Source organism: Euphorbia lathyris, chromosome 6, assembly GCF_963576675.1.
Source record: "Euphorbia lathyris chromosome 6, ddEupLath1.1, whole genome shotgun sequence".
NCBI lineage: Eukaryota > Viridiplantae > Streptophyta > Magnoliopsida > Malpighiales > Euphorbiaceae > Euphorbia > Euphorbia lathyris.
This window is the reverse complement of record NC_088915.1, coordinates 77808754-77880842: the sequence shown is the minus strand read 5'-3', so window position 1 is coordinate 77880842 and position 72089 is coordinate 77808754. Positions and strand designations below refer to the sequence as shown.

At 34.8% G+C, this 72089-nt stretch overlaps 2 protein-coding genes and 1 non-coding gene across 4 annotated transcripts; 1 reads left to right on the top strand and 2 right to left on the bottom strand.

The window, feature by feature from the left end:
• Nucleotides 1-37645: 37645 nt before the first annotated feature.
• On the bottom strand, nt 37646-41690 carry LOC136232915 (uncharacterized). Of its 2 annotated transcripts, XM_066022396.1 has the most exons (4): nt 41397-41690; nt 40273-40353; nt 38450-38714; nt 37646-38358 (listed from the first exon to the last, which is right to left on the bottom strand). In XM_066022396.1, the coding sequence occupies exons 3-4, from the start codon at nt 38537-38539 to the stop codon at nt 37786-37788; spliced, it is 663 nt and encodes a 220-aa protein (XP_065878468.1). In that variant the 5' UTR covers nt 38540-38714; nt 40273-40353; nt 41397-41690; the 3' UTR covers nt 37646-37785. The 2 variants fall into 2 exon arrangements, 1 of the variants encoding a protein (XP_065878468.1); XR_010690649.1 differs by lacking the exon at nt 38450-38714.
• Nucleotides 41691-46536: 4846 nt separating this feature from the next.
• On the top strand, nt 46537-46608 carry TRNAH-GUG (transfer RNA histidin (anticodon GUG)). The gene has a single exon. It is a non-coding gene; the product is annotated as a tRNA-His (tRNA).
• An 8965-nt stretch (nt 46609-55573) lies between these two features.
• Nucleotides 55574-57194, bottom strand: LOC136233198 (RAF-like serine/threonine-protein kinase PRAF). Its single transcript, XM_066022806.1, has 2 exons — nt 56890-57194; nt 55574-56808 (listed from the first exon to the last, which is right to left on the bottom strand). The coding sequence occupies exons 1-2, from the start codon at nt 57116-57118 to the stop codon at nt 55724-55726; spliced, it is 1314 nt and encodes a 437-aa protein (XP_065878878.1). The 5' UTR covers nt 57119-57194; the 3' UTR covers nt 55574-55723.
• Between the last annotated feature and the right edge of the window lie 14895 nt (nt 57195-72089).

Genomic DNA, 72089 nt, shown 5'->3' with positions numbered 1-72089 from the left:
AGTGTGTCCATTTTTCCCACAGAAGTCACAGCTGACCTTCCGTTTGGGATATCTTACTGACTGGTTAGCACCCCAGTGCTGAGCATGCTAGCACACCTTTGTGGTGTGTCCCTTCTTCCCACAGAAGTCACACTGGACATTCCTGTTGGTCCCGTGTGATTAGTTCCAAGGGGGGGTAGGAACTAATATAACTTTTTTTTGTTTAATTGTATGCTGTCTTAGTTATTTTGCTAGTTGGTCAGCTCAGCTTTTGGTCAGCTTGGCCAGATATGCTATAAGACAGCTTTGGACTGATATTGACTAAAGCTGTTTTATTTATAAGTTAGATATTGACACTCTTGGAGGTCAGCGTCTAACTCAGCACTTGAAATTACTCAGAGTTAACTTTAAACAATTTTATATGCTGAGTAAATTTCACATACAACACATGCACATATATAAGTTAAGAGAGAGTTTAGAGATTACTCAGTATCACTTATCCTGGTTCGGCCTCTCTGCCTACGTCCAGTCCCTAGAGTCCTCCGGGCATTTAGAATCCAATACTGAGCTCTTTAAAGGTAGAGCACAAACCAATTACAAGGAAGTTGAATATGAAAGAGTACCTTCCTCTATTCGTCTACTCAACTCCTACTAAGTGCTACAACCCAGCACCTAGATTTCTCTACCACTGAATGTTTACAACCAAACACTCAGCACAACACTCTCAATTTTACAATTGATAAACACTTGTTCTTTTCAAGTAAAGAACAATTTATACGATTACAAGTAATCACTCTAGCATTTACACAAAGAATGAAAGATGGGTGTAAGATCTATTTTTGTAACTAAGTGCTTTTGTATCTTTTCTCTCTTGTATTTTTCTCTTTTGTAATCCAGCAATGATCCAAGGATTTTGATTGTCCTTATATAGGAGAAAATCTGGGATCGGATCATTTAGAAATGATGTAGCCGTTAAGGTTAAAACGGCTCTTTTAGGGGACAGATTCTGGTCAGCTTCAGACTGTTCCGGCCATTCCCTTCCTCTGCATTTCTTCAGACGTCAGGCTTGTCCTCTTGCATCTGGCTTGTCCTTTAGTGTCAGTTGTCCTTTACCAATAATCCATTGACCCATACATCTCGGAATGTGTCTTCTGCGTATTTCCAAGGATTCAATTATTAGTACAGAGGGGCGGTAATCATTTTCTTTTAGCTAACGACTTTTTCATGCTGTCCTGAAGAATCACTCAGCTTCTACTTCGTAAAACCTTGTCATTTACAATTTCCAATCTGAGTGTAAGTTTAGTCAGCTCAGCTTCGTGAGACAGTTGTTGTGGGCGTGTATGTCTTTGTCTTTTGATGCTAAGTTTGATTCCACTCAGTTTGATACTTTAGGCTTCTATGCTGACCTCTTCCTGTCTTACTTCTTATATTTATCTTTATTTATATTTACACTCAACATTGAACAAACGGATTAGTACAATTAAAATAAAGCACTTAAATTTAATTGTCTCTTAATCATGGATGATTTTGTCAAATCAAAATCTTGTGGAAAGGTGTTTCAACAAACTCCCCCATTTTGATGTTGGCAAAATGCATAATTATGGAACTCAGTTTTGAAATTCCCCATGATTGATTTATCTTTTATATTTCTGAAATTTCTCCCCCGTAAGGGTTGCATCTGTTAATTTACCTCTTAAACCTACCTAGATTTAGTTCTAATTCATTTTGAATCTAGGTCAGCTTTCAGAAATGTTTGAATACTCAGTTTAATTTACTCGTTATTATGTATACTGAGTATTTGTTTGTTCAATGTTTATGTTTAATGTGTATTGACAAGCATGGCATTTGAACAGAATAAAAAACAGTTCATTGAATAAAATAGAACATACACATACATAATACTTGTGCCCACAAAATAGATCTTTAAAGAAAAATTAACTTAAGTTTCACTTCTTCACAGTTTCACTTCTTCACAATTTCACTTCACACAGCCTTACCCTTTCCTTTCACTTTGCTTCCTGATGCACCTGTCTGTTGTTGAGTTCCAGTTTTAGTTCTCTCCCCCGTTTTGCCAGCATCGGGTTTATAGACAAAGGTTTCATTTCTTGCAGCTGAGGATAGAACATTCGAATAGCGTTATAAACGCTTCGTGCTCTCACTCAAGTATTCTATTACAACTACGCAATCATCTCGAACATTTCAAAGAACGGGGATAGATCCAATCAGATTGATAATACACTCATGGGACTTGCTAAGCCAGGTAAGGGAGCTGGTGATCTGAGCAAAGGATTGATGATACATCTTCAATAGGGCAGAATCATAGAAGATGCGTTGAGCATTGTCATAACGAACAGCCTGTATAATTCCTTATGAAAGTTTATCATTGATGAGGTCAACATCCATCTGAGCTTTGTTTGAAGGAAATTAAGGCTAAGGTATAGCAGCGGAAATATATAGCCTACTTCCTTTTAACCATAGGATCCGTTAATCGTTATTTCATATAAAGAGGGATAAGAAGGAATACCTTTTGAAGAACAATCTACCGTTGTTAAAGAAGCGCCCACAATTCTTCTCCGAGTTCCCAAGCACGAAGTATAACACGGTGAGGTTAAGTTAGAATTAACCCTTATGAGATGCAACCAAAATAGATTGCCTCTAATTAACCAACACAAGATCAAAGAGAAAAGGAGATGAATGAAAATTAATCAATCGACGGAAGCCGTATGAATTCTTGTCCACGAACTAGGGGATGCGAATTCACTTTCTCTCTCTATTGTATGTTTCGAAAATCATAATAAGGGGAGGGGTTAGGCTTAGTCGAAATTCATGTAGTAGGGGGGTATATATAATAACTTGTATTAAACCCTAGTTAGATAGGAATAGGTTACTTAATAGGAATTCAATTCGGAATAGGATTCCCAATTATTATCTTATAATATATCTAATATATTTAGGATAATAATAAATAACCTAATTGGATAATAATAGGAGTATATTAATCTAATTAAAACTCCTAACTTAATTATCTCTTAATTAATTTAATTCACAACCTAATCAAATTAGGATTAATGGAATTAAAATATTTCCTAACTTATTATATATAAATTTCGGCCTCCCCTAATTAAATGGGCCTTACTGGGCTCATTTGGACTTCCATCTATTAATGACATCCATCTCTCTTTTGGTTCCAAGTCTTATGTGTGATCCATTAGGTTCTTACTACTTCTGGCCGTATGCAACTATTAAATTAATTTCTTCAAGAATTATATTTAATCCTTGCATAACGGAATGATGTACTGAGTATGTTATTGGCAAGTCTGTAATCATTCCCCCAGAGTCCGTTAAGAAGACAGGTTGATTCTGTCGTTAACCCTTTCGTATTAGTTACAGTATAATTCGATCCTTTATCAACTACATCCTTGAACTGAATCTTATGACTATGGGTGATGTCAAGTCACATATAGAGAGACGTTCATTTTACTTGTATAGGCCGAGTCAACTCAAATAGATAGGTTAAGTGAAATCTGTATTTCTTACTCTTAAGCTATCACCTTGCAAGGATTTAGAGTCGAGTCTTCCACAAGCGATCCTTGGATGTATCTCCCATTAATCGGGAGTGATAAATGCTCAATCCAATGTATAACTACCCTGACATTACCTCCTGTGACACCCAACCTTTGCAGTTCACACCCCAGAGTCATCTCTGTTAAGGATCGTGGGATCGCAGGATCAAAGTCTCACATTCAGTAATTCAGGATGACCAATTAACATTCCTTTGAGTCTGAGGATTAGTTATACCTATTAATACCAATGAGATGAACAGGTGACAAGGATGAATCTTCCCATCCTGTTATCTCAAATCGGATCCCCAATCCTAATGAACGACGTTTCATCGGATCTATGTAACTGTCCAGATATCTATATATATGAAGCTTGTGAGATCAGCTTTCTGTCGGACAGAAGACATTGTTACATACAAGTCTCAGCAGTGATATATCAATCCTAAACATATCACTTGACTTGGGGTGGTTTTAAGTTTATTAGTTTATTATAAAGTTTTGTCTCACTTCATGCTTGTATGAACACTTTATAATCACTTTAAACAAACTTACGGATTTCCTTTTATTTAGACTTTATTTAGTGCTTAAAAGGGATTGCCTTTATATAGTTATAAAACATATATCTTATTAAAACAAATGATATAAAGAACAATTCATTTACATTAAGTTTGTATCATGCAACAATTGTCTATAGGACACTAAACCCCAACATACTCCCACTTGGACTAAAGCCAATTGTTTCTAAAACTTATCCCAGTAGAAGTTAAATGACGATCATGTACTTTCTGGGTTAAAGGCTTTGTCAACGGATCTGCAACGTTGTCCTCTGTAGGTACTCTTTCTATTCTCACATCTCCTCTAGCCACAATCTCTCTTATGATGTGGTATCGTTTTAGGTAGTGCTTGGATGCATTATGAGACCGTGGTTCCTTTGCTTGCACAATGGCTCCATTGTTATCATAGTACAGAGTAATGGGATTGACAATGTCAGGCACCACACCTAGTTCTGTAATGAACTTTCTAATCCAAACTGCTTCCTTTGCTGCTTCCGCAGCAGCGATGTACTCTGACTCGGTCGTAGAGAAAGCTACGATTCCCTACTTGGAACTTTTCCAACTGACCGCGCCCCCATTCAAGCTAAACAGGTATCCTGATTGGGATTTAAAATCATTCTCATCTGTGAGATGACTAGCGTCTGAAAATCCTTCAATTTTCAGATCTCCTTCTCCGTACACTAGGAACATGTCTTTAGTCCCTCTCAAGTACTTAAGAATGTTCTTGACGGCAATCCAATGCTCGTCTCCCGGATTCCCTTGGTAACGACTCGTTACAGATAACGCGAACGCTACGTCAGGTCTAGTGCACAACATAGCATACATAATCGAACTGATCACGGTGGCGTACGGGACTACAGCCATGAGTCGTTTGTCATCATCAGTTTTAGGACATTGATGATTTTTTAACTTTACTCCATGTAGCATGGGTAAGTTACCTCGTTTCGATTCAAGCATGCTAAACCGATTTAGCACCTTTTCAATGTATGTAGCCTGTGAAAGACCAAGCAGTCTTCTCGATCTATCTCTATAGATCTTTATACCAAGTATATAAGCTGCTTCACCAAGGTCTTTCATTGAGAAGTTACCGGATAACCATACTTTTACCGACTGTAATAGAGCAATGTCATTTCCCATTAACAGTATATCGTCCACATATAGTATGAGAAATGCTATAGAGCTCCCACTTGCTTTCTTGTAAATGCAAGCTTCTTCGCAATTTTGTTCGAAACCAAATTGTTTTATGGTTTCGTCAAAACGCTTATTCCAGCTTCTAGATGCTTGCTTGAGTCCATAAATGGATCTCTGAAGTTTGCAAACTTTATTTGCATCCTTTGATATGAAACCTTCAGGCTGCATCATGTATACATCCTCAAGCAGGTTTCCATTTAGGAAAGCTGTTTTCACATCCATTTGCCAAATCTCATAATCGTAGTGAGCGGCAATAGCAAGTATGATTCTGATTGATTTGGACATAGCAACAGGAGAGAAGGTTTCGTCATAATCAACACCTTGTTTCTGACGATATCCTTTCGCTACCAGCCTAGCCTTGTAGGTGCTAACCTTTCCATCCATGTCAGTCTTCTTTTTGAAGATCCACCTGCACCCAATGGGAATTATCCCTTCGGGTGGATCAACCAAAGTCCACACTTGGTTAGTATACATGGAATCCATTTCAGAATCCATGGCCTCAAGCTATGCTTTAGAATCTGGACTAGTAAGAGCCTCTTCGTAGTTTTCGGGTTCGTCGTCTAACACGGGAACCTCGTTATCATCTCCCACTAGAAAACCATATCTAACTGGGAGTTCATGAACTCTTCGTGATCTACGAATAGGTGCCACTGGAGTCTCATCTAATGGGACTTCTTCGGGTACCTCAACCGCTTCTGTTGTTTCAGTCGGTGTTTCTTCTTCTTGAACTTCGTCAAGTTCAATCATGCTTCCCTTTTGTGTTTCTTCGAGAAACTCTTTCTCTAAGAAGGTTGCGTGCTTGGATACGATTACTTTCTGATCATCTGGATGATAGAAGTAATATCCCATAGTTTCCTTAGGGTATCCAATGAAGAAACATTTATCAGATTTCGAATCTAGTTTGTCGGACGCAATGCGTTTGACAAACACTGAACAACCCCATATTCTCATGAATGAGAACACGGGTTTCCTACCAACGAACAATTCATATGGTGTGGAACTAATGGATTTAGTTGGTACTCGATTTAGGGTGAAGAGGGCAGTTTCTAAGGCATAGCCCCAGAACGACTTTGGAAGTAAGGCCATGCTCATCATGGATCGTACCATATCTAGTAGGGTACGGTTTCTCCTCTCGGATACACCATTGTGTTGTGGTGTATAGGGAGGTGTCCATTGTGAGCATATCCCACATTCAGTTAGATAATTCAGGAAATCATCTGAAAGATATTCGCCACCTCGATCAGATCGAAGCGTCTTTATTTTCCTTTCTAATTGATTTTCCACTTCATTCTTGAAGCATTTGAATTTCTCAAAAGCTTCTGATTTGTGCTTCATCAAATAGACGTAACCATATCGGGTATGGTCATCTATGAAGCTTATGAAGTATCTGAATCCTCCTCTTGCTTGGACTGACATAGGACCGCATACATCTGAAAATTAAGAAGTAATTTTAGCCTACTTCCTTTTAACCATAGGATCCGTTAATCATTATTTCATATAAAGAGGGATAAGAAGGAATACCTTTTGAAGAACAATCTACCGTTGTTAAAGAAGCGCCCACAATTCTTCTCCGAGTTCCCAAGCACGAAGTATAACACGGTGAGGTTAAGTTAGAATCAACCCTTATGAGATGCAACCAAAATAGATTGCCTCTAATTAACCAACACAAGATCAAAGAGAAAAGGAGATGAATGAAAATTAATCAATCGACGGAAGCCGTATGAATTCTTGTCCACGAACTAGGGGATGCGAATTCACTTTCTCTCTCTATTGTATGTTTCGAAAATCATAATAAGAGGAGGGGTTAGGCTTAGTCGAAATTCATGTAGTAGGGGGGTATATATAATAACTTGTATCTAAACCCTAGTTAGATAGGAATAGGTTACTTAATAGGAATTCAATTCGGAATAGGATTCCCAATTATTATCTTATAATATATCTAATATATTTAGGATAATAATAAATAACCTAATTGGATAATAATAGGAGTATATTAATCTAATTAAAACTCCTAACTTAATTATCTCTTAATTAATTTAATTCACAACCTAATCAAATTAGGATTAATGGAATTAAAATATTTCCTAACTTATTATATATAAATTTCGGCCTCCCCTAATTAAATGGGCCTTACTGGGCTCATTTGGACTTCCATCTATTAATGACATCCATCTCTCTTTTGGTTCCAAGTCTTATGTGTGATCCATTAGGTTCTTACTACTTCTGGCCGTATGCAACTATTAAATTAATTTCTTCAAGAATTATATTTAATCCTTGCATAACGGAATGATGTACTGAGTATGTTATTGGCAAGTCTGTAATCATTCCCCCAGAGTCCGTTAAGAAGACAGGTTGATTCTGTCGTTAACCCTTCCGTATTAGTTACAGTATAATTCGATCCTTTATCAACTACATCCTTGAACTGAATCTTATGACTATGGGTGATGTCAAGTCACATATAGCGAGACGTTCGTTTTACTTGTATAGGCTGAGTCAACTCAAATAGATAGGTTAAGTGAAATCTGTATTTCTTACTCTTAAGCTATCACCTTGCAAGGATTTAGAGTCGAGTCTTCCACAAGCGATCCTTGGATGTATCTCCCATTAATCGGGAGTGATAAATGCTCAATCCAATGTATAACTACCCTGACATTACCTCCTGTGACACCCAACCTTTGCAGTTCACACCCCAGAGTCATCTCTGTTAAGGATCGTGGGACCGTAGGATCAAAGTCTCACATTCAGTAATTCAGGATGACCAATTAACATTCCTTTGAGTCTGAGGATTAGTTATACCTATTAATACCAATGAGATGAACATGTGACAAGGATGAATCTACCCATCCTGTTATCTCAAATCGGATCCCCAATCCTAATGAACGACGTTTCATCGGATCTATGTAACTGTCCAGATATCTATATATATGAAGCTTGTGAGATCAGCTTTCTGTCGGACAGAAGACATTGTTACATACAAGTCTCAACAGTGATATATCAATCCTAAACATATCACTTGACTTGGGGTGGTTTTAAGTTTATTAGTTTATTATAAAGTTTTGTCTCACTTCATGCTTGTATGAACACTTTATAATCACTTTAAACAAACTTACAGATTTCCTTTTATTTAGACTTTATTTAGTGCTTAAAAGGGATTGCCTTTATATAGTTATAAAACATATATCTTATTAAAACAAATGATATAAAGAACAATTCATTTACATTAAGTTTGTATCCTGCAACAATTGTCTATAGGACACTAAACCCCAACATTGTTAACACTGAGAAGACTCACGGCTTCACTGAGTTGATCAATGGTACATTGAGAAGTGGAGGAAACAAGCTCTCGTGTGCATGTAAGATCGGCAGTCAGCTTGTCAAAGCATCCTTGCAACTCAGCAGATGTGGCATACTCAGGATTAGCCGTTGGCCCAAGGTTGGGGAGTTCTGCTCTCAGTTTGGCAAATTGTTGATATAACTCAGCTGAAGTTGCATAGCCTGGATTAGGGGCAGAGAGATTATTGATTTTACCTTCAAGGGAATTCATGTGGTTTATCATCAGGAGGAATAGCTCAGTCAGCTTGGCAATGTGATCTTGCTTAGGTTGCTGTGATTGGATGGTGGTCACAATACTGACAAGATCCTTGAGTCCCTTAATTTCCGTGAGAAGTTGAGTGATGGCAGGTATATTTGTGGACTCAGGATGAGCAGACCTAGCAGCATCAGAAGTGGTGAACTACTGGAGAAGAGATTGAGCCGTTTCGATGATGCGACGGCCAGACTGAGTTGCACTAAGATAGGCATGTTGCTCAGTTGAAGTTGGCTCACAAGCAGGAATGGAGGTGGAGCTGGATGGCGGTGGAGTTAGCTGCTTACTAGCTTGAGCAATTGGGTCTTGATCAGGATATGGAGTTTGAACAGGTGGATCCACAGTTTTCTCCCCATGTTGAGTGGCTGGTTCTTCGAGCTCTTGCTCGGCAGGATTTGGATCTTATGGAGTCTTGGCATGTTTCTCACTGCGAGTAACAGAGGCTTGATTTTGCTCCGATTCCTTGGCAGGAGACTCAACATGGTGAGAAAAATATTCAAACCTGATATTGGATGGATCCATAGTTTGCTCCAAAGAGGGAGACTCTGCCAGGAGATCAATGAGAGGAGTTTTGACAGCTTTCTTTTTCAGTCTTCTGAGTGACTTAGTTTTTGGAGGTGATGGGTCAATTTGAACATCTACATCCTCAACTTCAGCTTCAACATTCAAATCCTCTCTTTGATGTTCCTCTTCTTCTTGTTCAACATCATGTGCCTCCTCATTTTGCTCCATATTATCCTGCTCAGCATGATCATTTCCTTCAGCATTAAGCTGAGTATCATCCTGTCTTTGTTCTTCACCTTCATCAGCTTGCTCAACTGGAGTTTTTTCAAGATCAATCCCAATGTTCTGAGTGCAGTGAGATGTGGGTGTCACAACCCAATTAATGGGATCAGCTTCAACTATTTTCAACCCAGAATTTTTACTTTTCTTCTTTAGCGTCTGTTCTGGGGATTCTTCATGTTCTTCCTCGGGCTCAGCTTGCCCTTTCCTTTTCTCTGCTGACTTTGGTGTAACCTGAGGTAGGTCAGCATCAGCATTCTTTTCTCTTGTCATAGCCCTCTTCTTCCTGGGCACAGTCTCAATATCCTTTGCACAAGTGGCAAGTGTCTTTCTCTTCTTCTTTGCTTTGGGGGAATCGGCAGGAATTTCCTCTGGTTCAACTTCTGGCTCAGCATTATCTGCTGCTAGCTCAGTTTCAATTTCTTGCTCAGCCTCGTTTTCTTCCTCATCTTCCTCAACATCTTCACTTCCCTTTAGTGGTTGGTTGAACAATAACCCAGTTAGCAGAGCTGCGGTTATTTCTGCTCCCAAGCTTTTAGTCTCAGTGATGGTCTCAATATTGTGATCTTCAAGGATCTTGGTGATGAGAGATCCTAGTCGAAGTTTCTTTCCCCCTCATTGAAGTGCTCCCATAAAAAACACAGGCATATTCAGCGGACAATAGGTTAGCATGTGCCATATGAAGCACTACTCGAAATTGGAGGCAGACGAAGCTGAGTTGAGTTTAGGGAAGATAAAGTTTGTTAAGATGTAGTGCGCCATCTTCTGGTCTTGCCCCATACTCGTGCTGGGTATTTCTCCTTTGTAATTTTTGGGTTGGCAAAACCCCTTCATCTGGTCAAGCATTTCCTTTGGTACCTTTTCTTTTGTTGTTCTAAACTCGGTTCCTTTGTTAGGCAAGTTGAGTAAGGTTGCTAAGTAGGATGGAGTAATGACAATTTTGTGACCTTTAACGTGCATCTCCAAATAATCAACATCATCCTTGTCAACATGGAGACCGGAGTAGAATTCCCTAACCAATCGTGGATAGGTGGTTCCGGGGAGAGAGAAGAGGTCTGTCCACTCGTTTTTCTCAATCCATTCAGAAAAAGGCTTTTTGTCGGTAACGAAGCTGGGAGAGAACCAGCGGCATTTGAGGACTTCCAGATTGTGGACTTTTGTGTGAACCTTCACCATGGTTCTAGCCTTGGGTTTCTTCTGCTTTGAGGAACTTGCCGGGTTCGTTTGACGGCGTTTGCTCGGAGTTAGGTTAGACTTAGGAGGAGATTTAGGGCTTTCATCAGTGATTAATTTTCCAAAATTTTCACCGGAGATTTTCTGAGTGTTGGTCATTTTCAGATATTTTTGGTGGAAGATTTGAGAGAGAGAGAGATTCTGAATACCAAAGGATTCACGTGTGAGGAGATTTGAGAAGTATTTTATCCATTATTTATATATACCTAAAACGGTCGTATTAATTGAAGTAGCCGTTTTTCCTTGGGGCGTTCAACCGGCAGAGATTCTGTCATTTATGACATTTCCGGTGCATGTGTTATCTCATAATTGTTTGCCTTTCCTAGGTGCTTTTTATTACACGTGTTGGCCTTTAATGGTGCAAGTGGGTTCTAGCGCAATTTTTGTGACACTGAGTACTTAGTTCTATCAAGATGAATTTTCTATCTAAGTACATGATAGTTGCTCAGTATATGTACCTACTCAGGATAACCACTCAACATGTATGTCAACTCAGTATGATGTGATTTTTCTACATTTCAAGTTCAGTAAGTAGGAGTTATATTACTCAGCATGGCATTTGCACAAGGTTCAACTTTTCACTCAGCATGGCAATCATACATCATTTACTTAGGAATTTATTGAAGGGGATTAGACATACCGATAGCTTCCCTTAGTATGTTGAATTGTTCACGTGCCAAGGGCTTGGTGAAGATATCTGCAAGCTGTTCATTTGTTGGCACATAGGTCAGCTTGATCTCATCTTTTAGTACGTGATCTCTGATGAAGTGATGTCTTATGCTGACATGCTTCATCCTGCTATATTGGATTGGATTTTTGGACAGATCAATGGCACTCTTGTTGTCACATTTGATCTCTATTGTTTCAGTCTTTACTCCATAATCCTCAAGCTGTTGCTTTATCCACAGAACTTGAGCAACACAGCTTCCAGCAGCCACGTACTTAGCTTCAGTTGTAGACAGGGCCACAGATGATTGCTTCTTGCTGAACCAAGATACTAGACAGCTTCCAAGGAAATGACATCCTCCTGAAGTGCTCTTACGTTCTAACTTATCTCGTCCATAGTCAGCATCAGTATATCCAATGAGTGTGAAGTCATTTGAGGTTGGATACCATAAACCTGCATCAACTGAACTCTGCAAATATCTAAAGATTCTTTTTACAACTGTTAGATGAGATTCTCTAGGATCAGCTTGATATCTCGCACAATAACATATTGAGTACTGTATATCCGGTCTACTAGTTGTGAGATAAAGTAACAAACCTATCATACCTCGATAGAGTTTAGTGTCTATTGACTTACTTTTCTCATCTTTGCATAGGACAGTATCAGTACCCATAGGGGTTGATATTGGTTTGCAGTCCATCATATTGAATTTCTTTAACATTTCCTTGGTGTACTTGGACTGGCTTATGAAGATGCCATTCTTACCTTGCTTGATTTGGAGTCCAAGGAAGAAGTTGAGTTCCCCCATCATGGACATCTCGAACTTAGTTTGCATCTGTTTGCTAAATTCTTTGCACAAAGATTCATCAGTAGCACCAAATATTATATCATCTACATATATTTGTGCAAGTAGGGTATGTTTTCCCTTTTTCTTAATGAACAAGGTTGTGTCAGCTTTTCCCCTGACATAGTTCCTGGTCAGCAGGAAGTTGATCAACCTCTCATACCAAGCTCTTGGAGCTTGTTTCAGACCGTACAGTGTCTTTTTTAGTTTATAAACGTGGTTTGGAAATTTTGGATCTTCAAACCCAGGAGGTTGATTAACATATACCTCTTCGTTTATGAAACCATTAAGAAATGCACTTTTGACATCCATTTGGTATAATTTAAAGTTCATGAAACTGGCATAAGCACACAATATGCGTATTGCTTCTAACCTAGCAACAGGTGCAAATGTTTCCCCATAGTCAATTCCCTCTTGCTGACTATAGCCTTAGGCTACAAGTCGAGCTTTGTTCCTTATCACATTTCCATGCTCATCTAGTTTGTTTATAAAAACCCACTTAGTTCCTATAGGCTTTTGATCCCTAGGTCTAGGCACTAAATCCCATACCTCATTTCTGGTGAATTGGTCAAGCTCTTCTTGCATGGCATTTATCCAATATTCATCATGCTCAGCATCGGCAAAATTCTTTGGCTCATGTACTGAGACGAATGCGACATTGCTGAGGTATTTCCTGAGCTGATCTCTGGTCATCAACTTGTTGTCAGCATCATCAAGAATGGACTTTTCTGAATGTCCTCTTGGGATTTTTATTTCTTTTGGCAATGTTGAGTCGTTTGGAGTAGGTGTTTCTACAATCTCTACAGGAATAGATTGGTCAGTAAATGTTATTTCAACTTCTTGCTTACCTTTGGTCAGCCTTTGTATTGATGATTCAGAGGCTCCATTTTGATCAGCGGAAGCTGAGCTTGGTTCATCTTCAGTGAGCTGAGTTGTCTTTCCTGTTGGGTCAGCTTCATCGAACTCAACATAAACAGACTCTTCTACAATCTGAGTTCGTTTATTATAGACTCTATATGCTTTACTGTTTGTTGAGTACCCTAAGAAGATCGCTTCGTCAGCTTTAGCATCAAATTTTGCAAGATTGTCTTTTGTATTGAGTATGAAACATTTACATCCAAAAGCACGAAAGTAACCAATATTGGGCTTTCGTCCTTTCCAAAGTTCATATGGGGTTTTCTTAAGTATAGGTCTTACTAGAGCCCTATTCAATATATAGCATGCTGTGTGGACAGCTTCACCCCAGAAGTACTTTGGAAGCCTATTTTCACTCAGCATGGTTCTAGCAATTTCGACAATTGTTCTGTTCTTCCTTTCAACAACCCCATTTTGTTGAGGTGTTCTAGGAGCAGAGAAATTGTGGTCAATACCACTGGTTTCACAGAATTCATCAAACTGTTGGTTTTTGAATTCTCCACCGTTGTCGCTTCTAATATGAGCTACTTTTAGGTCTTTGTCAATTTCAAGCTTTCTAATAAGTGCAGTGAACATCTCAAAGGTTTCATCCTTGCTACTCAGCAAGATGATCCAAGTGTACCGAGAGAAATCATCTACAATGACCAAGGAAAATTTCTTACCTCCCAAGCTGAGTGGCTGGATAGGTCCGAAAAGATCCAAGTGTAGTAATTCCAATGGTCTCTTGGTTGAGACAATATTTTTACTTTGAAATGACTTTTTGGTTTGTTTCCCTTGCTGACAAGCTTTACATAATTGATCTTTCTAAAATTTCAATTTGGGTAATCCCTCAACTAATTGCTTTCTAGCTAATTTGGCAAGAAGGTCCATGTTGATATGCCCAAGTCTTCTATGCCATAGCCAGGAGTTATCCTCTTTAGACACTAAGCATATGTTTTTGGAAAACTGTTTTTCTAAATTTAGCATGTATACATTATCTACGCGAGGGGCAGTTAAAATCAATTCATTTGTGTTCCCCTCGAGTATTTGACACTTAGTATTATCGAATACAACCTTTCTGCCGCTCAAGCAAAGCTGAGCTACACTCAGTAGATTGTATTTGAGACCTTTAACTAGGGAGACTGACTCAATAGTTGGGTTACCTCCGATAGTACCTGAGCCGACTATCTTACCCTTCTTATTGTCTCCGAAGCTTACACTTCCACCTCGTTTAAGCTCTAGTGTGATGAATTGTGTTTCATCACCTGTCATGTGCCTTGAGCATGCGCTGTCTATATACCACAGCTTTGACTTCTCTACGCATGTCAATCTAACCTGCATTTTAAACTATTCATTTTTAGGTAACCAATTCTTTTTGGGTCCTTTCTTGTTAGTGTAAACAGGTGCAAAATCATACTTTAATTTGTGACGACATACTTTTATAGTGTGGCCTGGTTTACCACAAAAGTCACAAAATTTTACCCTCTGAGGGTTATACTGAGTGTGGTCAGCATTGTTGTGCTGAGCATGCCAGCATATCTTTGTGGAATGTCCTTTTCTTCCGCAGAAGTCACATTGGACAACTCGCTTGTTATGCCAACACACTTCTTTCGTGTGCCCCCTTTTTCCACAACATTCACATTGAGTGAACTGCTTATGCTGGCTAGTACTTGTGTACTCAGCATGAGGTTTATTCCTGTTTGAGCCTTTTATTTGACTCTGTAAGATTGTAACATCCTTTGTAAGTTTCTTTGACTCAGATTGAACCTCCGTGATAAGCTTATGCATTATTTGCATGTTGGTATGTAAATCTGAGTTGTCCTGGAGAAAATATCGGAGGTCACTTAGCTTGACCTCTTCAATCTCGTCACACCGCCTGCTAAGTGATTTGATTTTCTTGTTACACTTTTTAGTTAGTGCATATAAATCACTCAAGGCATTTACCATTTCATTTCTAAGCAAGAGTATGGATGTTACTTCATTGTTGTGTTCCTCCTGGTCAGTTTCATCAGAGAGGTCAGCTTGCTCAGATTGAGATTGGTCAGCTCCATCATCTGCCATGAAGCATATATTGGCAGTTTCATTTTGCTCAGTTTCGGATGATGTTGATTCATCACTGTCACTCCATGTTGCTACCATTGCCTTCTTGTTTCCCTTCTTATCTCTTTTTAGGTTTGGGCAGCTTGACTTGATGTGCCCAGTTTGGTGGCACTCAAAACATGTGACAGACTTGGAGCTGTCCTTCTTATATTTGTCACTGGACTCAGCTTTGTATTTGTCACCTCTTTTGTATGGCCTTTTGCTGTTCCTGTCATTTCTTCTGAACAACTTCTTCATCTTTCTAGTGAACATGGCTATTTCCTCATCATCAGTTGACTCAGCTTCTGTGGAGTCAGCTTTCATCACTAGAGATTTTTGTTTCTTATCTTCAGATTTTTCTTTTGCCTCAAAATTTTTCATAGAGATCTCATGGGTCAGCAGGGATCCGATTAGCTCATCATATTTGTAGGTAGTCAGGTCCTGAGCTTCTTCTACAGCTGTTTTCTTTACCTGCCAACTCTTAGGTAGACTTCTCATGATTTTCTTCACATGTTCCTCTTCAGTGAAGTTCTTTCCAAGTCTTTTGAGCTTATTTATGATGTTGGTGAATCTTGCGTTCATTTCTGATATGTCTTTGTTTTCGTTCATCTCAAACAGCTCGTAGAGTCTCATATGCTTATTGACTTTGGACTCCTTAACCTTACTGGTGCCTTCATAGGTCACTTCAAGCTTTTTCCAAATCTCCTGTGCTGACTCACAACCTGAAATCTTATTGTATTCTGCAGCATCTAAAGCACAGTGAAGCATATTTATAGCCGAGGCATTATTTTGTAATTTCCCGAGGTCATCCTCTGTCCACTCAGCTTCGCTCTTAACAATTTTCTCATTGTTAACAGTTTTATATGGCACGTGTGGACCTTGAACAATTGCAAGCCACACACTCATGTTTGTGGCTTGAATAAAGGTTTTCATCATATTCTTCCAAAATGTATAATTAGATCCAAAGAATAGGGGAGGTCTAGTGATTGATAATCCCTCAGGGAGTATCTGTGTTGTTTGGTTCCCTGGAAGGAAACGAGTGCTGTTCTCACCCATTTATGGGATCTGCTCAAGATAGTTATATCTTTGAGTAGTGAGCTTAAGCTCTGATACCACTTGTTGGTCCCGTGTGATTAGTTCCAAGGGGGGGTTAGGAACTAATATAACTTTTTTTCGTTTAATTGTATGTTGTCTTAGTTATTTTGCTAGTTGGTCAGCTCAGCTTTTGGTCAGCTTGGCCAGATATGCTATAAGACAGCTTTGGACTGATATTGACTAAAGCTGTTTTATTTATAAGTTAGATATTGACACTCTTGGAGGTCAGCGTCTAACTCAGCACTTGAAATTACTCAGAGTTAACTTTAAACAATTTTATATGCTGAGTAAATTTCACATACAACACATGCACATATATAAGTTAAGAGAGAGTTTAGAGATTACTCAGTATCACTTATCCTGGTTCGGCCTCTCTGCCTACGTCCAGTCCCTAGAGTCCTCCGGGCTTTTAGAATCCAATACTGAGCTCTTTAAAGGTAGAGCACAAACCAATTACAAGGCAGTTGAATATGCAAGAGTACCTTCCTCTATTCGTCTACTCAACTCCTACTAAGTGCTACAACCCAGCACCTAGATTTCTCTACCACTGAATGTTTACAACCAAACACTCAGCACAGCACTCTCAATTTTACAATTGATAAACACTTGTTCTTTTCAACTAAAGAACACTTTAGACGATTACAAGTAATCACTCTAGCATTTACACAAAGAATGAAAGATGGGTGTAAGATCTATTTTTGTAACTAAGTGCTTTTGTATCTTTTCTCTCTTGTATTTTTCTCTTTTGTAATCCAGCAATGATCCAAGGATTTTGATTGTCCTTATATAGGAGAAAATCTGGGATCGGATCATTTAGAAATGATGTAGCCGTTAAGGTTAAAATGGCTCTTTTAGGGGACAGATTCTGGTCAGCTTCAGACTGTTCCGGCCATTCCCTTCCTCTGCATTTCTTCAGACGTCAGGCTTGTCCTCTTGCGTCTGGCTTGTCCTTTAGTGTCAGTTGTCCTTTACCAATAATCCATTGACCCATACATCTCGGAATGTGTCTTCTGCGTATTTCCAAGGATTCAATTATTGGTACAGAGGGGCGGTAATCATTTTCTTTTAGCTAACGACTTTTTCATGCTGTCCTGAAGAATCACTCAGCTTCTACTTCGTAAAACCTTGTTATTTACAATTTCCAATCTGAGTGTAAGTTTAGTCAGCTCAGCTTCGTGAGACAGTTATTGTGGGCGTGTATGTCTTTGTCTTTTGATGCTAAGTTTGATTCCACTCAGCTTGATACTTTAGGCTTCTATGCTGACCTCTTCCTGTCTTACTTCTTATATTTATCTTTATTTATATTTACACTCAACATTGAACAAACGGATTAGTACAATTAAAATAAAGCACTTAAATTTAATTGTCTCTTAATCATGGATGATTTTGTCAAATCAAAATCTTGTGGAAAGGTGTTTCAACAATTCCGCTGAGGATTCCATCTCTGCTGACTAGTACTTCGGTACTGAGTATTCAGAGGGATATTTCTTTTATTCGGAACCTTGAGTTGATTCTGAATAGATGTGACATCCTTTCTCAGTTTCTTAGAATCTGATTGGACCTCAGAGACAAACTTATGTATAGTTTCTACGTTGCTATGCAAAGCTGAGTTGTCTTAGAGAAGATATCAAAGGTCACTCAGTTTGACCTCTTCAATCTCGTCACATCGCCTGCTGAGTGCTCTAACCTTCTTATTACACTTTTTGATAAGTGTGTAGAGGTCACTCAGGGCATTTATCATTTCATTTCTGGGCAGGGGTAGTGATATTACCTCAGTTGAGTGTGCCTCATCGTCAGATGCAACGGAGGGATCAGCATGCTCAGAAACACAAGGCTCAGCAAGCTCATCTGCCATGAAGCAGATCTTTGCTGACTCAGTGGCATCGGCTCCTGATGATGATGACTCATCACTATCACTCCAGGTTGCCACCATTGCCTTCTTGCTGTTCTTCTTTTCCTTCCTCAAGGTAGGACAACTTGATTTGATATGGCTAGTTTGATGACATTCAAAGCATGTGATTGGCTTTGAGCTGTCCTTCTTGTACTTGCTGTCGCTAGACTCAGCTTTGTACTTGTCAAACTTCTTGTAAGGCTTCTTTGAATACTTATCATTCTTTCTGAACAGCCTTTTCATTTTTCTAGTGAACATGGTCATCTCTTCATCGTCTGTTGAGCTCCCATCAGTGGAGTCAGCTTTCATGACAAGAGACTTTTGCTTCTTGTCCTCAGACTTCTCCTTCACCTCAAAATTCTTCATTGAGATCTCATGGGTCAGCAGAGATCTAATGAGTTCATCATACTTGTAGGTGGTCAAGTATTGAGCTTCCTCAACAGCAGTTTTCTTGGCTTGCCAGCTTTTGGGAAGGCTCCTCATTATCTTCTTGACTTGCTCTTCCTCAGTAAAGATCTTGCCAAGTCTTTTAAGCTCGTTGATAATGTTTGTGAACCTTGAGTTCATTTCAGAGATTCATTCATCATCATTCATCTCAAACAGCTCGTACAACCTCATGTGCTGGTTCACATTGGACTCCTTAACTTTGTTGGTTCCTTCGTAGGTGACCTCTAGTTTCTTCCAGATCTCCTGCGCTGACTCACAACCTGAAATCTTGCTATACTCTGCAGCATCTAACGCACAGTGAAGCATGTTTATAGCCGAAGCATGATTTTGTAGCTTCTTGAGATCATCTTCTGTCCACTTAGTCTCAGCTTTAAGAACCGTTTGGCCGTCAATAGTTTCAACAGGAACAAATGGGCCTTGGACTATAGAAAGCCATGCACTCATATTTGTTGCCTGAATGAAATTTTTCATTCTGTTCTTCCAAAAGGTATAGTTAGACCCGAAGAACAAAGGAGGCCGAGTAATGGACAATCCCTCAGGAAGAATCTGAGTTGTCTGATTTCCTGGGAGGAAACGAGTGCTGTTCTCAGCCATTGTGGGGATCAGCTCAAGATAGTTATATCTTGCTCAGTGAGCTTTTAAGCTCTGATACCACTTGTTGGTCCCGTATAACGTGACAAGGTTAGTTCCAAGGAGGGGGGGGATAGGAACTATTTAAAATTTTGTCCGTTAAGGCTGACTTCTTTTCTTTGAGAAAAGGTTTACACAGCGGTGCTAAGTAGATTTAAGACACAAGCTTAGTCAACTGGTGACTAAGTCTGCTTCTTTCCTTGAGTCAGGAGATACCACTTAAGTCTATTCCTGAACTCAGCTTCTTAGTGCACTCAACTCAGCGTGAGTTCGTTACTTAGTCAGTTTTAATAGCAAGCAATATATAAAGGAGTTTAAAGGTTAGAAATATGTTACTCAGTAGACATATCCTGGTTCGGCCTCTCCGCCTACGTCCAGTCCCCGGAACTCATTCCAAGCTTTTTGAATCCTCTACTGAGCTCTTTAAAGGTAGAGCACGAAACCTTTTACAATAGAAGCTGAGTATACAAGAGTACCTTCCTCTATACCTCTACTCACTCCTATACCTACCGCTGAGTACTATAACCGAGTACTCAGCTTCTCCTTTCTATTCTTCTAGAAATGATAAGTGTTTGTCCTAAACAACAATTGCTAACACACTTTAGATGAATGAATTCACTCTAGACTTTTACACAAAGATTGGAATTGGTGTAAGGTTTGCTTTGCTTTTCTCACAGAACTTCAAGTGTGAATTTGGTCAGCGTTTCGACTTGATTGAAGATCTGCATCGAATGAAGCATTTGAAAGGCCTATTTATAGTGACACTTCAAGCACCGGTGATTTCGAATTTCGAAATAACCGTTGGAGGCAAACAGCTTCCTGTCGATTTCATTCTGGACGTGCTCAGTGTCGTTGCCAATGAGATTCTTGTATCTTCTGTCTATGGCAGTGCTCAGCAGCTTTTCGTTAGATGAACAGAATGTTTCGCCATTTATAGTAAAGTCCTCCAGACAGCTTACTGCGTCTTCTGAGCTTTACCCAAAGTAGAAATACTTTGTCTCTAAGTTAGTTCTGTTCTGCCGCTGACTTGTACTTCTTGTCGTTCAACTCAGCAGCTTCATCTTGAAGCAATTGATAGAAGGCTTCTCGATCCTTCTTCATGCTGAGCTAGCGCTTTGCTTAGAACGACTGCGTTTTGTCTTCCTGGGCCGTGAGGTCTTGATCTGTTGACTTGGGCGTGACTTCCTCTTATGGGCCTTTGGGCTTTTTATCTTAATGTCTTATAAATCAATTAACTCAACATTGAACAAACACATTAGTGTGAATAAATCAAAGCATTTAAATTTAATGTGTTAGAATATTTTTATCATTCACATAAATAATTTTGTCAAATCAAAATCATATGGAAAGGTGTTTCAACACTCCTTGCCAAATTAGCAAGAAAGCAATTAGTTGAGGGTTTGCCCAAACTTAAATTTGAGAAAGATCAATTATGCAATGCTTGTCAGCAAGGTAAACAAACTAAAAAGACTTTTCAATGTAAAAATATTGTCTCAACCAAACGACCATTGGAATTGCTACACTTGGATCTTTTCGGACCTGTCCAGCCACTCAGCTTGGGAGGTAAGAGATTTTCCTTGGTCATTGTAGATGATTTCTCGCGGTACACATGGGTAATCTTGCTGAGTAGCAAAGATGAAGCCTTTGAGATGTTTTCAACATTGATTAGAAAACTTGAAAATGACAAAGATTTAAAATTAGCTCACATCCGTGGTGATAATGGCGGAGAATTCAAAAACCAACAATTTGATGAATTCTGTGAAGTCAATGGCATTGACCATAATTTCTCTGCTCCTAAGACTCTTCAACAAAATGGGGTAGTTGAAAGGAAGAACAGAACATTAGTCGAAATAACGAGGACAATGCTGAGTGAGAATAGGCTTCCAAAGTATTTCTGGGGTGAAGCTGTCAACACAGCGTGCTATATACTCAATAGGGCTTTAGTTAGACCTATTCTTAAAAAAAACCCCTATGAACTTTGGAAAGGACGAAAACCCAACATTGGATATTTTCGTGCCTTTGGTTGTAAATGTTTTATACTCAATACGAAAGAAACCTTGCCAAATTTGATTCTAAAGCTGACGAAGCGATCTTTCTAGGGTACTCAAATAACAGTAAAGCATATAAGGTGTTCAATAAACAAACTCAAATCGTAGAAGAGTCTGTCCATATCGAGTTTGATGAAACTGACCCTGTAGGAAAGTCAAGTCAGTCTGCTGAAGATGACCCATGCTAAGCTTCCGCTGACCAGAATGGAGCCGCTGAGTCATTACCGCACGGGCTGACCAAAGGTAAAAACGAACCTGAAATTACCTTTACTAAAACTGCAGAGATTGTTGAAACACCTGCTCCTGACAACTCAACACTACCCAAAGAGATCAAAATTCCAAGAGGGCACTCGGAGAAGTCCATTCTTGATGCTGCTGAGAACAACCCGATGACAAGAAATCAACTCAGGAGATATCTTGACAATGTTGCGTTCGTCTCAGTCCATGAACCAAAGAACTTCACCGAAGCTGAATACGATGAATTCTGGATCAACGCTATGTAAGAAGAGCTTGATCAATTCAAGAGAAATGAGGTATAGGATTTAGTGCCAAAACCTAGGAATCAAAAGACCATAGGAACTAAGTAGGTCTTCCGAAATAAGCTAGATGAGAAAGGTAATGTAGTCAGAAACAAAGCCCGACTTGTAGCTCAAGGCTATAGTCAGCAAGAAGGTATTGACTATGGAGAGACCTTTGCTCCCGTTGCTAGGTTAGAGGCTATAAGAATATTATGTGCATATGCTAGTTTCATAAACTTTAAACTATTTCAAATGGATGTCAAGAGTGCATTTCTTAATGGATTTATAAACGAAGAGGTATATGTTAGTCAGCCTCCTGGGTTTGAAGATCCAAATTTTCCAAACCACGTTTATAAACTCAAGAAGGCCCTGTATGGCCTGAAGCAAGCACCGCGTGCTTGGTATGAAAGGTTGACTAGTTTCCTGCTGACCAGGAACTATGTCAGAGGTCAAGCTGACACAACCTTATTCATTAAGAAAAAGGGTAAAGATACCTTGCTGGCACAAATTTACGTAGATGATATTATCTTTGGTGCTACTAATGAATCTATGTGCAAAGAATTTAGCAAACAGATGCAAACTGAGTTCGAGATGTCAATGATGGGCGAACTCAACTTCTTCCTCAGACTTCAAATTAGGCAAGGGAAGAATGGCATCTTCATTAGTCAAAACAAGTATGCCAAAGAAATATTAAAGAAATTTGATATGGAAGAATGTAAGCACATACCTACCCCAATGGGTACTGATAATGTGCTTTGTGCTGATGAGAAAGGTAAGTCAGTAGACAGCAAGTTATATCGAGGTATGATTGGCTCTCTACTTTATCTAACTGCTAGTAGGCCTGACATTCAGTACTCAGTATGTTATTGTGCAAGATATCAAGCTGGCCCCAGGGAATCTCACTATATAGCTGTCAAAAGAATTTTTAGATATTTGCAGAGCTCAGTTAATGCAGGGTTATGGTATCCAAATACAAATGACTTCACACTCATTGGATACACTGACGCTGACTATGGACGAGATAAGCTAGGGCGTAAGAGCACTTCAGGAGGGTGTCACTTCCTTGGAAGCTGTCTAGTGTCTTGGTTCAGTAAGAAGCAATCGTCGGTGGCCCTGTCAACAACTGAAGCTGAGTACATTGCTGCTGGAAGCTGTGTGGCCCAGGTCCTATGGATTAAGCAACAACTGGAGGATTATGGAGTACAAACTGAAACAATCGAAGTCAAATGCGACAACAAGAGTGCTATTGACTTATCCAAAAATCCAATCCAACACAGCAGGATGAAGCATGTCAGCATTCGGCATCACTTCATTAGAGATCATGTACTCAAAGGTGAGATCAAGCTGACCTATGTACCAACCGATGAACAGCTTGCGGATATCTTCACGAAGCCTTTGGCTTGTGAGTAATTTAACATACTAAGGGAAGCTATCAGTATGTCTAATCCTCTTCAATAGTTTTCTGTGCTTAAATGAATGTTGAGTGATTTTTACATTCTGAGTGATTAAGTGCTTAATTTGTAACTATTGCATGCTGAGCTAATATAAATAACATTAAATCACCTTATGCTGAGTAGACATACATACCGAGTGATTACCATGAGCTGAGTTACTAAGCATAACCAAAATCCCTTCTACGTAAAACTGAGCACTCAAAAACTAAAAAACGTTTAGTATTCTAGATACTGAGTGAAGCCAGTTGCACAATGAATGCTAGCACGCGCATTAAAATAGCCACCTAGGATGACATAAGCGTAATAAATAGAAAACACATGCACCGAATGTATCATAAATGCCAGGGACAACGGTCGATTGATCAACTCGAGGAGAAACCGCCACTCCGACCTATCAGATCAATCCAAAACGACTATAAATAGTAGACGAATTCCCACTAAACACTCTTTACGCTTGAAATCTTTGGCATTTAATTTCTCTCTCTTAAATTCCAAATCCTGTAAACTCTCTCAAGAACTCTCAAGAACATCATGTCTGACGATTCCCAGAACAACTCCGGCCGCGATTACGACGACAATAACTCCGATCTGAACCCTCCATCTCCTGCTCAGCAGGACTATGAAGAGACTTCAACTGAGTCTCAAGGACAAGGTCATCATGACCAATCCAAGGTCAGCACTCCCAGCAAAAACCCCAAAGCTGACCAAGCAACTCCTTCAAAAAGGAAAAAGGAGAAAAAGAACAAGCAACCCCAAGAAAGGGTTTTCCTTTTGGTCTTCAAAAGCGTGCAAAAATGTAAAATCTTCCGTTGCCGTTGGTTTTCCAAGGGATTTGTAGAAGCTGAGAAGCCTTTCTGCGAATGGATCTCCAAAAACGGGTGGACCGAGCTTTTCAAACTCCCCGGCACCACTTACCCGCAGTTGGTAAGAGAATTCTATCAGAATCTAAGGGTTGCCGAAGATGATGTTGACCACTTAGTCACCAGAGTCAAAAACACGGACATCACCATCAGACCTTCCTACCTCGCAAAATTATTGAAGCTGACGGCCAAAGGCTCAGAACTCAGAACGATGAACGACTACACACGCATTGACTACCCAGTTGAGTTCTGTAAACCAAAGAACCACAAAGGGGAAATAGTCAGCACTTGCATGGGTCAGCCTCAGAAGATGGCACACTATATCCTGACCAACTTTCTGTACCCTAAAATCAATGCCTCCTCCTCAGCTTCTAACTTTGAGCAGTGCTTCATCTGGCACATGCTGACCTACCAACCACTCAACATGCCCGTTTTTCTCATTGGCGCCTTCCAATGCAGTACCGGGACACTCAGGATGGGTTCCCTTATCACCAGAATACTCCAGGATTACAAGGTCAGTATTGTAGAGGAGATTGAAGTTTCTGGTATGGAAATCACTGCTGCCGTACTGTTTGGCTTAGCCTACAACCAACCCATTAAGCCCAAGAAAGGAAAGGGAGCTGCGGTTGAAGAAGATCCCATGGATGAAAATGAAGAAGGGGATAATATGGTTGAAGCAGCACAGGATGCGCTGACCAAGAAGGGAAAAAAAGTGATGGGTGACAAAGAACCCGCTGACCGCACTCGACAGGACAAAAAGCGAAAAGCTGACCAATCCGCAAGAGATATTAACACAGCTCCGAAGAAGATTCGGATAATCTCTAGTGCGAAGAAAGCTGCTGAGCAAGCTCAAGGGGAACCTAAGTCAGCGGAGAAACAGAAAAGGCAAGTTGAGCCTGAGGAAGAAAGTGAAGAGACACCAGATCAGCCTCTCAAGAGGAAGAAAACTTCTGGGCTGAAACCGATAGAAGCTGACCCACTTGACTTCGTGATTACTAAGGAATCACACTTTGTGCGGAGTCAAGAGATTGATCTGGAGAAAACTCCTTGTGATCAAGAGGAAGAACTGGGTGATACTGAGGGACAGCCTCAAGCTGATAAGTTGGGTGATGCTGAGCAAAGTAAACCAGATGATGCTGACCAAGCTGAGCATCTTGCCGAGTCACCAGTGAAGGAAAAGGTTGTGGAAGGCCTTGATACCGACCTCAACTTCTCTTCTGAATCCCTTGAGTCTATTCATGCTGATCCTTCTCCACCAACCAAATCTTCTAAGGATAGTACGGATAAGCATTTCAAACGCAAGGCTCAAAAGCCCAACCTCATCGATCTGTTGGATGACTCCCCACTCAGAGATCCAATCACTGACCTCACTAAGCTTCAGTTCTAATTCTTCTCCACCGTCACTGAGCCAACTCCGGAACAAATCAAGGAAAAACAAGCCTCTGTTTCTCGAGGTGAGGAACAAGCCGACCCAATAGTTCCCAAGGGTCAAACTACTGCCGACACTTCTACTCAACCTTCTATTGAGCAAGTGCTCGAAGTTCCTGCTGCTCAACCAAATGAGCTAGCAAAGGAAAATCCTGCTCAAGTCAGCTCTGAGTTGCCTCCATCTCCAAAATCTACTCAACTGCAGACTGACACTGAGAAGGTCAATACTTCTGCTGATCCACCTCTTCCTACTCCTTCAATGCAGAATGAAAACCAGTCAGCTCCTGCTGCTGACCTGGCTAAAAGTGCAGCTGCTGACCAAGCTGGCACCTCTACTTCTCAGCACCAAACACCTCCTCCATCCGGTGCTGACGAACTTCCGGCCTCTGAACCACAAACTGATGAATCCTATGCCTACTTGAATGCCTCTGAGTCTGACAGGAAAATTATCGACTCAGCTCATGCTCTCCTTCAGGATATTCATCAAACTCAAGCCGATGTTGCTGGGTCTGTTCATGTTGAACCAACACAAATCTCCTCTGTCACTCAGCTTCTCACCGAAATCAAGGGTCTCAAAGACTTGATGAGTGTCATGACATCAAAACGCCCAAGCAAGAGTCAATAGTGACGCTGGCCGAACTCCAGCTGATGATGGTGAATCATATGAACACCATCCAAGGTCAACTCAATACCTTATCAGCTGTGAACTCAACTTATGCAACCTCTACTGAGGTCAATCAACACTTTTCCCAGCTGACCTCTGAGCTGACCGAAGCTCGTGAACTGATCTCCTCCTCCTCCTCCCAGTGTTCCATCGAACAGATTGGCGAAGCCATTCGACTACTCAACTTAAGTAAAGAGGAAATGGACACTGGCCAAGTGAAGACAAATGAGATTCTGCAGTGCACTCAGTCTACACTTGCGCAAGTCCAGCATACGAATACTCAACGTCAAGCATATGACACTGCCCTGCTCAGGATGTATCATCAATCCTATGCCCGGATGACAGAATCGATAACTTGGATCGGGAAGTCTCAAGAGTATCTGCTAAGTATGCTCAGTGCCAACATTAAGATTCCCGCTGCAAGTATGGCCGATGGTATGGAGGTTTTCAAAGGTCTACGCGAGAGTACGAGTCAAATGCAACTGTATTCATCCAAACTGACTCGTGTTGTTCAACAGGGAATATTCTATGCTCCTTCTCCTCCATCTTATGATGCTGGAAAAACGGGGGAGAAAGAACGAACTCAGCAGAAACAGGGGGAGATATCGAAGCCAGCTGCCTAAACTCAGCAGAAGCCTGGTTCAACTTCTGCTGACCCGAGCACCCGCACTCAGCAACGAATTGCCCAAACCAAACCCAAGAAATAGTGATAGCAATAGTCTATATAGTCTTTGCCTGTAACTTATTTTGTATGGCATGTTCTTAAGCAGAGTAATATTAATTGAAAGCATCTTTTATCCAAACTGACTTATATATGCAATGCTTACGTGCTGTGCTTATATGCTGATCTGTCACACTTAACTAATCATTGAACAACAAATCGAATCTTATGAACATATGGAACATACAAGTAAAACATACTCTGCACACAACTCTGATATCTATAATTGAATCTGAGTAATAACTATGTTCCATGAATTGACCAACTTCTGAAAGCTGACCTAGGCTCATCTGAATTAGATCTTGGAAGGTCTAGAACTGAACTAAGTCAGTAAAAGCATGTTTCACTCGATTAAATCTTAGAAGGTTTAGAGTTAAATTGAGTCAATAGATGCAACCCTTACGGGGGAGTAACTTCAGAAGAATAAAAGGTAAATCAATCATGGGGAACTTCAATGCTGAGTTCCATAATTAAATATTTTTGCCAACATCAAAATGGGGGAGTTTGTTGAAACACCTTTCCACATGATTTTGATTTGACAAAATTATTTAAGTTAATCCCATGATTAAGACAATTAAATTTATGTGCTTTGATTTAATTGTACTAATGTATTTGTTCAATGTTGAGTATATTAATAAATGAGAACGGATATAAAAAGTAAGACAGGATGAAGTCAGCATGAGCCAAAGAAGCTGAGTGGAACACGACTCAGCATCATAGAAGAAAAGTCTTCTTCAGAACTAGCTGACCAAGGAAGCTGAGTAGAAGGTAACTCAGCATCATCAAAGATAAAGATCGAAGGCAACATCTATAAAGTCAAGCTGAGTGTTCATCAGGACAGCGCCAATGATCCGTTAACTAGAAGACAAAGTCCGACAGAGTCTGCGCCATTTCAGAAGCTTTGGAATTACGCAAAGAGACCTTTTCGAGATGAATGGGTCAACTGGCATTTGGCTAAAAGACGAAACTGGCGATAAAAGACGAAACTGGCGGAAGAAGACAAGCCTGACGCCTGCTAATTTCAAACGACGGGATTAGCCTGTAAATCTGTATGCTGACCAATGAATGACGCAAGAAGACCGTTTGAATCCAACGGATACATCCGAATTCAAATGATTGAAGCATCATATTTCACTATAAAAGGACAAGTTCATCTCTTGGATTTTTTGGCCGAAGTACGAAAAAGAAAAAAATACATACAAGCACATATAAACAAGAAAAGCAATTACTTACACCCAAATCCTATCTCTGTGTAAAAGTCAAGATTGAATTTGTATTCATCTAAAGTGTTCTTCATCCAGAAAGAACAAATTTGTATCAATTGTAAAGATTGAGAGAGTGGTGCTGAGTACTCGGTTTTAGTACTCAGCGGTAGAGAAAATCTGAGTGTTTGGTTATAGCGCTCAGTAGGGTTGAGTAGACGAATAGAGGAAGGTACTCTTGCATACTCAATTGCTTGTAAACGGTTTGTGCTCTACCTTTAAAGAGCTCAGTAGTGGATTGAAAAAGCCCGGAAGGATTCTGGGGACTGGACGTAGGCGGTGAGGCCGAACCAGGATAAGACTGCTGAGTAATTTCTAACCCTTCTCTTGATATATATATGTATGTGTTGATTGTTTAAATTGCTCAGTATATAATCTGTATAAGCCGACGCTGAGCAATCAGAGTGCTGAGTTGGAAGCTGACCTTGAGTCTTAATTCGCAACTCACAAGTAAAACAGTTCTAGTCAGCCTCTGACTAAAGCTGTCTTGCATCGCGCTCAGCCTTGCTGGCCTAAACTGAGTGAAGTTGTTTAAAGAATTAAATTAAGTCAGCAATTAAGCGAAAAAGTTGCATTAGTTCCTAACCCCCCCTTGGAACTAATCCTAGTACATTACACGGGACCAACAATCTTTAACTTGACTAGTCCACAAAAAGATTGTCTATATTGTGTCACTCTCTTAAAAAAAACTTCTCATCTAATAGGTATATATCATATCACTTGTCTATTTAATCGATTAAAATGCTACATAGAGTAAGGTTACCTTGTGTGAACTAATTGATTCTCTCTTGATTTTATGCAATAGTGGTCAATTATTATCTCCAAAATGATGCTTCAATTCTCTCCATAGCTCTTTAAAAGATGTAACATAGTAAAAACCTTCCCCGAAATTTTCACATGCACCTTAATGAGCAAGTGAATTTGCTCATTCACCGTTAGATATAGGCTTATTAAATCTAAGCCTTGAGATACTTTGAATCTCCATCTTAACATTCTAATAAACCTAGATCTAACGGTAAATGAGCAAATTCTACATGATCATTAAGGTGCATGTGATCAAGACTGAAACCTTCATTAACTTCCTTAAAAATTGTATTCAGAATCCACGAAGTCACTATATAGTCATTCTTCCTCCATTTTTTTGTACTCGTTTGTGACTTTTTAATAGATATTTCCTCTGAATCTGAAATGAACTGTATCTTATCTTTAACTGTAAGGACTCATATCATCGAATTCTTCTAGGAGCGATAACTTTTTCTATTCAAGAATGTAGGAAAATGCCCTTTTAACAGTAACGGAACCATAAAGACAGAGCGGCAAAAGGGGCAACTACCCCTCTGTCCTCTATATCCGCCACTGTGTGTCGTTTTTATCATAAATTGTGAGACATGTGTTGAGGACTATTGCACCTCATTTCATTGTCGTATTTTATCTTTCCATGACTATAGTCAATAGTGACAAGTGAGGGATGGATCATCATTGGACCATGGTCAAACAATCTAAAGGTTGACTTTTCTTTTCCAATCTTTTCTTTTTTGACATTTTAATATATCAGTTTATATATAAGAAGGTGAAACAATCATTGGTTTTCTTTTTTCATAAAAGCCAAAAATCCAGGAAAATTAAAGAGAAATATAGGAAGAATTTGGGTGGCTAGTTATCATTAATCTTTGCCTTAAATCTTAATCCAGACTCATACTATATATTATAAAATAATTAGTATCATTTTGTTTTTCTTATTATTAATATCCAAATCATTCTACCATCATTTTAAAGGAGATTTTTTTTAATTATTGTGTGTAATAATTAAAGAAATATAGAAGCACGTTTATACAGTTATCTAATTATTGTATATTTAGTTAGTGTAGTTAAATCTAGTTAATCAGTTTGAGGTTTGAATATAAATTCTTTAAATGGTGTTCCTCCTAAATTATATATATATATATATATATATATATATATATATATATATATATATATAATGAAATCTGCAAAGAGAATGGGTTGGATGTTAAAAATTTTGGCTTTCAACAATTTAAAACCGACTCGTTTTAATATGTTGGAAGCTAAAAAAAATTAAAAGTATCCTGTCTAAAAATAATAGACATTTTTAATTTTTATAAGTTTAATGCTAATTTTTTTAAAAAAAAGCTATAACATTTTTACCTTTTTTATTTTAAGTTTTAAATTTCTTATAATTTTCATAAATTAAAATTTAGTTAAAAAATATATTTTTTGAGTCTTGAAAGTAAAAAATTTATTAAAGTGTTATGTAGATGATAAGATCATTGAAACTAATTAACAATATAACATAATTATTTAGAAAATAAAATTTAAACAATAAAAGCTTCATAAAATTAGAACTCATGACCTTTTACAGTAAAGTATACTACTAAAATCAAATCAACTCAATTACTTTGAAATATTAAAATTATATCACAAAATATTAATACAAATTTTAGAGAGAGTTATAAAAGGACGGTCATGCTACTTAAAGATGGAGTCGATAGCCATGCGGGGGAGAGGGGGAGCTTCCCCAAGCCCTAGATTAGCTCTGCCACTGAACCCGATCCAAGCTCCATGTGAAAATGGTACAGATTGGTCCGGATTTGGATAAAGTATTTATGTGTCAAGTCCTATCAAATTGAGAAGTTTAATGATTTAAATTCCCTTAAAAGTAACAGGATATTAAAATATTATAAAAATAAAATTACTACTAAGAATAGTCAAAGTATTTGCATAGGGAAAGATATAAGAAGTAAAAAAATTAGATAACTTTTGAAAAAACTAAGATAAATTTATCCCTAGAGAATGTGGATTAAAGGTAGGTTAAAAGTAGTTAAGTTTTGATTTGGTAGTGAGTGTCTGTCTTATGGATTCTCTGCTTGCTGCCTTATTCATTGATACAAGAGAAAGCCTAAAGCTTGTGTATGGAAAAATAAAATGCCATATTCGCATTCATTGGAAGACCAATTCACTTTTGCTTTTCTTTCTTGTCTACTTCACCACTCTTCTCTATCTTTCTTTCTTTAATTCTTCCTTTCCATACTTTTAGTTACCATAATATATAATTAGCACGAGTTTGGTTCGCGCAAGAGTAACACGGAAAATTACAGAAAGGGCTATAAGGAGGAGAAAGGAAATGAGTCATCTTGAATTCCCATGTCTATTGTGTTTGTTCGGAAAGGGAACGTGTTAGACTTATTCGGTTTTGAGCCGAATAGGAAGCCCGCTCATATTCAGAAAGTATACAAGGAGAAAGAAATGCATCAGATTGAATTCCCCTGTTTATTTGTGTTTGTTCGGAAAGAGAACGTGTTAGACTTATTCGGGTTTGAGCCAAATAGGAGGCCCGCCCATAGATGGAATTGACCTAAACCAAGTAGAGAGAAAAATGAGGCTAGGGTTTTAACCTAGTATCTCCATATAAATAGATAGTTAAGTTGTCTAATCTAACATAGAGAAATAACCTCAGGACATGAAATGTCGCCTCATTGTCTCTCTCAATTGTGTCGCCCTCGAATTCAATCGTTCTTAGTTCATGGATCAATTGTTTCCTCTCTCGATTAAACCCTAGTATTGTTAAAGCACGACTAGTAGATTATCAGTGCTACAAGATATAATCTAATAACCCGTATAGAATATGTGGCATATGTATCCTTCAGAATGATATACTCTTTGATTTTCTTTGTGAATGTTTGGTTCAAATTAGATAATCAATCCAAGTTGTGGATTTTTTTTAACAATAATTTTTATACCTACATGTTTTATATTAATAAATTAATCATTTATAACTATAGAAATTAAAATCGAAAGGCGGTAAAACAGAGAAAACTAAAATAATATTAATCAAATAAAATACATGAAAAAGATATTTTAAAAAGAGAATAATAAATTTTAAAAAAATTTCAAAATAAAAATTTTGTTCAAAAATATTTTTTGAGAAAATGTAGATAAAATAAAGTATATGGACAAAAAATGAAATTAGTCTGAAGGTAAAAAAGTGAAAATAAATAACTATAAAAATTAAAAAGTGAACTCGATCAATGACGGCTAAAAAGTAAAAATAAATAAGTACTATGATCAAAATGAAAATTTTAAAAAATATAAACTAAAGTAAAATTTTAGGAGAAATAAAAAGGGACAAGAATGTGAATAGAAAACACTTCGAGGGTTAGATAATCATGTATCTCCTTTTTTTAAAAACCCAAACTAAACACCTTTTAATGAAATTTGCATAAGCATGTGTTTAGTCATATATAACAATCTAGTCTATTTAAAAATAAAAATAAAAACAAACTAATCTAAATAACTTTGCTAAAAACTAATAAAATTAACTTATGGTTTTATATATGCTTAACAAGTTTATATTTATTTTTCTAGGTTAGTGACACGACTGAATTAAAGTGATAGTACTCTGACAATAATTGAAATTCTTTCTACGTCTGAGGTAAGATAGAAAAAGGATTAAGGGAGTGTCATTAACCAATGATCCCACTCTGATACTTAAGTTAATAAAGTTTAAGAAGGTGAACACTAAGCAATTAAGTAAGAATTACAATAGATGTGTGTATAAATCTTGATTGTGACGACGTATTCTATTTATAAGGTGTCATGGGAAATTCGGGTAGTCGGTTCAGGTGTGCGTCCTAACTTCTTTTGAGGACAAATGTTGATTCCTGAATGACAGATGTAATTTAGGCAGTTTGTAACATGGCCAAATTGTAATCCTGAATACTAGATTGAATCAAATGTCCTACTCCGAAGTGGATTCGAAAGTCATCTTATTGATCCACGTGTACATCCTGGCGGTTACTCTTCTAACATGGTCTGATCAATACTCTGCATGACCTTACTTGCTTTAGATAAGGATACGTTTATATTCATTATATTTTCATGATATCAGTTAGTTAAAAGTTTGCCTAATAATAGAATATGAATATGTTGCTTTTGTGGTTAAGAGTTTGCCTAATGATAGGATACGTCCTGGCGGGTTAGAGGAGTTTTATCGTTTGACTTAGATTCAAATTCTATTAAGAGTATAACCTATTCTGCTAGCCTTCTAGATGTTTTTCAGGATGTTGAAGTACTTTTCGTAGGGGTGTGTTTGTTCGCACCACGATGGAATAGCTCTGTGTGATGACAACGCCGTATAGTACTTTTTTTCTAGTTTTGGGTACCTTGTTTCTGCATTCCTTAATAATCTACTTATGTAGTAGACATGGAATTGCTCGGTTCAGCATTTCCTTACTGGGATTATCTCTACGGATTCCTCAACCACACTCACATAAAAATATAGGGTTTCTCCTAGGTTCAGTCAACTCAATAGTGGAGGCGAAGCTAGAAACTCCCTCAATTTCTCAAAGGTCGTGTGGCATTCAACCATGCAGTTGAAGTCCTTGACCCCTTTTAAGCTTTTATAGATCGTTTGGCTGAGCAGGAGATAAAATTTCCTAAAGCATTGATTTTTTTTTTTTTGTTGTTGTGTTTCTAAACGACGTTTATGTTTTTCGGCGGTGCCATGTCTATAGTAGTCTGGATCTTGTATAGATTAACCTCTATCCCTTTTTGCGAGATCATGAATCCCAAGAATTTATCGGAATTTACATCATATTCCTTCATCATTCAGTAGACCGTCTCCAGGTCTGAAGCATGCTCTGCAATGGTTTTTCTCTTATGATTTTTTTAATATTTCTTACTTTTCGGACCCATGATTTCTTTTCTTCTGCCTTACTAGTTCTGGCTTTTGAGCATCTCGGACGACCCGACAATAAGTACCCCAATATCGAACTAGCTAATTCTGATACATGTAAAATTTGCTCTTGTTCACCCTAAAATGCACCTTTCAAGGAGATAATTGTCTCACCATTAACCATTACAACATGCAGTTCTTTCTAAATACACAATGTTAGTTAACAATATTAATTTGGTATGTTGAATGTAAACTCTTCCCCGATTATTAAATGAGACTCACAATTTGAGATGCCAAATTCAAATAAATATTTAATTATTTTCTATCTTGAATTATTCAATTAATAGTTGAAATCATGGTAATATCAATCTAACAATTAAAATTTTAAAGCTTAATCCATATTTACACCTTAAAATTGGTACATTTTGGCTATTGGCAATCCTGAACTTTTAACTCACACAATTATAGTTGGTTTTAAAAACATATCATACACATATAGTTGACTTTAAAAACTTATCGCATACATGTAGTTGGGTCATTCAAACCTCCTGCATACAAAATCTTTGATTATCTTTGACAGATCAGGTGACATACAGAACGAACTCACGTGCTTTTCTTTTTTTTCTATAGCACGCACATGCTACTTCATCTTCAAAGATGACATATCAACGATTTTGTGTGTAAAAGGTCCGAATGAGCCAACTATGTATGTGAGTGTGATAAATTTTTAAGGCTTAATACATCATTTGCCCCCCTGAACTTGTCCAAAAAGCTTGATTGACCCCCTGAACTTTCAAAGTGTCCCGATAGCCCCCTCAACTTGCATAACATGTTCAGTTAGCCCTCTGAACTTGCGTAAAATATAATCAATTTATCATTCGGTCACAAAAAAAAGTAAGTTATATGCGGAAAATATATTCCACACATCTTAAAATGTTATTACATAATTCAAAAATAGATTAAAAATGAAGTTATTCCTTGCTAAACTATACAAATCGTCTTCTCTAATATTAAAACCATATACCCCGATTTTGGTCGTTTTACTTTTTTTTAAGACTCGTGCAATACAATTTTCGCATTTAACTTACTTTTCTACAACCGAGTGAGCAATTGATTACATTTTGCGCAAGTTAAAGGGGCTAACTGAACATTTTATGCAAGTTAAGGAAGCAAATAATGTATTAAGCCAAGTTTTAAAACCAATTATAGATATATGCTTAGATTTTTAAAGTCAAATATAAATATGTGATACGTTATTTTAAAAGTTCGGGATGCATTCAGAGTGTATTAATTAGTTAAATGAAGTAGGATAGACATGTGAAAGTATTGAGTGCAATGCATGCACGCCTTTCACCCCATGCAGATAGCACCATCATTAACGTTCGTGTTTTAGACTATTAATGTGGGCCTTGAAATTTAGACATTATCATTATCATTCTTTTTCATTTCAATTATTTTTCACCTTTTTCTCCCATTGTACCTCTTTTTTTCTTTCTGTCTCTGCTGCTTCTTTATTATGTAGGAACTTACATATCAGAAATTAAAATTACAACTAATTAAAAACAAAAATATATATGGGAAGTGGAGGGAGATGTCGCTCATATAGGATTAAATCTGGTTGGTCGAAGTGGAAGAGTGCTATGGATTTCCTTTATGATTCTAGTATGTCTAATAGATTGAAGGGAAAATTCTACCGCACGACAATTAGACCTGCATTGTTATATGGTACGGAGTGTTGGGCAGTGAAACATTGTCACGTTCATAAGATGTTGGTGGCGGAGATGGGTATGTTGAGATCGATGTGTGGTCATACGAGAAAGGATCAGGTGAGTTATGAAATAATTAGGAAAAAAGTAGGGGTTACACCTATTGAGAATAAAATGAGGGAAAACCGACTAAGGTGGTTTGGCCATGTAAGACGAAGAGCGTTTGATGCACTGGTTAGGAGGACTAAAGAGTGGCAAAGGGATACAATGGTGACGGGTAGGGGAAGACCTAACGAACTTAGAAGAGGGTGATTGAGAGTGATATGAGTTTATTGAGGATTGAAGAAACTACGGTAGTAGATAGGACGGAGTGGTGGAGGGAGAGAATTTATGTCGCTGATATACGACTTGATTTCACGATTTTGTATGATGGTTCATGTTAGCCGACCAATAAGATACGAAGACTTGTTATTTATACATAAGTTAACTCGTAAATAGAAAGAGTAACACCATATTATATAATTTATCTAATATGATTAGTATTTCAATGAGTTGCATATTAAAAAAAAATCACTGATGCAAACTCCAGTAAAAACACAAAAGATGTCATGAAGTCATAATAAAGTTTCAACTGATTTTGACCGTCATCAGTTTGTCGTAGAAAAAAAAACCCAATTAAAACCAATTTTTCAACCATCTACAATGAGCGACCAATTTCTTATCCAACAAATATCAATTTGTACTCATCTGGCATGCCATAAAAAACGATCCAATTTGCCCGAATCTTGGCCAATGAGACGTGTAGCCATCACAATTTGTTGCGCAGTGAGCCCGGAGAGTGCTCGGAAGAACAAAGACGCGCAGATAGCAATTTATAATGGGGAGATAGATCGTAGGAAATTGCAAAATTTAATAAAGATAACTTAGTTTTTTCCACCTAACACATCTTATCTCATATCTAATACCACCCCCTTCTAGGTATAAGTTTAATGGGATAAAATCTTTATCCCTCCAATTGTCTCACCCTCTATCTCACAAACAAATAAAGGAAACAAATAAGGGATAACTTATCTCAATATTGTTATTCTTATCCTCATGTCTTTATCCCCTCTAACAAACGTCCATAAGATCTTGATCTAATGTTGACCGATAAAATTCACTTAGTTATTAGAAATTACCTAAATTGGTGCCTTTAAAGCTTTGATCTGCAACTCTTTCCACACCTCAACAATGTCTGGCTAGCCTTAACAAGAGAGTTGCAGATTCATGAGTAGTTAATCCTTCTTAACCTGCAACTCTTTCCACACCTCCGTAAATCTGAAATTAAGAAAGAAAAAAAAATTAAGAAACCAAAAAAAAATAACAATGATAAAAAAATAATAAGAAGCACAGGAAATTAGGTTCTCACCTTGAGCAAATTTCAGCCAAAAATCCCTAATCGTACTAACAAGTTCATCGTCTCATATGACAAAGCTGGTCGGTCATGGTGAAAAGAATCGAAGAAAGGCGTAATTGAGAGATTTTAGAAGAAGGTGAGCTGATTAGCGGTAAAGGCAGAGACTATCGACCTATTAAAAGTGAGAGGTTATGAATGGCGACTAAGGCTTTATTTGGATGGACGGTAATTAAAGTAAGGTAAGTATATGAAAATTTCTAATTATGAGTATTTTTTTTACAGCAGGAAGATACTATCATTCTCACACTGTATCATCCACCAAATATTTTTCTGGCTGATCAACTATGGAACTGAATTTCAACATTCAGTTTTTCATTGAAGTACATCATAATACCATTAAAAAAATACACAAAACAAGACCCACAAATAATATTTACTTGTCAGTTTTTTCACAAGATCTAAATAACAAATGAATCATAGATGTAAAAACATCTCATCTTATCAAAATATGATCATATATCTATATTGTTCCCATAGAAAGAAAATATGACCATATACATGTCATTGAGAGAACAAAATAAGTTAGTCATAATAAAAAAACTATCAAATACGAGGCATCATAAGCATCAACAAGCTTTTGCGATCTTCAATTGGACATCCAAGCAAAGCTTTTAACATATCTGGATTCTTGATAAGGAAGAGATATGAATTTTGCATCAAATGTGGCTCAATAGATAAATTTTTCAATTCATTCCATATACTTCCATCAGAAATTGGATCTTGAGTTTTTGCTTTCACCATCTCAGCAATAGCATTCTTGATAGCATTTGCAACCATCTGAAATCCCTCTTTCATGATTCTAATTTCATCTTCGGTCATCATTTTTTTTGCTTTCTTCAAATTAGATGGATTAGGACCTTCAAACAATGTTTCGAACATTGGTTCCACGTTAGTTGCTCCAATATATTCATCATCATGAGTATCTCCATGCACATTAAAAAATTTCGAAGTGACCTCATTTTCATCAACCATAAAATTGACTCCATCAATTGTGTCTGCTGAAACTGGAAAATTAGAAGTTGCACTTGCTGAAACTGAACCGCTAGAAAATGCATTGCGAGATCTTTTTTTCCGGAGTTCTGAAACAGTCTCAGATTGATGACCGGTAGCCTTATCCTGTCCAAAAAGTTGCACTAACTTTTCATAATTCCTTACAGGTTTATGCACATCTATTAAAATCAATATTTTGCAATGTAATTAAACTAACCTCTATTAACTTGTGCACATCTCTAATTTTTTCTCCTTCAAGCCTTAATTCATGTGTAATTTGACTACTACGACTCCTAGTTCGACGCATATGTCTCACAAACCAACACACCACTATAGAAATTACTTGTGCACATGCTAAATGATGTATATGTTGCAATTTCTCAAAGTCTTCAACACACCACTATAGAAATTACTTGTGCACATGCTAAATGATGTATATGTTGCAATTTCTCAAAGTCTTCATCGTCAATGTTTTGATTCATCTAAATACAAGAAATGAACGTTAAATTATTAAATGAATTGAATTAATTCAAAATGATGTAAAGATGAAGATTGACTAAAACTTGCTAACTTTAATTTCAGCACTAGTAAGTAGGACTAACAAGCTAGATTCTTTATGCAACTGAAGAAAATGATAACATGAATTAGTGAGAAAATGAAATAATAAAATAGTGAGTAGGGCATAGTGCCAAAAATGCAATCCTCGAAAATTTCCCACTTACATTTAAGCATTATGTATTATTACAAGAACCATGTGAGCTTTAAGTGCTTTTATATGCTTAATTAACACTTCTACTATCTCTTTATGTTCCATATAGGGACGGAGAGGGGCTCAGAGGGCCAGGCCCCGCTGGCCACTGGAACCATCATGGTCACGAGTAGTTTCGGCCCACCTGTCTCCACAAAATTTGAGATGTTGTGGTGTTCCGACCCTCCTGTTTCCAAGAAATTTAGATCGGGTGCTGAATTAGCACCCCAAAATTGCTCTAGGTTCTGTTAGGTTCTCTCTAAATCCAAAATTCCAATTTTTTTGGCTTCTAAATCCAAATTTCTAATTTTATTGGGCTGTTAGGCCCTCATTAAATCCAAATTTCTCATTTTCTTTTGCCAGTTAGACCATTCTTAAACCTAAATTTCTAAATTTTTTGGCCTATTAGGCCCTTTCTAAATCCGAATTTTTTCTATTAGACACCAATTTAGAAAAAAAAAAAAGAAATTTTACACATCACGTGTAAAATTGGGCCCCCAACGGAACAATCCTGTATTCGCCGCTGCCATTGCTCCTCTAACTTTTCTACACTCTCAATTTCTTCCCATTACTCTACAAACCACTAAATCAATCTCAATTGATCAGTTCATCTCTTTTTTTCTTTGATATGTACTATAATTTTGTTTTTTTTTTTTCCTCATTTTTTCTGGTGTTGTGTTGAATGTAATTAAATTGATGAAATGGGTTTAACAAGGAATTCAATATCTGCTAAAAGTGAAGATTTTTTGGAAAGAATGTTGAATGCTTACGTAGGAGGAAGGACGAAATTGAAAGCAAATAAAATTCAGCTCCACCATCTATCCCTTCCAACCAATGTCAAATAAATTAGTGAATCTAATCTATCCCTCCACTTCACTAATATTATTGGTTTGTTTGGTCCCTGCAATTCACTAATCTATCCCTTCTCTACAATGCATGTAAAAAATGAGGGCTTAATGTGGCAATTCACTAATTTATTTGCAGCAGAATAATTTCATGCCCAGATGATGGTGCTTTTTCCATCATTCACAACCACATTCACATTTCAACGAGAGAGAAATGCTTGGTAAACAATGAGACATATTTCCAAACAGGAAAAGAAAATCATCGTGCACAAATAATCACACAAACAATCACATATCTTATGTTCATGTCTCTTTTCTTCGCATAAAATCAAGTACAATCAGAGCAAAAGAACGAGAAAGAGAGAAAACACAGTAAAATCACAAAAAATAAGAAGGGAGCGAAATCACACCAAAAACGAAGAAAATGAAGGAAAAATGTTACATTACCTGGATTGAAGACGGCAAAGACAAAGTTGTTGTGTGGCTTTCACGATATCTTCTTTTCTTTGATACAGGGCAAAATCAACCCTTAAAATAAAATAAAACAGCACAATTTGGAAAAAAGAATGATCAGTCACCAGCCTCACTTCCTATTACATTCAATTACAACTCCTACCCTCACTTATTATTAAGTTCAATTACACATCACCTGACTAGAGGGCGAGCCTTGGCGCAACGGTAAACGTTGTTGTCGTGCCAAGAGGTCACGGGTTCGAGTTTTAGGAGCGGCCTCTTGCCAAATAAATTGGCAGGGGAAGGCTTGCCCCCAGTACACCCTTGTGGTGGGACCCCTCCCCGGACCCTCGCTCAGCGGGGACGCGTAGTGCGATCGGGCCGCCCTTTTTTTTTTTTACACATCACCTGACTAGGGCTGTAATCGAGCCGAACCGAACTTGCTATAAAATTAACGAACTCGAGCCCGAGCCGAGCTTTGGCTTGTTCAACGAGCTCGAGCCGAGCTTCGAGCTTGTTTCGAGCCCAAAATCTTCTTTGGACTTGGTTCATTAAAAAAATTACCTAACCATAATTGATCCATGATTTATGTTTCATCTTTCGTTTCCTTTGTTTCGAGAAATATAGCATGAATTGTTTGTAAGTAAATTGTTAATTATATTTGTGAAGTTTGCTTGCAAATAACTCTCTTTAATTATGTACATGAACAAGTTACAAACAAAGTTCGTGAATAAATAAACAATATGCTTACAAATAGTTCTTCTATTACTCAAAACTATTTAGTTTTTTCGAGCCGAACTTTGGTCGGCTCAAGCTCGGCTAGTTTACAAACGGAGCCAGTAAATCGTGCTCACTAGCTTTTTATTGAGCGGACCACGAAACCGTCCAGAACCGTCCATGAGCCGCTAGGCTCATTTAAAGACCTCACTTACTACATTCAATTAAGTCTCAAAACAAACAAGTTTACCTACCCTAGCTTACCTCACCTACTTTAAAATATCCACCCAAACAAGGCCTGGGTGTACAGACAACTGCAATTTTGCATGATTTTCAATAACAAAATAAATAAATTGTAGAAGATTTTAAATAACAAATCAGAAATTGAACTTAATTCATACCTGAACTTGATCGGAGAGAAGACACAGTCGGCGGCTGACCGGAAAATGGAAAAGTGAGAATAGAAATCAGATCGTCCGAGAAGGAACCCGGAGACTACATAGTCGGCAGCCGATCAGATCAGACTGTCAGAGAGGTCAAAAGACTTAGATCGATCCATTAGAGGAAAATCAGAAATTAAAATGGAAGAATTTTGGAAGAAGACCAAAGTCGGCTACTCTCGACAACAGCAGACATTCAACAAGAAAATAGGGTTATGGAACTTAACGGTAAGTATGTAAAAGGGTAAATTACAACCATGTACACTGAACCAGCGGTAGAAATCGGTAGTGTCAATCCTATTTTAGACAAAAAAAAAAAAAAAAGTAATAAATAAAAAAAAAAAATCATTACTTCTCTTATCTTTCATTTTTTTACTCATTGAGTCTTTAATTTTTTATTTGGATACATTAAACTTTTGATCTTTTATTTTTGGTCTCATTAAACTCTTGATGACTAAATTAGTAAGTTATGGATATGTAATTCTGTTAAAAAGACGTTATTAACTTCATATGTATTTGAAATTATTAAAAAATATTTTTTACAGATTGAATTAAGGTTTTTAAAGTTTTCTTATAGTCACATTACATATCCAAAATTGTTTTCAAACAGTAAAAAAAATATAAATTTCGAATGCAGGTGCAGTGAATAACAGTCTGTTAACTGAATTTTATGTTCAAAATTACTTTTTTGGTCTTCAAGAGCTTAATGAGACCAAAAATAAATGACCATGGGCTTAATGTATTCAAATAAAAGCTCAATAGCTTAATGAACCAAAAAATGAAAGATCAAGGACCTAATAATGTTTTTTGCCTTTATTTTTTAATTAACCGTACCTGTACCATAAAAAAAACAGGGTACATTTTTTTACATCTCATTTCTTTACATTTAATTCGCGAGTATCCGCGGGTACTCTTTTACCCGTTAAAAATCAATATATAAAATAAAAAAATATTATAAATTTAAGAAAACATTATTTTTTAATTACTCGTGGTCACTAACTTTAACTAGTTTCTCAAAATGATCCTTAGCTATCTCAAAATGAAAATAATCGAGAATTAAAGTTGTTCAGAACAACACTTACTATAAAACCATATTTTTTATTTTCGTAAATCACTATTTTTGGATTATTTCTCTAAAATCCAATTTCTCTTCTAAGCAAACAAAATATGATCTCAAAAAGAAAATTTTCAAAAATTAAAATTGCTTAAAATATTAAAATATCATAAATTCTTAGAATTTTTTATTTTGAGGCACTGGTATAACAAAGTGTAAATTCAGTGTTATGTTACATTTTGAAACTCAATAATCATACCTATATATATATATATATATGGGTGAGATCCAGCGTGACAAAGGTTTAAGTTTTGACAATGAGCTTATTGTGTGACGTAACAAAACTACGTAGTTTTGATGATAATTAAAAAGGGCAAAGTGGCAAATTGGTAAATAAAATGAAAGAGAGAATAGAGAAAATTATTTTTTTTTCTTTAAAATGCATTTTTCCAACTTTTCCAATCTCGTTTTTCAAAAAATTTTATACCGTTGGACTCGTCTTAATTAAACGGTCATTTTAAGATCCATGAAGCTCAAGTAAAAAAAATTCCGGTGAACGGAATCCGGGTGTACGTTTTCCGGTGAGAAAAAAGTACCCAGAAAATTCTCAAAAAATTTCAGAAAATGTAAAACATTATTATAAGAAACTTTAATGCTTGGGTCGAAATGGGATTTCTTACGGTTTAGTCCCAATAAAACTTTTTCCTTAATTTTATCCATTTTACATGCTTCAACAATTTGTTGAGACTATACCGTAAGAAATCCCGCTTCAATCCAAGAATTAAAGTTTCTTAGAATAATGTTTTACATTTTCTAGAATTTTTTGAAAATTTTCTGGGCACTTTGTTTCTCGCCAAAAAACGCTCACCCGGATTCCGTTAACCGGAATTTTTTTTACTTGAGCTTCAGGGATCTTAAAATGACCGTCTAATTTAGACGAGTCTAATAGTATAAAATTTTTTGAAAACCAAGGTTAGAAATGTCGGGAAAATGTATTTTAAAGAAAAGAAATATAACATTTTTCTGTTGGAACAATACAAGTATTATGTTGGAACAAATGGTACACTGATTTGGAACAATGTAAGTAGGACAAAAAACGTGTCCAGAAAATTATCAAAAAATTCAAAAACATGTAAAACATCATTTTAAGAAACTTTAATTTTTGGCTCAAAGTGAATTTCCTTACAGTTTTGAGCCAATAAATTGTTGAAGCATGTAAAATGGATAAAATTAAGGAACAAGTTTTATTGGGACTAAACCGTAAGAAATCCCGTTTCGACCCAAGAATTAAAGTTTCTTAGAATAATGTTTTACATTTTTTGAAATTTTTTAAGAATTTTCTGGGCACTTTTTTTCTCGCCAGAAAACGTCCACCCGGATTCCGTTCACCGAAATTTTTTTTACTTGAGCTTCAAGAATCTTAAAATGACTGTCTAATTTAGACGAGTCTAATAGTATAAAAAATTTCAAAAAAACGAGGTTAGAAATGTCAGAAAAATGTATTTTAAAGAAAAGAAATAAAACAATTTTCTATTAGAACAATATAAGTATTATGTTGGAATAAATAGTACACTGATTTGGAACAACGTAAGTAGGACAAAAAACGTGTCCAGAAAATTATCAAAAAATTTCAAAACATGTAAAACATTATTTTAAGAAACTTTAATTCTTGACTTAAAGCGAGATTCCTTACATTTTTTACCCAACAAATTGTTGAAGCGTGTAAAATGGATAAAATTAAGAAAAAAGTTTTATTGGGAGTAAACCGTAAGAAATCTCGCTTCGGCCCCAAGAATTAAAGTTTTTTAGAATAATGTTTTACATTTTCTGAAATTTTTTGAGAATTTTCTGGACACTTTTTTTCTCGCCGGAAAACGCCCACCCGGATTCCGTTCACCGGAATTTTTTTTACTTGAGCTTCATGGATCTTAAAATGACCATTTAATTAAGACGAGTCCAACGGTATAAATTTTTTTGAAAAACGAGGTTGGAAAAGTTGGGAAAATGCATTTTAAAGAAAAAAAATAAAATAATTTTCTCTTTCCTTTTATTTACAAATTTGCCACCTCCTTTTGGTTAATTACAAAATTGGTCATTGTCACACAATAAGGCTTGTCACATCATAAGAGATGTGTCACACCTGATCTCTCCTATATATATATATATATATATATATACACGGAATAAATGGATTATATGAGTCGGGTTAAATGGATTCATGTGTCAGATTGATACGATTCGTCAACTTATCTAAAAATTATATGGGTTAAAATGAATTCATGTATCAATTCATGGATGCAATAACGCAGATTCCTAACTATGGTAAGTTTTTAAAAGATTTGATTTCAAAGAAAAGCAGTTGGAAAGAAATTTCATCCATATCGCTAACTGAGGACTGTAGTTCAATAGTTTCAAGCAATTTGCTCACTAAACTCAAAGATCCCGCATGTTTTACCATCCCCTGTAAATTGGGAGACATTGAATTCCCGAGTTGTCTTTGTGATTTAGGAGCAAGTATTAACTTAATGTCGTTGTCTATTTTTAACTGAGCGGAACTTATCATGAAATAGCTTTGGAACAGAGTGGCTCCAGGGAAGGCTGCATAGGCGGTCGTCTAGGACTTTTCAGTTAGGAGGACCTCTGATCCAAACAAAAATTGATTTTTTTTTATAAAGTTTAAAATTAATTTCAATTATAATACAACAGTCTTGATCACATGCACCTTAATGAGCATGTAGAATTTGCTGATTCACCGTTAGATCTAGGCTTATTAGAATCTTAAGGTTGAGATTCAAAGTATCCTAGGGCTTAGATTTAATAAGTCTATATCTAACGGTGAATGAGCAAATTCACTTGCTCATTAAGGTGCATGTGAAAATTCCTGTATAACACACTAATACAAATTGTCTCCTTTTTTTGTTAATCATTGTCTCTTAACATCAATAGCATAATTAGTCATTTATTGATCAATCAAATCTCATCCATTCATTTTGTAATTAATGGTTGAGATGCCTATAACTTCACCAACTCTAGAGGATTTCAACTCTAGAGGATCTCTAGCGGCTTCAAAATTTATTTTACCCATTTTTTCTTAACATTAATAGGGATGCATTACAAATTTAACTATATGATTATTGGGGAAAGCACATTCAGCGCCTGCTAGGAAAATTGTATAATTTTAAAACCAAGATTCATCAGACAAACTATTTCAATATAATTAATGGAGGATGATTTTTTTTTCGGTAACAAAAAAGTCTTATTGGGTGGTTAGAATGCTAGAGGTTGCAGGATAGTCATAAAATAAAATTGCACATGAAATAAAAACTCATATTTCATCAACGAGGCTTGAAATTGGATTGTTTTATAGATAAGGGCAGGGCCGGTCCTGGACCTAGGCCCGGGGTACACCGGCCTATGACCCACGGTCGGAGGGGGCCCAAAAAATCTTCTTTTAGTGTAATATGTATATATGAATGTTAATTTTTTTAATATAAATAGTGATAAAATCATACAGAATGGTCTAATTCTTTTTTAAAACGCATTAATAAAAAAAATTAAAAGGTTTGCCAAATATTTACACTTTAATTAGTAAATTTTATATTAAAATGACTCTTATTACTTATTTTGCCTATGGCCCTTAAATTGTCGGGACTGGCCCTATATATTAATTTTCACCTAATAACCATAGGGATAAATTTGTATATAATCATATTTTGATTTGGATTCTATCATATTTCGATTTTGATTTTGATTCTATAATTTAAACCAAACGTAATGGTTATGTTTTATCGATATGTAAATATAATTTTTTAAAGATAAAAATGATATGAAATGTTATCAAAATTTAAAGGTGTAATTTAAAATATTGTTGTTTTTTTAAAAAAAAAAAACCATATATGGTTGTTTATAAAATTTTATAACATAAGCACTTATTTGCAAAAATTACAAAGCAAAAGCATTGTTTTATAATATTCCAAATATATATGTCAACTATTTCCACTAATCAGTTTGCCAATTTATAATGAAATAGAGAAGCACTGTCGTCTTGTGGCTGTAGTTTAGTGGTAAGAATTCCACGTTGTGGCCGTGGAGACCTGGGCTCGAATCCCAGCAGCCACAATTATTTTTAGGTTTTTTTTAGGTTTTTTTTGTCTTTAATTTGGTACAAATTCAAAACATGAAAATGAACAATATAATGAATTCTTTAATGAAATTTCATAAGAAAAGTTACTCTTCTTTTTATTTTTAATTGCATTTTACTTAACAATATCACAATAATATAATAATCTACACTTTCATAAAAAAAAAAAATTAGGGCTAATTATAAATGGATGACATGTGGTTTAAGGATTTTCAGATGGGTACATGTGGCATTTTTCGTCACAAATGCAATCTTGTGGTTTGTAATTTTTTTTATTTTTTTGTTGATTTTGCCAAATTTGGCTGATAACAACCTCAAAATGAAAATTTTCAAGAGTTAAATGATATTTTAAGCAATTTTAATTCTTCAGCTTTGTAGATTTGATGTCATTTAGGTGTTGTTTTTTACGAGAGAGAACGTTAATGTTTAGAGAGAAAAAACTTCAAAAATAGTGATTTTGAAAAATTTAAAATGTGGTTCCACATTAAATATGATACTAAACAACTTTAATTCTTGAACAGATCTACTTAAATAGCTTAGGTTGAATGGCATAATAAAACACTAAAACCTATTTAATTATATATTTTTTTGGGTTAATTACAAATAGATACCATGTGGTTTTACGGATTTGCAGATGGGTACTTGTGGTATTTGCAGATAGGTACATGTGGTATTTTTCGTTACAAACGCAATCCTATGGTTTGTAAAATTTTCATTTTTTTGTTGATTTTGCCAAATTTGGCCGATAACAACCTCAAAATAAAAAAATTCAAGAGTTAAACGGTATTTTAAACAATTTTAGTTCTTCAGCTTTTTAGGTTTGATGTCATTTAGGTGTTGTTTTTTATGAGAGAGAAAGTTAATGTTTAGAGAGAAAGAAAACTCTAAAAATAGTGATTTTGAAAAATTTAAAATGTGGTTCCACAGTAAATATGATACTAAACAACTTTAATTCTCGAAAATTTTCATTTTGAGATCGTTTTTAGTCAAATTTGACAAGGTCAATAAAAAAATTAAAAACATTTGCAAACTATAAGGTTGCGTTTGTAACGAAAAATACCACAAGTACCTATCTGCAAATCCGTGAAACTATATGATATCTATTTGTAATTAACCCAAAAAATATATAATTAAATAGGTTTTAGTGTTTTATTATCCCATTCAACCTAAGCTATTTAAGTAGACCTAATCAAGAAACTGCTGACCTGGCCAACCCGTCCAAACCCGTCTTTTATGGGTTGGGCTTGGACATGTATTTTTTTTACTTGGTCCGATCAGGTCCGTTCAAACCCGCACATCAAATGGGCTGTGTTTGGGATTTATCTCAAAATCCCAAACCCGGCCCAACCCAATCCATCGTCATATTATATAAAATTATTTTATTAAGAAAGCATTTTAGGTTAATATTTAATATATTAAAGTTTTTTAATTCAATAAAATATAATAGTAATACACTATGGCCCCGTTTGGTAAGATGTAATGGGCTTCGTAATGGAATGGTCATTACATTCAATGCTCATTACCATGTTTGGTTGCATGTTGCAAATTTGTCGTAATGGAATGAGAAAACCATTAGTTAAATTTTGTTCAACAACTCTTGTAATCCCCATTACATAGAAAAATGATTTGAATTCCCATTACATCCAAAGCATGTAATTCTAATTCCTATTTTTAAAGCTCAATCTAACCTCTCATTTATCAAATCTCACATCTTATCATTATTAAAAACACAAAAAGAGAAAAACATGAAAAATTGAAAATGAAAAAAAACGCAAAAAATAAAAAAAATAACGGGAAACCGGAAAAAAACAAAAACCAGTGAAAATATTGAAAATGGAAACTAAAAAACGAAAAACTATTCATTAATTTATTGATTTCAGTTAATATAATTTTGTATTTGATTTCGATTCAATTTTTTTTTCATTTTTTGTGTTTTATGATTTTCACGTTTTTCTCATTTTTCATGTTTTTATGTTGTTTGTTTATTATAATTATGTAAATAAAATTTTATAATTACATTTAATTAGGAAAACATAAGTATTGTAATGGTCATTACATTCTATCATTTTGCTTTTATTTGTCAACCAAACATTGTAATAGAATCATCATTCCATTACATTACATTACATTACAACTTTGATTACATTACATTGCATTACGGCATACCAAACAGACTATTTTGAAATATAAATAGGATTCTTCTTGACGTATTAATAAGTACACAATTGACATGCTGATCCATATTTAATGTTACTTCATATTTAATTAACTGATTGTTATTTTTAAACTAATCATAATTTAAATTTTTATTATAAAATATATTATTTGGGCGGACTAGGTTGGATTTAGAAATTAGTTCCTTTAATCAGGCCCAACCCGGCCTGAGCCCGATATAAATATAGTACAGATTGGGTTGGGTTTGGACAAACTAATTAGACATCAAACCCGGTTAGACCCAGTTCGAACCAAACCCGGTTAGGCCCAGTTCGAACCCAACTCATGAACATGTCTAATTTGAAGTAGTATTCTCGTTAGAAGATTAAATACGGTCCAAATATTTCTAAAATGTTAAACACATATAAAAACTTAAAATAACAAAATATAATTCATGAAATACTCTTTTCCAACATTCTAAAATACCAAACCCCATTCAAAAGATTAATTAAGAAAAAAAACCACAATCAAAACCTCTAGTAATTTATTATCACATGAAACTCTCAAAATCTACATATACACAACTTTTCTTTACACATGAGTTTCAGAGTTTCACATGAATTTCAATCTAGGAAAAACATATTCAACCTTGATCAAATTCAAGAGAAACTTATGAGCAAAATATCTATAAGAGATTACATAACCAATAAATACTTCGCGTTATAGAAGGAATCAAAGTCCTACATATCCAAGAAAATATTACCATATTACAGACATCTTAGGTAACGCGATTTAGATCTGCAAGCTTTAAAATTTCTAAAGAACCAGGGTCGTCCCTAGACATGGGTAAGAGGGGCACCTGCCCAACGCCCAACAATATGAGGTGCCCAATTTTTTTTATTTTTTTAAAGATACAATGCAAAAATACCCTTATCGATGATAATCGAGAGTACTTTTACAATTAACGTCTAAAAAATTGTGCAATTCTATCCATAACTTTGACAATTAAGAGCAAGTTTATCCCTACCATTGACAAATAGTTTATCAAGCTGTGTCTTCTGAATCATGAATCATATCATCTCCACCACATACATACGTTATTTTATCACTCATTGATAACATATCACAAGTATATGTATATACGTGAAATAATTAAAAACTTATATTGTGTTTTGTACGAGTTTGGTCAAAGAATCCAAATATTTTATCTAATTTAAAAATATTAATTTCCAATTCTATTATAGAATTACAAAACTTAAAAAAAAAATTAGAACCAACTAATATGTCATCTCCAATTTCAATTGATTTTCTAATCCTCCTAACTATGTTAGTGAATGTTACATCTACTAAAAGAATTTATTTAAAGTTAAAATTATTAAAAAACTATTTGAGATCGTAAATGTCAGAAAAAATATTAAATGGTTAAACCATTTTATATATTTGTAGAAATATGTATAAAAAATACGATATAAACACTAATATTAATGATTTTGCATCTAAAAATGTCCAATAATGTTTTATATGAACAACTAGGTATTCAAATCAAAGTAAAAAATATATTTTTTTTTCATATGAAATTTGATGCTTTTATTAGATCTTTTGTTAGTGTAATAAAAATGTGTCAGTTTTAAGCAATTTTTCTTTTATATAATTGACTTTTCTATTTTATTTTATTTTATTTTATTTGTCCTTATTTATTAGGGTCCTCATTTTCTACTTCGCCCTAGGCTTTCAAAATCTCAAAATCGGCCCTGTAAAAAAACCATATAGAAAAACCATATTGCTCTTCGACGCATCACTCGCTTAAACTCTTTGGTCCAAGAATGGTAATTGTTACTCCTAAGAAGTTGAGTCACCAGAACGAAGCTATAACACTTTCTAAAATGCAAATAGTAAGAACTTGAAGGATTGAGTAATGAATAAGACGAAAACGGTTTTTGCATATCGATTTGGTTAACTAGGTTGGTCTAAAGTACAATAGGAAACGATTCAAACCCAAAACTTGAGTCTAAACTCATTTCTAAAAGATAAAATCATATTAGAACGAATGGAACAAAAATAGAACGAATCAATTTTTAGAAAAACAAAGGAAACTTGAAATTTTTTCAGAAAATCTAAAATTAACTGGAAAACTAGAAAAGATTATTCATGTATGGAAAGAATAACATATTCAAGTCGAAAGTATGAAGATTAGCATGAAAACGTGCTCTAGTACCATGATGGAAATGGAAACGATTTAAAATAAAATTAATTTGGAATTGATTGAAGATGAAGAACAAAGAAAGAGAGGCGTATAAAACACAAAAGAATCCTGAAAACTTTCTTGACCCTAAACCTAACACAAATATAAACTCTAACCTATATAATTTTTATATTTATTTTGTAAGTATAAATTTAAATTTCACTATTCAAATCTATTTTTTTAAAGGTGAATTTATGCAAATTGAGCTTATATTTTATTTTTAAATCTGAATCTCGTCTAGTCATTATATGCCTAAATTAATAAAATGTTAGATTTAATTTGGACATAAAACTTTAGATGGCTAGATCCAACTACACCTATAAACAAGTGTAACTAAGAAAAATCACACTTAAACTTAAAATTAATTGAATGTAAATACCTATTTGGGAAATTTACCTTGATAGATTTCTAAAAACTTTGATAAAAAAAAAAGTATTTTTTCTTTCAATCCACGACTTGTAGCAAAATATTTATATGAGGTATTAGTTTATTTTTTTCTGTTATTTTTTAAAGTTATTAAATATTCCCTGCTTTAAAAAAACCCATACAATTTTGATAAAGTATACACCTTATTGAAATAATTTTTAAAAAATTATTTAAAATTATAATAATAATTTAAATTGATTATCAAAAAATAATAATTTGAATTGATGTCAAACCAAGAAAATAATTATTTTTAATATATTGTAATGCTATGATTTATAAATTAGAGTTTAAAATATATATTTTTAGAGTTTAAAATTTATAAATTGGAATCTACAATCAATGAATGAAGGTATAAAAAATATTTTTTTATAATGTAAGAAATAATAATATATTTAAAATTAATTTTTATAATATGATTTAATTATAATTTTAGTAACTAATTATAATGTTGATCTAAAAAAACTCTTAACTTATATTGTGAAACAAATCAATTATGTTTAATTCTTTAAACAGACTTTGTAGTAGTCCCAGTGGCCCAATTTGACTTGGGACAGCAAAGAAGCTTTGAGGCCATTATGGGCTCCAATGTAGTGATATTCACAAATAATGGGCCTATACAACTATAAATATAAATTTGAGGAAATTACATAGAAAAACAGGTTCATGAAAAATTTATAGCTATGTCAGATCTTATTTTGAATTTTATTTCGTTAGAAAAGTTTTCAAATAACTAATTATTTTTAAAAAGGTTAAAAGATGATGATTACTTTTTGTTTTATGACATCTTTAAAATAAAAATGAGACTATTTAATATAATACAAATAAAAATTATAAATTCAATTAAAGCTAAAATATTATTATCATTTGTGATGTTTATGTAAAAAACCTTATAAATTTAGTGTCCCAGAAAAAATAGCACATTTTTTTTATAGAAGTGATTAAAAAATTATAATCTAGAAATATATCGGATGAGCTTTAATCTGAATCTTCAATTTTACAAATTGTGATAGACCAATAATAGCTAATGTTTATTAAAAAAATAATAATAATAGCTCATGTTTGAAACTGTTTTTTGCACAACGGCAGGAAATGTACTCTTTCCACGACTTATGATCCTTCAATGACTCAAATCTATATGATATAGACAAAAACTCTTCTGTCTTTTCGTGGATGATATAACACTCATATAGAAAGACAGATCACGAGAGTCGTTTAAGTAGACAAACCATGACTATCTATAGAGGGAGAAATACCTCTCATATAGGGACATAGAACAAATAAAAGAAAAACTATCAAACGTATCATAGTAGTAGAACAATTAAAAAATATTGAATAGAAAACCTAAAGCAAAACAAAAAAGAGGCTTATCTTCTGGTTAAAAACGGAAAGAAAATTCCAAAACCTGAATGAAAAAGTTGAAAGTTTTCATAGCGGGTAGAGTTTTGCTCTCCCATCGTTGTTCTATAAATTATATTGTTATATAATAGAAAAATTAAGTATTACATTAACCAATTTATATAAGTTTATATAGTTAATGAATAAATAATAAATATTAATTATTATTTCGAAAAATAAATAAATATTAATTATTAGATCTTTTTAATAACAATCTATACTAGTATTATAGGATTCAACGATAGTATTTCAAAAAAAATAAATAACTAATATTTAATTTCACTTATATACGAATTAATTTTCCATTCTTCTCTTGTTTCATTTAATAATATAATTCATAATTTAAAATTTAAAATTAATACACAGTAATTCATAGATAAATACAAGGGTTAAGGTGCAAAAATACCCCTAACGTTTTGGACCATGAGCAATTTTATCCTTAACGTCTAAAATGGTGCAATTATACCCCTAACGTTGGAAGCCAGGAGCAATTTTACCCCTAACGTTAATAAATTGGGTGATTTCAGACACTATTATAAAACACAGATATTTTTGTTCATTATTCTGCACCAATTGCATAATAATTTGTTCTAAAAAAAAAGAATTCATGTTTTTTATAATTTAATAATAGAATTTGAGATTAATATTTATAAATTCGGTGGTTTTTTTGATTTTTTTGTCTAATCCGTACAAAAAGACAATATATTTTTTATTTTTTATTTTTTTTCACATCCCAACGAATGTTTGTGATTTGTTACTGATAAAATGACACACGTATGAAGTGTAGATAACAAGATTCATGACCGAGAAGACAGTTTGATGAATTATTTCTCAAATTGACCCAATTTATGAACGTTAGGGGTAAAATTGCTCTTGACTTCCAACGTTAGGGGTAAAATTGCTCCTGATCCAAAACGTTAGGGGCATTTTTGCACCTTAACCTTAAATACAAACTTAATAGAAGTCTTAAAAATGTTTCAACTCGCTTAATATCTAAAGGCTTTAGACAATTTTTCACCATCTACTCTATTTTACATAGGCTTAATGCTTCTCCAGCCTCCTTAACTTGTCCAAATTTGTCATTTTACCTCTCCAACTCATCGAATGTTCTATTTACCCCATTAACTCCATAAAAATGATATTTCTCACCCCATTAACTTGTCCAAATTTGTCATTTTACCTCTTTTCAACTCATCGAATATCCTATTTACCCTCTTAACCTCATAAAAGTGGCATTTCTCACCACTTATGATCCTATTTACTCTCTTAGCTCCATAAAAATGGTATTTCTTATCCCTTTATAGTAGTCAAAAAAGTTGAAAAGAGAAAGAATGAATAAAAAATACAAATAACAAGCACATTAATATAAACAAGTTAAATACATTGTATGTAGGGATAATATACCAAAATAGGCCTATGATTTTTGGGAAAGTATCAATTTAGGTTCCACTTACAAAATAGCATAAATATAGGATTAACGTTTAATTTTTTTTATCAATTTAGGTTTCGATAACGGATTGTAAGGGGTGAAAAATACCACTTTTATGGAGTTAAGGGGGTAAATAGAACATTCTATGAGTTGTGGAGAGAAATGGGCAAGTTGAGGGAGTGAGAAATACCATTTTTATGGAGTTAAAGGGGTAAATAAGACATTCGATGAGTTGAGGGGGTAAAATGACCAATTTGAACAAATTAAGGGGGCTAGGGAAATATTAGGCCATTTTACATACTCTAACTCTATTTCTTTCTACTATATCTTCAATTATACCGTTACTACCCTAAATTTTCTCCAATCATCTAATCCATTTACAAGTAAAAAAAAAATATTATTTTTTAACAAATATTATTTTATTATTATTATTATATTAATTTTTTCATATGTTTATTATTAATCAAACATATATTCAATATTAATTTTTACCAAATTTTATAACTTGATATTTTTATTTTATTTTCAATGATTTAAATAATAATTTATCTTTTATTATAATATCTATTTTTTATATTATTATGAATAGATACATGTTTTTGCATACAATTTTTTTTTTGACAAGGTTTTTTCATACAATTTAATTTAATATTTATATGTGAAACACAAAAATAATAATATGTGATTTAATGTATCCATTCGCAACTTTGTTTTATTATGTAAGATTAAGGAGTTAAACATGTTATATTGCGTAAGTTTATAAAGCTAATAAAATATCTTCAAATTTACAAAGCTTGTTGAATCATTAGTCAACTATTGACAATCTCTAATGTATTTACTATATGAGTATTGACTAAATTAAGTCACTTTATGTTTAGGCTAATCTCATATTTAATTCCTTGAACTTTTATGATTTTATGGATTGAGCCTAATAATTTGTTTTTCAAGATTAAGCCATTAAACTTTAATTTTCATACACATTACACCATTCATTAACAATTTCATTAGCTAATTGTTAGAGAATGACTCAATATGTGTGAAAATTAAATATCAGAGACTTAATCAATAAAAGTTATAAAATCAAGGATTAACGGTTAATAGTCTAGCTATGAATCATGGGTTCGAAATAACATGGACAATATTTTTGTCTTCACATTAAATGTAAGCACAATTAAGCAAAAAAATATATTTAAAAATAAAAATAAAACAAATGTTATAAAAATCTTTCCTTAAGAGTTAAGATAAATGAAAATATGCACAAACATAATGCTCATGATAATTTTTTTTGGAAAGATAGTGATAGTTTTAATTATAATTTATTGATTTTTATCACACGCAAAAAAATAAATTACATCAGATTTAGCACATAATTATCAAATAAAAACCTTCAACAACCATAAATTACTTAAAAAAAATATATTATATAGTATATATTGCAGCATCATCATTATGACATCCGACCTGAATTTTTATCAAAGCCGGTCCTTTGTAAATCTTCCCGACCTTGCATAACCATACCCGCATAACCCGGAACCATACCCGGACCAGGACCTACATTTCTAACATCATAATAAATCTGTTGATTCATATTCATCCCCTCATGAACTCCTCTTCCATTCTGATCATATGAGTCTACTTGATTAACGGGTCTTATAGCCACTCCACCATAAGCTTGACCCATACCGGAAATTTGTTGGTGGTATCCGACTTGCATTTGACCCATTTGAACCGGGTATTGTTGCATATATGGAGCCCGGATTTGAACTTGTTGAACCGGAACATTGTTGGATGGTGGAACTGAACCCGCAACATAGTAAACAGGCATTTGTTGTACATGACCCGGATAATGGGAATTGGGTATGTAATGCATGACTGGATTACCCGGATTTGGATACCCGGTTGGTTGCGGGGCGGGTTGTTCAATTGGTTCAGAAGTAACAACTTCAACTGTATGTGGATGATACTGTTTCTGATGGGTAATCGGATCCGGGTTTTCCAATGTGGTTTTCACAGGTGGAAGATCAGGAATGGATGGCGCAGTTGCGACGGCGGACGAAGTCGAGTTATACGGCGATGAAACCACCGGCGCCGGAGAACCAGGATCGGAAGCCGATATATTATCGTGCAAATTGTGGTTGTGGCGAGGCTTCATTTTATATGGCTCTCGATGATGTAATTGTACCTCATCGGAATTATCCAACCCGAATAGATAATCGGGAACTTCCGATATAATCGATGACGCCTCCGATCTTTCTCGCTCCAGCCTTGAACCGGCGTTAAGAGCATCGAAGAACCAGTTTTCCCGATTTGTAGAGCCATCGAGAAGCGAACTGATACTGCTAGCTCTCGAATTCGAATCCTCTCCTTTAGCAAACACAAACAGCCGGAGCCTGGCGGCGCGTGGATTCAAATTCAGCAAAATCCGATCGTATTCTTCAATCATATTCTCAATATCCTCATCCGTTGTTACAGAAATTAAAGCATCTAGATCTTCATTCGGTAACTGATACTTCACAGTCAAATTCGAAATTCCTGAATTCAAAATTTAAAACGAGATTAACGAATTTCAAATTGCAATCCAATCCAATCTAATTCAGAGCTTGGATAACTTACCTGAGAGCTTGGATAACTTGGAGATGAAAGCAGAGTAAGTGGTGGAACGGTGGACGGCGACGATTCGAGTATCGCCGCCAACATAACGGAGTTGATTGTCGTGCGGACGAGGAAGAATCTTACCGTTAAAGCTGCACATGAATCGGACACGGGTGTCTTGGGAGGCATAGTGTTCGGAGCGGGGAGAGGATGCGCCGGAATCCAGCTCCGGTGGATGAAGCGCTGCCATGGGTGTGTATCGGGTTGTGTGTTAGATAGAGATATATAGAATCACTTTTACGCGTTGATTTTCTCCGCTTTGAGAAGAATGTTTTGTTATTATATATATATATGGTAGTGAGTTTGAAGAAAATAATTTCAGACCATTTTTACCGTAAAAGATTCCTTGATTGGATAATTAATAGTAAGGTAATATAAAGCGGGGTAAATAAAAAAACGGACTTAATTGATACATCGTTTGTATAGTTAGGACATGTTTGGTTCAGTTGTTAGCTAATTGTTGTTGCGGTTGTTGTTAGTTGTTTGTAGTTGCAGTTAGCTGTTTAATTATTAATGTTTGGTAAAATTATATTGAACGGTTGCTGTTCGAATTTAAAATGTCTAATATGAACATGTTTTAAATTAATCAACAAAAAAATTATAAAAGGGATAAGGTGAAAAAATCCTCGCAACGTTTACAACTATGATTAATTTTACTCTTAACGTCTAAAATGGTGCAAATTTACCCATAACGTTGGCAACTAAGAGCAATTTTACCCATAACATTAGCAAATTGAGTCAATTTCAGACATTATTATAAAACACATGTATTTTATTTCTTATTCTATACCAATTGCACATATCGGTTAATTCTAAAAAGAGATTTCATACCTTTTTGTGATTTAATAATAATATTTATAAATTCGGCGAAATATTTAAATTTTTTTGTCCAACTCGTACAAAAGCCAATATATTTTTAAAATTTTTTTACGTCTAATCATATGTTTGTGATCTGTTATTCATGATAATAAAATGATGCACATGTGAAGTGTAGATGACAATATTTGTGATCAAGAAAATATAATTATTTCTCAAATTGACCCAATTTGTCAATATTAGGGGTAAAATTGCTCTTGGCATATAATGTTAGGAGTATAATTGTACCATTTTAAAAGTTAAGGGTAAAATTGCTCCTAGCTATACGTTAGGGGTATTTTTGCACTTTATCCTATTATAAAATAAAAATGTGTTACACAAATTAATAAAAATAATCTATATAACAAATAAAAAATTTATTGAATCAAAACTTTATCATTCCGGTAATTATGTTGTAGAAATATAAATAATGTTAAAGAAAAAAAATATTTTGTGGAAATAAGAAGGATAATTTTGTCAATAACAAATAACTACAAACAACTATTTATGAAAAGCTCTAAATATGAGCTTTTCGTGAAAAACTCCAAAACGCTGCAGTTTCTAGAGAAAATGCTAAACGCTGCGGTTATATAAACCTAACCTCCGGTTTGGAGTGAAACGCTAAACGCTCCTCCGAAAAGCTGAAACAAACATCCCCTTAGATTCATTATACAACCCCTTATTAAACTAGACATTTTCAAATTAGACTTTTCTTAAATAATCGTAGTATATATAAAAATGCACATCAAATTCAAGTTTATATACTCAATGAACAAATTGAACCAGCAAAATGCAAGTTAATTGTATTATGGGTCTGTTTGTTTTACCTATTGTTTACTGTTACTGTTTCCGGTTACAAATTGCTGTTTGAAAAAACTGTTTTTTGGAAAAGCAGGGATTCCATGCTTTTATAAAAAAATCTACTTTTCAGCTACAAAATGCAAACCAAAATGTGTCTAACCAAACACCTAAAACTCTAATTTTCAAAGTGAAAAGGAAAACATCAAATCAAAAAGTAGCAACCAAACACCCCCTATATGTTGAGAAACTTTGGCAACATGATCTACCACTTCAAGCACCTCTATTATGCTCTTTCCAATCCTATGAAAAACCCCTCGTACATGCATCTATAACGACACTAATCCTTCATCCATCTTTTCCTCTCCATCGGAAATTGAAATCCCTATGCGAATTCAATCAAACGCTGCCCCAATTTTTCCATCCTCTCCATTTCATCTAATAACCCAATATAACATTTCTTCTCTTTCTTCTTCCATTCTTCCCCAATTTTTTCCTACAATCCAATCATGCTTTGTACCCATGTAAATTGCTTTGGAATCTAAAAATGATTAGATAATCCATTCCTTTTTGACATGACAGAGCCTCTACTCAATATGTTTTCCAAGTTTATGATTAGCAGTTCACGATTTTGCTTCGCAGTGGGGTCAACTGCTAATTAGTAGTTGATCCCACTATGAATCTATCGAGTTGGAGTGAAAAATTGGCTAAGTCATAGTATATATAGTAAGTGTATTTTGGAAAAGTCTAATTTGAAAGTGTTTAATTTGGTAATAGGTGATGTAATAGGTCTCAATATGTAAACGGGTGTATTAATTGAGTCAGATTTATAATTTACACTATAAAGTGAAGTAAGTAATTTGTTGTGTTTGGATAGAAAGTAGATAAGTAATGGTTTAATAATGTAATTGTATATAAAATTACTCTTACATCCTTTTATTTTTATAAATAAAATAAAAGAAAATGAGTAATTTTGAAAGAAAAATATCTCTCCATTCTTGTAACAGTTATTTATTTATTTGTTAGTACGTTGATGTGTTTTTACTGAAAAATTATTAGAAGCATCCGACTTTCAATGTTAAATAGAGGATTTTTCATACATATTTTGTCATGTGTCATATGGATCCACACTTATTATACGAGGTCCCACTGCTGGGCCTTGACTAATAATGGTTCTTATTCTTGCAAATCGGCCTATGAAGCTTTTACCCCTAATAGGGCTGATCCTCCTTTGGAAATTTGGAAGTCCATTTGGGCCCTCAAAGTCCCCTACCGCATTAGGAGTTTCCTATGGCTGGGAGTCAAAGACAGGCTCCTCACGAATGCAGATAGACACAGAAGGCACTTGGCTGTATCTGGTGCCTGTAGCAGATGCAGCGGCCATGTGGAAACCTTGTGCCATGCTTTGAGGGATTGCCCGAATAGTAGAAAGGTTTGGGAAGGGGTCCTTCCTCACCACATCCTTCCTTCCTTTATGGGGTTCTCTGATATTGACTGGTTCTCTGAAGGCGTTAATGGGAATTTGTTGGCCAGTATGGAGCACGGGGCTATTCTCTTCGCTATTATTTGTCACCAAATGTGGAAATGGAGGAATGAAGAGTTATTTGCTGAGAAGACTGTCTTTATTCCTGACCTCCGGTTTTACTTCTCGAAAAAACTCTCTGTTATTACAAAGAGTTTTGAAGGAGAGCCCCTGGTTCACCCCTCTCCGGTTAAAGAGGTCCAGTTAGTTGGTTGGAGGAAGTCCAGGGAAGGGGTTGTCAAGTTGAATACGGATGGCTCCTGCCTTAGTAATGGCAGAATTGCTGCTGGTGGAGTTCTTCGGGATGCTGGTGGCGCCTGGCTGGCTGGGTTTACCCATAACTTAGGTACGGGCTCCTCCTTTACTGCAGAGCTCTGGGGGATCTTGTCTGGCATTAAACTCGCCATTCGCATGGGTGTTAAAAGACTTTCGGTGGAGTCTGATAATTTGGAGGCTATCAACAGGATTTCGGATAGACATGCTGTTTGTCTTAAGAGTCAGAATCTCATTAAAGCCATCTTGAGGCTTCGTCCTGCCTTCGATTCTCTTACCTTCTCCCATATTTATAGGGAGCAAAACCGCGTGGCGGATCGCTTGGCAGCTGCTGGGCATGGGGGGATGTTAGGTGTTTCTACCCTTTCCGTTCCTCCTTCTTTTCTGTTACCTTCTCTTCTTGAGGATAGGATTGGGGTCAGTCTTCCTAGACTGATCCCGGGTTAGGTTTTTGTTTGTTTGTTTTTTTTTCTTCCCTTCTTACCAAAAAAAAAATACGAGGTCCCACTATTTTTTTATTAAGTGTGGTCAAAATATATATGTCTAAATGTGAATTGAAAGCTTTCCAAGAGACAGGAAAGACCAAATGCTTAATATAAAAACCCGTTTTCACTATAGAAAATGAAATCGTTAGCCTATCGATTACGGACGAGGAGAATGTGGAATTCTATCTGTGTGGCAATGGTGAAGTGTGCAATGAGGAAATAAGGGCTTTTTATTGTTGGAGAAGTTTTTAACGAGTACTCATTAAGATATTTAATATGGTGTCTTTTGATTATTTGCTCCAAAGGTTTAAAGAGTGGTTAACTTTAATTGGCTTATGTATTTTATGATCATGATCTAATAGGATGACTTTAAATACATATGTGCTTAATTGGTTAAATACATCCAATGCATATGGGCCATTTAGAATCAATTTAATTAACCTCCTAGTTAAATAAATTTATAATATATATAAAACTTATAGACCGATACACTATTTCTCTTACGTTTCCAAAACTAGAGAACTGAACACTTTATCCTTTGAGTCTCGGGCATGACATTAGTTTATACATTTTCTTAGATGATATAGCCAGTATAAGTTAAGGTTTTTACAATACTCGGTCAATATAAAACCATTTATATCTTTCGTTATAGTTTGGATTGTTTAAGGTGCAAAACATTCATCCATTAGTACCATACTATGAAGAATGTCTTTATCATATTCAAAATCATTCCAAATAATGTTTGAATTCTTCAACGTTCATATCTAATATGAAAAATAAATAGAGTGTCCTAATCCTTGATAGGATCACACAAAACAAATGTACCTTTCGAAACAAACATATATAATCCAAAATATCAACAGAAATGTAAAATACCATAAATCCTCTTAGAGGGAGTATATCTAATGCCTCGTCCCAGCTTACTAGGCTCTTCATGCTCTCCTGCTAATTTCCTTCTATTTTCTTGTCCATACACATTGCAACAATGTGATCACATCGTCTAGTATCCATTACCCTAGATACAGAAACAGATGGATTTTATCTCTATACCTAAGTTATTTGAAGTGGAAGCTATGCTTCTGTTGAGGAATTTCCGTAAGTGTACGGTTTCTTTGTAGTAATAAAAAGATATCAATCCCACGAGGGACAAAGTTATTACTCACTATCAGTTTTATCTGTTTCTTTTGTTTCATGATTTTCACATTTTTCCACTTTTGTATTTTCATTTTTTCACGTTTTTTACGCTTTTCGTGTTTTCCACATTTTCTTGTTTTCATAGGTTTTTCTACATTTTTTTTTCTATTTTTGCGTTTTCACAGCTTTCCACGTCTATGTTTTTTGTGTGTTTTACCGTTTGCACATTTTTTTTGTATTTTTTCATGTATTGCGTTTTTTTTGTATTAACCTGTTTATATGTTTTTCGTGTTTTCACCCTTTTCCACTTTTATTTTGTTTTTTCTTTCGTTTTTGCGTTTTTAATGTTTTTTTTTTGCGTTTTTACTATTTTCCACCTCTTTTTTCTGTTTTTATAATTTTTCCATTTTTCATGTTTTTATTGGTTTTTTCTATTTTTCATGATTTTCATCGTCTTTCGTCTTTCGTGTTTCCCATTTTTCTGTTTTTTTATATATTTTTTAAAATAATGTGTTAAATATTTGAATAATTTATAGCAACAATTAAAATTTTAAAAGAAATAAGAAATTACATTTGAGGGCAATGTTGTGAATAAAAAAATTATTTATTCCATTTGATCTTATTCCACCAACCAAATATAGGAATAGTTATTCTTAAGGAATATTTATTCCATTCTTTACTATTCTATTCCTTTAAAATAGCTATTATAATTCATTATATTCCATTTCGCCAACCAACTTGAGTCTTAATAAGCAAAAAGTAGAGAAGATGATGATGGCAGAAAAACAGATGATTGATACAAATTGCAACTAATTAAACAAAACAATTCCAGACAATATCATATGCGCAAAAGTGAATGAATATAATGCAGAATGAATGGATTTACAGAAGATGACTTAAGCCAAAGAAAAAATTAATATATGTGAAAACAAAACTAATGTTATCAGAACCGGACCGAATATCAAACCGAATTGATAACTGGGTTACGGATCACTTGGTCGGATCAGATGACTCAGATTTATCAAACCGGATGATGTAATAAACAAATAAATAATATTTATATATATTAAATGTATATAATTAATTTAAAATTATTTTTATAAATTATATATATCCAAAACAAATTATAAACAATTTTTGGTTTGTTATTTTTTCTCAACTTGGGGCTTAAATATATAATGGATAAATGAAGTTTAGAATACCTTTAAATATGTCAACGTATTCCATGCCATGAGATCTTTTTAATGATATATTATAAACTTAAAACGGACAAGTGATGAATGAGAAATCGATGCTCAAAGTGAACAACTTGAAATGGTTTGGAAAAAAGATAAAAGAAAATTAAACATTCTCATCCCACTGTCCCACATAGGAAAGAAATGAGAATTTTAACTAGTTTATAAGTAAATGATATTTACAAGCCTTTAATCAATTATTAGAGGGAAAGACTCTCTTACTCGCAAGGGGTGCAGTCGATTAACCATCAGGTAAGAGACGTACCCGCACTACATGGGCGACAGAATAACCATATGAAGTTGTGATTGCCCAGAACTTAGTGAATATGTAACACCCTGCCCAATACCATGTAGATATTGTCCGCTCTGGCCTAACGACTTTAAAACGTTTCTGCATCCATTTTCGATGTGGGATTCAGTTCATTCCTGCCTCCATCGCCATCCCTTAGGGTCGTTCCTTGCTCAGGCCTTCTACCCCAGCGCCACTCTCTCCGGACCGGGTCGTTACAGGCCCACCAGCTTCCTCCTCGTTCGTCTCTGAACCACACTGTTGAGCGATTTCCGCAAGTGCACGGTATACGCTTGTAGTAATAAAAGATATCGATCCCACAGGGAACGTTTTTCGAACAAAACTAATTTATAATCGGTTAAAGTTACTTTTAGGTTTATAATATGGAAAAATCGTTTAATCGGTTTTGGTTTTGAATTTGTTAGAATGAGAATTAGATTAGATTATGAAAACGTTAGAAAATACTCTGATTTAAGAATGAATTTGCAAGATAGTAACATTTAGTACTTTTTAGAAAAGTAAACATATGTATTTATTTGCATTAAGCAAAGAAAACAACTTTAAACTTTGTACGAATTATAAAGATGAAATAAATGACGGAACCTCTAATTAATTGGCTTTGAATATGACAAAACCCTTCCGGGATAATTGCCCTTAATCAAATTAAAACTCTTTCGAGATAATAATTTGCCTAAGTGTTCAACAAAGTTTCCTTGTAAAGATTTTGGATTAAATACGTTTTAATGAAAACACCAGCAGTCACTTTAGTGGATTGGTTACCATAAGTGCTGCATAAAAATCTATCGAATAGAACAGACTTTATTAGATGAAATATAAATTGATACAAGTTTACAGAGAACATGGAGCATGGAAACATTCGACGACTTGCAAGTGAACGGGTTGTCAATCATTTCCTTGGGTTTCGTTAGAGTTTGTCAGGCTCAGGGGCGGATCCTCTACTCAATCTTCTCGTTGAATCTTCGTAATAGAGACTGGGTCGGTCTACTACCAAAATGAAAACTAAACAGGAACAATGTCTAAACGCTACTAAACTTGTTATTATTGAATAAACAATGTGTGTACAGCATATTGCCTTTTACAGAATCAAACTTCTAATCTCTGACTCATTTCTGAGTCAGAGTTTCTGCATAACTCTTGCACTAATCTCTTTTTTCTACATATCTTCAACTCTCCATCAACTCTTTATTTATAGATGTTGAAGAGTCTTGATTGAAGTGTCGCGTCCGTTGTGAAGGATCGTGTCCGTTGCGAAAGGACGTTTTTATCCACCCGAACGATCGCGTTTCGTCGAAAACGAAAGTGTGTAACTAGGCTTCTACAAACTCCTGCTCGTACCGAGAATATTAAATTCTCTACCGAGAATGGGGGAGCATCAATTGGTCTTCAAATGGAAGGAAGGGGAAACTGAGGAACGCGTGTCGCGACCGTGAATGTGGGGGCCGCGGTCGTGGCACGGAACGTTTTTCAGCTCTTCTGCTTTCGTTCGCGTCCTCGATTTGGCGTTATTTTTGTCGTCTTCGACTCATTTTGTAGGGTTTTTCTTCTGTTTTTGAGCTCTTTTTGTTCCTATTTGGATTTTACCAAATATTTATGTACCTTATAAGAAAGAAACATATTCGAGAGTAAAAGCTTTCTAAACAGTTATAAATAGCATAAATTCGTAGCAATATTGATGTAATTAACGATGATATTTTAGGTATATTTTGGGCTTAACAAATCTCCACACTTAATCTTTTGCTAGTCCCGAGCAAAATTTCACTGAATTTATTCTTTAACTAGTCTCTTTATGAAAATAAAACATATATCTCTGTATTACCTTTTGAATTAGTTAAGCCGAAAAGACTAGCTTCGCATGGCAAATTTATACGCAAAATATCAAACTAACTTAATATAAATACGATATATCATTCGTCTTGTATTTTCAATTTTGAATTGAAGCATTCGGGACGATATAAGCACACATGTTATTGAGTCTTTCGTCTCAAGGCATTTCAAAGCACAAAATTTCCTTTCCCAAACCTAGACTAGATATATTATATATTTGAATAAGTACTTGGGTCAATTATTTGCTTAGTTACGCCCGAGATAAGGGTGGTCTTGATCGTAACTTTATACGTATTTTATTGCTTTGTGTTTGCTTAAGAGGTACCGACCATGCCATGGGTGGACACAATCGTTACTTTAAACTTATACACGCTTATAATTCTTGCTTTAAACGTTCCTTCCATACCTCGATTGTGATAAGGGTGGTCGCAACCGTGGCTAAAAGTAAACGGTACTTAATTTTCTTTCCTTTCATACCTCGATTGTGATAAGGTTGGTCTCAATCGTGGCCAAAAGTTAAGAATTCAACTAATTGATTAATTAATATGAAATTTAAATTGTAACTTGGGAAAAAGAAAGATAGCACATTCATCCTATATTGACTTAAAATTCAACATGTATTATGGCTAAAGTTTCCTTAAAAACTTCAATTGGTGTTAATGTAAGACGAAATCAAACCGAGCTAAAATTGTTAGTTCAATTTAATGCCTATAAACCTAATTGAAAACTTAAATAAGATTTATTGTATCATGAATTGCATGATATAAAATAGAGATTGAAATAAAGAATTTATTAATTAAAATACATTCACTCGAGACAATTTTACTTAAAATCATATCGGAGATTTGTGAAAAATATTACCCGTATACGTATAGAAATATTCTTTCTAACGATAATGATAACCTAAAAATAATCATAAGTTAACATATTTTAAACATATGAAAATATAAAGTTTTATAAAAATAATGTTAAATAAATTGTGTTGCAATATATGTTGCATAAAAAGTATTCGTTGCATTTGTTATATGTGCTAAAAATGATATGTGTATATCTCCTCCCCACTTAAATTGGACCATGTCCTCATTGGTGCAAAAATTGATAAAATACGAAAAATTGTACGAAATAAAGCAAAATTGTACGAAATATAGAAATATGAAATGGATTGTATAAATAGAAATTGAAATTGGACCAAACTTAAAAAAAATAACATAAAAGATAAATGAGTTGAGAAAAGATAAGATAAAACCTATTCTTGTGAAGGTGAACCCGGTGGAGATGGTGTGGACACAACGTTTTGACGATGGAAAAAAATGATAATAACCGGCGTCATGTTGATGTGGGCGCGCTCCTCAAAGTATGTATATTTGCATCCACCGCGGTAATTACTAATATGTTGATTTGCATTCATCAATAGCAGCCAACCGCAAATTCATTTGACGGTTGGGTGCAGTCATTTGGTTCAAAATTCTTGGCAAATTAACTTGATCATTGTGCTCGTTACCAACATGTCCTTGTGCTTGTGTTTGTGGCTCAACATGCTCCGCTTCCTCACCTGCTTCATCCTTTTCATCCTCATGCCCACCAAAATGTGTTGTGCGCATGATCATCCTTCTGAATATCATTACCATGTGAACTTGAAGTACCAACATCGAACTTGCAAAACTAGCCAACGATGGCTAACCACTATGGATGTGTAAAATTGCGGCAAAATCCAATATCGAACAACAATTAGGAGTAAGTGATTGAAAACTAATCCATAATACTCGTAGCATCCAAAACAATACCCGTAATCAAAGTACACATAGTAACGTGCTTATTGGTTGAAACCAAAACATGGACTCAATTGTCAAAAGGTAATCCAATTTAATCTACCACGAAATCCTAGAAGATGTAATCCAAAAATGAACAAACAAAGCCGGACTGCGAATCCTGATCGTTTAAATTTATCTAATCTAGGCAAAATATGTCCAAACCGGATTAGTTTGAAAAGTGATGGGCTTAACAATAAACCATGTTGTATGATATCTAAACCAAATACTCATCTCTTCATCCCCATCTTCATAAAATTAACTTAAATCCCTAAATGTGATCCTCGCATTCCTTTTAGAATAGGAAAGAGTAACCAATATAATAACGTCTATTTCACTAGGCACTATGTCCATAAAAAGGCTTGTACCGCTGCCCGTCCTAATCTGAAATAATGTTGAATGGATCCATATTCAACATGCAAACAATTTATCAGAGGTAGAAGAAACCTGATGAGTAACCTTCTTATGTTTAGGCATGGTGTGGAAAAAGGGTTAGGATATGGAGGTGGGGTTTGGGAAAGATGTATTTTGGATAGGTAAAAATTTGGTAAAAGTAAATGTGATATGGTGTGGAACTAATTGTACTGGGAAGAGTTTGGATTGTGTTATTTGGAAAAATAGGAGGTGATGTAAAGTTTGTGTAAGGGATAGGTAAATAGAGGTATGAATATAGGTGTGAGGAAGTAGTGTAGGAATAGGAAAAGGTTGCAAAATTGGATAAATTTGTGCCTATACCCGTCCTACAGGTCGCGGGTCGCGATCGAGAATTGCCTAGTCGCGATCGCGGCACGCGAAATTCAGATAATTTTTCACTTTGATTTGGACCAGTTTTTTGCTGTACTTGCCGAGAATTAATAATTCTCGGCCGAGAATTGGTCATAGACGTCTGTTTAGGCGCATTTTGACTAGGTTTGTGTGATTTAATTGATTAATTGTCTCCTGAACTTAATATAAACTGTACCTGCACTTAAGAACTTAATTGAAAAACATTAAATGCAAGGAAAACCAAGGGTTTATCCTTATTAAATTTTTAGTAATGAAACATTAAATTCTTAATTAGAGTTAATGTAGAATCAATGTGCATTAAGTCACATAAGGTAAATTAATCTTCTAAAAGATAATGAATGTAAGTTCATATAGGTATTTATTCATGCATAAAACTTAAACATGAACCTTATTCAAATTAAAGCAGCATTCAAATAAAGAAACATTTAACCTTAAACATTAACCTTATTCTAATTGATACAGATTCATATGAAAAATTGTATGTTTTATTTTAAGAAATTCATACGGATATATATAATAATCAGCACGATATAAGTTCATAATTTCATAATTAAAATTAAACTCAATGGTTGCATGAAAATGAAAATTTATTATCATGTTCAATAGTTAATAATGATCATAACTTATTAGCATTGAAGATATATAGGAACAGATTCATGTGCTAACAGTGTATAAATTTTAACAGACATAAATCAGAACATAAGATTAAAGTATGAAATGAATTGAATTTGTATTGCATAACACATGTGTACATAAATGAACAAGAACATATTTACTAGAAAAATTAAAAACAAACCTATATACAAAAACAAATGAAAATTAAACAAATCAAATTATTAATCACTGATTCATATTAAATCTAAAACATTGAAACTTATGCAGAATAATGAAATGACATACAGATTCATTTTAACATTATAGACAAATTCATGCTGAAGGTGATACTGTTCCATATGAACATATATACAGATTCATTCAAATAATTTGCATAGTTAACACATACGAATCAAAAAGAACCAAAAGAATCAAATTTGATAGTTATCAAAATTGAAAAACATATATACAGAACAAAACTTAGAATTATCATATAAAATGAATGTTCATGAAATAGTTATTAATGATTTACAATTTATGAGCGTGTAATATATATGAAAAGTCAGATGTTCAGAAACATTTCTGAAATGGATACAGATTCAAAATAATTACAGAGTCATTGGAAAAGTTATACTGTTTCATTTAAACTTGGATTCAGATTAAAAGTTAAACTATTTCATTTAAATTTAGATTTAGATGTATCCGTATAACATGTATGGTTAACGTATATTTAAACAAAAAGAATCAAAGAATCAAACTTGATACTTCTATTAAAATTAGAAGAACACAAAGAACATACATATAAAAATGAATATAAACCTATTTACAAACTATACACAACAAACAATTTTATTATATCTTCGTTCTTCATTATGTGTGTAAATGGGAAATGGTGCATCATAGCATTCTGATATATCAGGACGCTTACTGCGTGCAGCAGTAATCTTCATGGAAGATTTATGCTTGGAAATCATGCTTTTTAATGGAAGAAAAACTTTCTGTAATTTTGTGTTTTAAAGGTTTGATAACTGAGAAGAAATCAGATTATGTCTGATAGAGATGAATAGAAAATGTAAGTAACATAAATCTGATCTTTGTCAATTATTTTATAAGCAATCCAGCACAATTCAAGGTGTCTGTTGGGATTGAAAATGTGTAAATTCACACCATTTGGATATGAACAAACTTAATTTTTCAAAATGGTGCATGAACTAAAGAAGAAAAGGAAAGATACAGGTCTGATATAAGCCCGTGTCGCGACCGTGAATGGCGATTCGCGGTCGCGGTAATTTTTTTTTTTTTTTGAATCTCGCTGAAGTTACCGAGAATTTCGATTCTCGGCCGAGAATTTCGATTCTCGGTAAGTTCAGAAGTTTTTTTTCTCTTCCTTTCCTTGAAAATTTCTGAATTCTCTACTGAGAATTCATATTCTCAGTAAGTTCAAAAATTTTCAAGGCAGAGAAAGTAAGATTCTCAACTGAGAATTCACATTCTCAGTAAGTTCAGAAATTTTTTTTTTTTTTTTGCAAAACATTTAGAAACATGACTTTAAAGAATTTTTATTGGATAAAACTTGTTTATACACAAATCAAACTTATGAAATAAAAATAAAACAAAAATAAATTAAACTAAAAACAAATAAACATAAAAATTATGAACAAGAGATAAGAAGAATGAAAATCTAAACGTAAAAACTAAGCGAATTAATTTTCAAAGAACTTATTTGCAAATTCAATTGCTTGAATTGGAGCTCATTCTTATTCAAAATATTTTTATCAACTAAATATGGACTTGTCCATTTTAACTTACCTGGAAATAATTTCAAGCGGGAATTAAAAAGTAGAACTATACCCCCCAACTTGAAATTATTATTGTATTTTTTTTTCTTTTTTCTTTTTTAACATTTTTTTAAGCGCTTTTTCTTTTTTTTTAGCGTTTTCTCAATTTAAGGATCTAGTGATTTTGGTTAAATACACGAACTTCTGGTTCTGCGCATGAACAAGAACTACGTGCATGAACTGAAACTTTCAAAACTATATTAAAAGTATACAACTCCTTCCTGGCGGATAAGATAATTTCATCCTACTTCTGATATATCTGTCTTAGAAGAGTTGATCGGCTATTTCTTAGAGAGATAAATGTAGGTGTTTTAAGGAAATGATAAAAATGGAAATTATTTGGGTTTAGTGTAGGAATTGAATAAATTCTTAACAAAGAGATACAGTAAAACCTCTATTTAGGAATACTCTATATAGGAATAACCTCTATTTTGTTATAAAAAAACTCGGTCCCAACTTGGGCTAGTTATAAATAGGAATAACCTCTCAAACGTTATTTGTTATACACTTTTCAAGTCCCACATTTAGAAACTATGCCTCTATATAGTAATATATATATATATTAAGAATTCAAACTAAATTATAAAATATTAAAAAAACTATTGAAATTATCTATGAGTTGGAAACACAAACTACAAGTTGAAATTATAAATATTTAGTATTCTCATTGATGTTTATATTTTTCCCATTAAACTCTTCCAATTATCTATATATTGAAAACGTAAACTCTAAATTGAAATTCTAAATATTTAATTTGTTCCATTAATTCCTATTGTTATACATTATATATAAACCATGCATGCCTATGATAAAAATTTAAAATTTTATGTGCTGAGAAATTTTATTATACCAAACTCTATTTAGTAATAACCTCCCAATTGTTATACAAATAGCCCGGTCCCAAGTGTATTCCTATATAGAGGTTTTACTGTATGATATTTTGGTGAAGGGTTAAGTTTATAGAAAAGAGGTAAAGGTGTTCGGGAAGAGGTAAATTTTGGTGGAAAAAGTCATCTGTCACGTCTGACATCCTGTTTCAAAAATTTGCTTTCCCTCCTAATGTATCTGTATACTGAATTTCTTTTCTGTAGACTTCTTCTGTGCATTTATATTGATGATCAAATCTCCAGTTTATCTTTGAAAAAAACTTGGATTTTTTTATCTGCAAACATCTAATTGCAAACGTTAAATAACAATGAGGATTTAGTCCTAGTGACCATCCTCAAAATAAAAACTATAGAAATAAATAAATACATATATTATAAACCAAGGTTCGAAATAAAACACGAAAAACATAAATTTTTGTTAAAAATTTGGCGATCCCCGGCAACGGCGCCAAAAACTTGTTGAGCGATTTCCGCAAGTGCACGGTATACGCTTGTAGTAATAAAAGATATCGATCCCACAGGGAACGTTTTTCGAACAAAACTAATTTATAATCGGTTAAAGTTACTTTTAGGTTTATAATATGGAAAAATCGTTTAATCGGTTTTGGTTTTGAATTTGTTAGAATGAGAATTAGATTAGATTATGAAAACGTTAGAAAATACTCTGATTTAAGAATGAATTTGCAAGATAGTAACATTTAGTACTTTTTAGAAAAGTAAACATATGTATTTATTTGCATTAAGCAAAGAAAACAACTTTAAACTTTGTAAATGTAGCGGTTACGGCTAGACTACTTTGCTCAGAGAACCAA

What these genes read in the sequence shown, in the direction of transcription:
- LOC136233198 (XM_066022806.1), bottom strand. Translation starts at nt 57,118, where the DNA reads ATGGCAGCGCTTCATCCACCGGAGCTGGATTCCGGCGCATCCTCTCCC. An exon ending in CAAGTTATCCAAGCTCTCAG is followed by an intron (nt 56,809 to 56,889) that starts GTAAGTTATCCA and finishes TTTTGAATTCAG; the next exon opens with GAATTTCGAATTTGACTGTG.
- LOC136232915 (XM_066022396.1), bottom strand. Translation starts at nt 38,539, where the DNA reads ATGCGTCGAACTAGGAGTCGTAGTAGTCAAATTACACATGAATTAAGG. An exon ending in ATGTGCACAAGTTAATAGAG is followed by an intron (nt 38,359 to 38,449) that starts GTTAGTTTAATT and finishes CTTTTTGGACAG; the next exon opens with GATAAGGCTACCGGTCATCA.